This window comes from Triticum urartu, chromosome 1A (genome assembly GCF_056163025.1).
Source record: "Triticum urartu cultivar PI428250 chromosome 1A, HENAU_Tu73, whole genome shotgun sequence".
In the NCBI taxonomy this organism is placed as follows: domain Eukaryota; kingdom Viridiplantae; phylum Streptophyta; class Magnoliopsida; order Poales; family Poaceae; genus Triticum; species Triticum urartu.
The window spans coordinates 535,707,641-535,779,729 of record NC_141873.1 but is presented as its reverse complement, the minus strand read 5'-3'; the positions used below and the strand labels follow the sequence as shown (position 1 = coordinate 535,779,729).

The 72,089-nt window shown below is 44.8% G+C and overlaps 1 protein-coding gene and 4 pseudogenes across 1 annotated transcript; 3 read left to right on the top strand and 2 right to left on the bottom strand.

The window, feature by feature from the left end:
• Positions 1–31,193: 31,193 nt before the first annotated feature.
• Positions 31,194–32,424, bottom strand: LOC147992349 (protein FAR1-RELATED SEQUENCE 5-like; annotated as a pseudogene).
• Positions 32,425–32,457: 33 nt separating this feature from the next.
• LOC147992348 (protein FAR1-RELATED SEQUENCE 5-like) lies at positions 32,458–33,372 on the bottom strand (annotated as a pseudogene).
• A 1,589-nt stretch (positions 33,373–34,961) lies between these two features.
• On the top strand, positions 34,962–36,059 carry LOC147992347 (BTB/POZ and MATH domain-containing protein 2-like). The gene has a single exon (XM_087540232.1). It carries the CDS (start codon positions 34,962–34,964, stop codon positions 36,057–36,059), a length of 1,098 nt encoding a protein of 365 aa, XP_087396358.1.
• Positions 36,060–40,321: 4,262 nt separating this feature from the next.
• Positions 40,322–42,273, top strand: LOC147992346 (uncharacterized; annotated as a pseudogene).
• Positions 42,274–48,909: 6,636 nt separating this feature from the next.
• On the top strand, positions 48,910–50,476 carry LOC147992345 (BTB/POZ and MATH domain-containing protein 2-like; annotated as a pseudogene).
• The last annotated feature ends 21,613 nt before the right edge of the window (positions 50,477–72,089 follow it).

The following is a 72,089-nucleotide window of genomic DNA, read 5'->3' as shown; positions in this document are numbered from 1 at the left end:
CAGAAGAAAATTATATAAAGGAATCAACGGCGCGCCGGCTTAGCGATGTGGTATTAAACTGAAATGTTAAAGTACAATGCATGTTTTTAATAAATGCATCATGGGCCAGCCGACGGTAGTTTTACGGGACGGGCCAAGTGGCCCATTATGGCGTGACCACGTCTATGACGCCGTACGTGCGTGCATGGCATGGAAACGACGTCACCATTACCTCGCCCCAGGACCGCCTAACCCCGCCGCCTCCACGCACGTCCTCACCCCTCCCCGATCCGACGGTCGCACCGTCATGGCCGTCCCAACTCCCTTCCCTGCCGGCCTGACGGCGGCCATACAATCCGGCATCTGCGCGCGACTTGGATCTCAGGCCCGGCCATGCCGTCTCGGCAAAGTCGCCGGCACCCTAAACCCTAGGACGGGCCGTCGACCAGCATGCTGTTGTGGGCAGAGGGGGCGCGGCTGCCATGACTAACCCACACCGGGTGGGGTTAGGCAACGGGGGCTGCCGGTGCACGTCGAGACGCCGGAAGGTATGGTATTAAACCATATGTAATGTGTTTTGAATCTGGTAACTAGTTAGATAACCGTCATCTTATTTAGAATGAAGAATTGGGAGATGTGTACTGCTCGGTTGAGAAGTGGTGCGAATTGGTGGGAAAATTCACACCCAGACAGCGCATGATCCTACGTGGCACAAATTTGGACAGTATGTTGAGAATTCCTTTAGTGAAAATGAGGAAAAATTTATTGGAATTTATGATTACAACGTATGATAGTAGTAGAAAGCGATTTATTATTCGGCCAAATACTGACAGCATCAGTGTGCTTAATGAAGATGTTTATGACATATTCGGGCTACGTAACGAGGGTGATGATGTCAGTATCATGATAGCAACAGTATAACTAGATGCCAAAAAAATTGTTCCGAATCGGTTTCTAGACAAAAGAACAGGCCTAATCCTCATCAATGAGTTGATAAAAAATATTGTTGATACTCAGTTATATGATGATGATTTTGTGAGAAGGACTGTACTGGTTCTTATGGGTACAGTCTTAGCACCACAATCCACCAAGTTTGTTCCTTATCGTTATTACAAAATGGTGGAGGATGTGAACGCTATCAAGTCATACAATTGGAACAATTTCACGTTGGGGGTGTGCATGAATGCTATTAAAAATCGGTCAAAGATCTTAAGAAATTTAAGTGGCCTATCGGGAACTTGGCTCTTCTTCAGGTACAAGTCATTTCGTAATAGTTGTATGTACATATGATTTTTATGTGATCTATGTGTCTGACTACTTGTGTTTACTATCATGCAGTATATATACTGGGAAAAAGTTGAGCCAATTGGTGTGGATACATTTGATCCTTTGTCTCGTGAATACCCACTAATGCTTAACTGGCCAGAAACGGAAGGGAAAAAGTGAGACGACTATGACAACATGCACGGGTGTTGCACCGGCAATGTAAGTCAATAAGTATAATCCTTATTGGTTGCACATAGTAATTAATTATATTTGTTATTTAATTTATTTTTTGTTTGTTGTATGGATTGAAAACTGCGTTAGCAAAGAGTACATACGTGCTAAGGTAGCACGTGAAGGGACTATCCCAGAGGAAGAAACGAAGAAACCTAAACGGAAAGGTGGTGGTAGGAGTAGAAAGCCAAGAACGTCCGCGATTTCATCGAACATGACTTGTAGTATGGACCGTGTGATGACATACATAAAGCTGCTTCACAAGGAGGTTCTCAATATACCTGAAAGATGTGCACAGGTAATTTAGAAGTTGTATTGAACATGGTTTAATTGTTCAACTACTTATCGTGTTTCATTTGTGTTTGTAGATGGTAATGGAAAGGTTGAACATGGAAGGTGTGCTGTACAAACCCAATAAGAGGGACAACAATCACGAATTTGATAATGTAGGTGAAGGAGTTGGGATGGAGACTGGCCAGTACAAGTCATCAAAATATTGGCCAGATATTGATTCACCTACCGACGTAAAGGTACGAACATCTTTCACGGGTATCAATGATACCTCCGTGCCCGTTGATGACACGGGTGCTCCAGCGACGACACCGGGTAAAGGTGAAGCTACTGATCCTTTCATTATAGACGATAATGGAAACTCTCCATCTTCGGCATCAACTGTACGTACAAAAGACTTTCCGTCTATGTCCCGAACCCTGCAGAATGCTGATATTTCTGGTGAGTCTATGGATGCTTTGTCACCAACAAAGTCCGAAGACACGTTTGAGAGTTTCCCGGCAGAGAGCAACATAAGTAATGGTGAAGGCAGTCAGGAAAATGATGGTAAGCGCAAAATAAAAAAGTCGAAATATTGCCAATCCCCCTACGACATTCTCATTACCCGCAAGAAACGTGTTAAAAAATAAGTCAAGTACTACTTTATAATTCATTCACGTGTTATGTAAATTTTTTATTATTTTTAATGACTGTAGCTGCATTGTTTTAGATCTGTTTGCATCGTCACCACATTCAATTCTAGCAAGTTCTCTTAATATGACTCCGGATCACATAAAGGCAGCCAGAGTTTTTGTTGAGACTCTAGCATCGACAAAGAAGCATGCACACCGAACCGTGGTCGAGATGACTGAAAGTGTGTTATATCGACTAGAGGGGGGGTGAATAGGCGATTTTTATGAAAGTCTTCAAAACATGTAAGTTTCGAAGACAAATGATAGAAATGAGCCTATTTCCATGCAGCGGAAGGTAGACTACACTAGACAGACAATAGTCAAGCATTCAATTAAGTGAAACCACAATGACTAATAGTAGCTAGGCAGTAAGGATCAGGTACACAGTGAAGACAAATAGATAAAGCAAATAGGCACTGACTTTACAAGAGCCAACTGTAAATAAAGAGATGAGAAGGATAGAACCAGTGTGCGTGATGAAGACAAAGGTTTGGTAGACCAGTTCCAACTATTGTGACAGTTGTACGTCTGGTTAGGGCGGATAGGTATTTAAACCTGAGGACACTTAGTCCCGGACACTTAGTCCTGAGCATGCAACTCAGAACACTTAGTCCTCACCGTATTCCCCTTGAGCTAAGGTCAACAGACCTCGACCAATCACTCTGGTAAGTCTTCAAGGTAGACTTCCAAACCTTCACAGACTTCATTCACCGGCGATCCACAATGACTCTTGGATGCTCAGAACGCGACGCCTAACCGGCTGGAGGATTCACAATCCTCAAGTGTAATAAGTCTTCAGATCACACAGACAAGAAGACTTAAGTGATGCCTAACACTCTTTGGCTCTGGGTGGTTAGGGCTTTATCCTCTCAAGGAATTCTCTCTCAAAGGCTTCGAGGTGGGTTGCTCTCAAACGACAAAAGCCGTACTTTAACTCTGAGCAGCCAACCGTTTATGGTTGTAGGGGGTGGGCTATTTATAGCCACTAGGCAACCCGACCTGATTTGTCCGAAATGACCCTGGGTCACTAAGGAACTGACACGTGTTCCAATGGTCAGATTTCAAACACACACGACAACTTTACTTGGGCTACAAGCAAAGCTGACTTGTCCAACTCTGAACAAGATTCGCTCTCATAGTCTTCACTCGAAGACATAGGATTTTGTTTAAGCATCACTTCAGTCATTCTGACTGCTTTTCTTGGACCCCACTTAATAGTACGGTGGTTCCTATGACTCAACAAAGAAGAAAAAGAACTACGAAAGATCTAAGTCTTTGCGCTTCATAGTCTTCATGCGATGTCTTCTCTTGTCATAGTCTTCAAGGTGAATGTCTTCACATACCACCTTTGACTTCAATGTCTTCATACATTTTTAGGGGTCATCTCTGGTAGGAAAACCGAATCAATGAGGGACTTCTACCTGTGTTATCCTACAATTCTCACAAACACATTAGTCCCTCAACTAGTTTTGTCGTCAATACTCCAAAACCAACTAGGGGTGGCACTAGATGCACTTACAATCTCCCCCTTTTTGGTGATTGATGACAAACTAGTTGAAGTTTTCAACGGGGAATATAATAATTGTAAAGGATAAGGAATTGTCTTCATAAGTTGCAAGGGCTCCCCCTGAAGATGTGCATATAAGTAATTTGCTTTTGGAATGCAAATGCACATGGCAGGTTGTACTTGTGGAGATCCTCTTCAACTTATGATGACAATTCATCATGCATGAAAGGTATGTGAAGATAATGACATGCATAATGAAAAATTGACGTCTAAAAAATGATCTAAGTGCGGAATTTATCGTCGCACATGCGGAATTTATCATCGCATCACAAAATAGCAAATAAGTAGCAGACGACCATCGAGTTTAAGTGTTACAACTCAAAGAACCAAATGTATCAAAACGAGAGTTGTAAACACTAGGCAAAACATAAAGTAACCGCCCATATGGACCCGCTTGAAGAGTATCAAACTCATATGCTTCTCCCCCTTTTGTCGGTGAGGACCAAAAAGGTTTGAAGACATAGAGCATCTACTCGTTCCCATGAAGAGTAGGTGAAGCAGCAAGGTCGTCGGTGGTGTTTGGCGGTGCAAAAGAACTTGGAGCAGTGTCGATGCGTGCAGAAGTAGGGGGCGGTGAAGTGGCATCATATTCGTCCTCGATCACTCTGGAATTCACAGTTGCCGCAGAGGAAGAGAACTCAGAGTCTTCAAGAGATGGAGTTCGTCGCAGCACAGTCCTTCGGGGAGGTGTGGAGTCAAACTTGAAACGTTCAGAGAAGCCATCCTCTTGAAGATCATCCTCAGAACACATAAGCGTCAGCCCTTTCCATGTACGCCGACAGGTTTCATGGGCAACAAAGGCATTCTTGGTGGCAAGATTGCGAATGCGGTTGACATCCATCAAGAGGCTTTGCATTTGACGCTTCAGCCAGTCATGATGCCTATCCTGTTTCTGATGAAGAGCAACCAGAAGCTCTCGGTCATTGAGAACACGAGATCGCTTCTTGGGTCGTTGGGCAATAGTGCTTTCAGTGGCTTCAGTAAGGGCACGATGAGGTGCACGTGTAGTACCAGCCAGAGGATAAACACGAGTGACTGCTTCAACTCCTTCAATGTTCTGAGTGAAACTTTGATGCTCCGCATTCTGAAGACTAAGAGGTTCCTTGGCAGGCTCTGGATAAATGGCTTCAACAAACATATCCACATCAGGCAGAAAGATCCGATGGTTGCGAGCAGATGGCTGATATGAGATAGCTGAGTGGAGTTCAATCAGCCGCATTATCCATGGAGCGTAGAACTTCAAGCCAAAAAGATCAGATCCTGATGCAGCAAGTTGGCAGATGAAGAAGTCTTGTGCATTGAAGCATTTGCCATGAAGAATATAAAAGACCAAAGTCTTCATTGCACCTTCCAGCTTTGCATGTGGAGAATGTCCTTTGATGGGCCAGAGAGTTCGCCTTATAATGTGATAGATAGTCCGTGGCAGATACTCAAGGTCTTCAACAAAGAACTCCTTAGGATATGTAGCATCTTGAGGCAAAGACTTCATCATACTGAGCATCTGACTCATGTTCAGTTCAGACTTCTAAAAGATGCTCTCCATAGCTTCACTGTGAAGTTGACATCCAGATTCATAGAGATCTCCAGGAGTGGGCAGACCAGTGAGCTCAATAATATCAAAGGCTTTGGCTTCGTGATGAACATTTCCTGTCATCCACTCAAGGACCCAAGTCTTCGGATCTCTGTTGTAACCACGTATGTGAAGTGTGGCATAAAATTGGAGCAGCAACTCTTCGTTCCAGTGCTCTTGGTCGTTGATGAAAGGCAACAATCCAACCTCTTTGAAGCAATCCAGAGCTTCTTCCAAGCAGGGCAGACCAGTTATTGCTTCGGTGTCAAGACGCATATGAGGGAAGATGCGACCTTGATTGTACAGAATGCATGAGTAATAACTTCACTGCGGATAGCTCCAGAACCGATCAGAAGATATTCTTTCCCTTGAGTAGGGGTTCTTGGAGCTGTTGAAGAAGGTGTTGTCTGCTTTGAAGCCGTTGACATTAAAGGATCCAGGTCATGATGCAGGACCTAGAAACCTGGGCAGCCTTGGCATTGGCTTCTGTACCTGAGGCCTATGCTTAATATGATAGTCAAACTGAGGACCAGCAGCAGGCGCAGGAACAGAAGCAGTAGCATCATTGGCTTCGCTGACTTCTGGTTCTTGGGTTGGTGTAGGCTCCACATTTGCTTCAGCCATGACAACGTCAGTGGCATCATTCGTGTTGGTGGTGGCAGCCTCAAGAGTTTCTACCTCCACTTGATGAGCTGGAGGGTCGGGCAGAGACACGTTCTCCTCGAGAACAGCTTCTTCAGTAGTTGGGGGAGTAGGGACATGTTCTTCTTCTTGGGTGTCGTTGGCTAGTGCAGCCGGAATGTCTTCAGCAGCTTTAGCCTCAGACTCGGAGACTTGAGACCTTGGTCCTTTGCGAAGCCTACGTAACGCTGGCGACGCCTTTGGAGATGGAGTTGGCTGGGCCTCAAAGTCATCATCTTCTTCTTGCCGGGGTGGTGTGACTTGTTGTTGTGGGTGATCAGCCCATGATGCATCCTGAGCAATTGGTGTCAGAGGATGACCAATGCTGGTGAGTGTAAGTGCATCTAGTGCCACCCCTAGTTGGTTTTGGAGTATTGACAACAAACCTAGTTGAGGGACTGATGTGTTTGTGAGAATTGCAGGATAACACAGGTAGAAGTCCCTCATTGATTCGGTTTTCCTACCAGAGATGTACCCTAAAAATATATGAAGACATTGATGTCAAAGGTGGTTTATGAAGATATTCTCATTGAAGACTATGACAAGAGAAGACATCGCATGAAGCCTATGGAGCTCGAAGACTTAGATCTTTTGTAGTTTTGTTTCTTCTTTGTTGAGTCATAGGAACCACCGTACTGTTAAGTGGGGTCCAAGAGAACCAGTCAGAATGACAGAAGTGATGCTTAACCAAAACCTATGTCTTCGAGTGAAGACAATGAGAGCGAAACTTTTCCAGAGTCGGACAAGTCAGCTTTGCTTGTAGCCCAAGTAAAGCCGCCGCGTGAGTTTGAAATCTGACTGTTGGAACACGTGTCAATTCCTTAGTGACCCAGGGTCATTTCAAACAAATCAGGTCGGGTTGCTTAGTGGCTATAAATAGCCCACCCCCTACAACCATAAATGGTTGGCTGCTCAGAGTTAGAGTACGGCTTTTGTCGTTTGAGAGCAACCCACCTTGAAGCCTTTGAGAGAGAATTCCTTGCAAGGATAAAGCCCTAACCACCTAGAGCCAAAGAGTGTTAGGCATCACTTAAGTTTTCTTGTCTGTGTGATCTGAAGACTTATTACACTTGAGGACTGTGAATCGTTCAGCCGGTTAGGCGTCGCGTTCTGAGCATCCAAGAGACATTGTGGATTGCCGGTGAACGAAGTCTGTGAAGGTTTGGGAGTCTACCTTGAAGACTTACCAGAGTGATCGGGCGAGGTCTGTGTGACCTTAGTTCAAGGGGAATACGGTGAGGACTGGGTGTCCTGAGCTGCGTGTTCAGGACTGTGTGTCCTCAGGTTTAAATACCTAGCCGCCCTAACCAGACGTACAGTTGTCACAGCAACTGGAACTGGTCCAAAAAATCATTGTCTTCAACGAGTCACTGGTTTCATCCTTCCCTTCCCTTTACTTACTGTTGGTCCTTGTGAAGTCATTGTATGATTGAACTATCTTCTGTCTTCACTGAGTGACTGCGTGTTCTGTTTGGCTTCATAATATCTTTCTACCTGATCCTTACTACCTAGCTGCTATTAGTCAGTGTGCTTTCATTTCATTGAATACTTGACTATGGTTTGCCTAGTGTAGTCTACCTTCTGCTGCGTGGTAATAGGTTTATTTCTATCGTTTGTCTTCGAAACTTCCATGTTTTGAAGACTTTCATAAAAATTGCCTATTCACCCCCCCCTCTAGTCGATATAACGCACTTTCAATTGGTATCAGAGCAAGGTACTCCCTTGTTCTATGTGATTCGGTTTAACCACCTGGAGTTTTAGCTATGTCGACTACAGGGATAATTAAAGTCTCCGCTGCGTGCCCCGTCTTTGATGGAACTGAATATCCCTACTGGAAGAATAAGATGCGCATGCATCTTGAAGCTATTGACGTCGACCTATGGTATGTCGTCAAGAACGGCGTTCCCAAGGCTGGAAAAGGTGTCACTGCTGCTGATGTCAAGAAGTTCATTCAACTGGACTCTACTGCCAAGAATATCATCTGTGGTCATCTGACCAAAGGACAGTATGGCCGTGTGAGTGCTTTGGAAACATCTAAGCTAGTCTGGGACTGGCTCTCCAAGGTCAACGAAGGCGTCTCAACCCAGAGAGATCAGAGAATCAGTGTTCTCCGCAACCTATTCAACCGCTTCAAGCGAAATGACAATGAGAGTGTCCAGCTCACGTTTGATCGACTCACTAACATCACAAATGAGCTTCAAGCCCTCGGTGCTACTGAGATTACCAAGCATGAAGTCGTCAAGACACTACTGAGATCACTTGACAGTTCGTTTGACACCCTAGCCCTGATGATTCAAGAATGTACTGATTTCAAGACACTCGATCCGTCTGACATACTTGAGAGGCTCAACACACATGAGTTTCAGCTTTCTGAGAAAAGAGATATCTACGGTCCAAACTATGGGCGAACTCGTGCCTTGAAGGCAAAAGCTGTCTCCTCATCTGAAGAAGAATCTGACAGCAGTTCTGATGATCCTGAATACATTGGAAGGGAACTTGCTATGCTTGTGAAGAAGTTCCAAAAATTCACCAAGAAGAAAGGTTTCATAAAGTCTTCACGATCAAGCTCAAGGAATTATGAAGCTTCTGCTCATGACTACAAAAAGAAAACATGTGACAAGTGCAAGAAACCTGGCCACTTCATCTCTGAGTGTCCGCAGTGGGACAATGAGAACAAAAAGAAGAAGAAGAGCAAGGAATATGACTCTGACGACAAGAAGAAGAAGAAATACTCAAAGTCTTCTTCCAAGTCTTCCTCAAAGTCTTCATCACACAAGAAGAGCTCATCTGGCAAGGCACGTGCGTTTGTTGGCAAGGAAATGGATTCAGAGGAGGAGTCCGCTTTTGAGGAGGCGGAGGTGGAGTCTGAGGAGGAGTCTGATTCTGGCGTTGCAAGTCTGGCTACAGCATACGTTGCCAAGTCCATCTTCAACACTGAAGACAATGACTTCACCACCGACACCGATGCAAATGACAAGGACTACTCCGCTCCTACCTACTGCTTCATGGCACGCGGTGCCAAGGTAAACACACACACTACTTACTATCAAACATCTAGTGACGATGACTCTTATTGTGGTTCAAGACCCAGCTACAAAACACTTGCTAAAATTGCAACTGAACAACAGAAAGCCATGGAACATATTCAAAAACTGTTAGACAAAAGTGATGATCTGTTAGGCGCTGAAATGACTCGATCTGAGTCCTTAATTGAAGACATAAAAAATCTTCATGTTAAGTATGAGGAACTTGAAAGTCGTCATGAAACGCTCTCAACAACTCATGAAAAGCTTTCCTATGATTATCTTCAAAGGAAACAAGATCTTGAGAAATTGAGAGTGGCTCATGAAGATCTTCAAAAGGAAAATGAGTCACATCGCGCCAAACAGATCAGTTCCGCTCAGGAAGGATTTGAACCACCATGTCTTAAATGCATCAAGCGTGACAACGCTACTTCTGTTGCTGAGTGTTCTGCTGCTGCTACTGTTGCAATATCTTCAACTGTTGATGTGGTAACTAACCCCTCTGCTGAGGATACCACTGCTATTGCTGATGAGAATGCTAGGTTGAAGACATTGCTTGAAACAGGGATGTACAAAAGTCCCAAAGGGCATCAGACACTATGTGATGTCCTCAAAAGGCAGATCCTGAACCGAAACCCTAGGAAAGAGGGTGTTGGGTTCGTAAGGAAAATGAATGCCGATGGCTCTTACTGGAAACCTGAGCAGTACCCCAAAACCACATGGGTTGCTGCAAAGGAACCTTCAGCAGATCCATCCAATCTATCTGGCTTCACTTGTGCTAACCCCATTGTCATTGATGAATCCTTTGATGCAAACTATAAACTGTTTAAGAATCAGAATGGTGAAGTGTTTGCCAGGTACATTGGTACTAACTGCAGGAATGGACCGCCTATGAAGAAGATCTGGGTGCCGAAAAGGTGTTTGGAAAATCTTCCTGTGAATGTTATCATGACACCACAGATGAAGAAGACAAACCCCAGACCACAGGCTTCATACGGCCCAAAGGCTTCATACAGACAGAGGACTCACCTGAGTCGCACTAACGCAAATGTTTTGCAGGGAAACCATACTCAGGCCTATGAATATGAGCGCGGTTCATCGAACCGCCATGTTCATAAGACCAAGAACTATTCTGCTTATTCTTATGAGTAATATTGTCCGCCTGCAAGACTTTTTGCTAGGGCTCCAAAGCCAAAGTTCTCAGACGCTGCACTTAGACTTATTGCTTCTAAGCCACCCTTGAAGATGTCGGTGGCTAAGAAAGCTTAACTCTCTTTTGCAGGGAAAGGTCTCCAGCAGAAAACCAAAATCGTCTGACGCTATTGCTGGGGACCTTAAACATCTTGTAGGGAGCAAGATCAAATGCCCGAATGGTCTTACTATGTACTTCGTTCCTGAATCGCTTGCTACTCTCCCTATTAGTCCTAATCTGGATCTAAGCTTTCATAACCCACTGCTTTGTCAAATGTTTTTGCTTCACAATTCTCTTCGTGAAGCCTATCCCCCTAACTGCACTGTAGGGTACGACACCAGCGTCTTCAGAATGGATTATTGATAGTGGGTGTACCAATCACATGACTGGCAAAAGAAGCCTTCTTATGGACTCAACCTTACGTCCATCCGACAAGAGTCACATCACATTTGCTAACACTGGTAAAAGTAAGGTATTGGGTCTAGGTAGAGTTGCAATCTCAAAGGATCAACACATGGATAAAGTCATGCTTGTTGAATCCCTTGGCTTCAACTTAATGTCTGTCTCAATGCTTTGCGATTTGAACATGATCATAATGTTTGGAAAATATCGCCGCCTTGTTCTAATGGAATCTGACAAGTCTCTAGTGTTTGAAGGGTATCGGAAAGATGATTTGTACGTGGTAGATTTCTCAGCAGGACCACAGCTTGCCATATGTCTTGTAGAAAAAGCTTCAGAATGCTGGCTCTGGCATCGGAGGCTAGGACATGCTGGCATGAGGAACCTCCACACCCTTGCAAAGAAGAAGCATGTCATAGGTATCGAGGGCGTCAAGTTCAACAAAGATCACTTATGCGGTGCCTGTGAAGCAGGAAAGATGACGAAGGCCAAACATCCCTCGAAGACAATCATGACAACTACTCGACCCTTCGAACTGCTCCACATGGATCTTTTCGGTCCTACTCATTACTCAACTCTTACTACTACTGCTTGTCTCTATGGCTTTGTCATTGTTGATGATTATTCTAGATATACTTGGGTGCACATAATCCTCTACAAGACTGAAGTGCAGGATGTCTTCAGACGCTTCGCCAATCGAGCAATGAACAACTATGGCGCCAAGATAAAGCACATCAGAAGTGACAATGGCACCGAATTCAAGAACACTGGCCTTGATACATATCTTGATACTTTGGGCATCACACATGAATTCTCAGCCCCGTACACACCACAGCAGAATGGCGTCGTCGAACGCAAGAACAGAACACTCATTGAGATGGCCCGAACGATGCTTGATGAATACAAGACTCCAAGAAAATTCTGGCCTGAAGCCATTGATACTGCATGCCATACAAACAATCTTGTTTATCTTCATAAGCTTCTGAACAAGACATCTTATGAGCTCCTAACTGGCAAGAAGTCAAATGTCAGTTACTTTAGAGTATTTGGCGCCAGGTGCTGGATCAAGGATCCACATCACACTTCAAAATTTGCACCAAAAGCACATGAGGGTTTTATGCTTGGATATGGAAAGGATTCGCACTCCTACAGAGTCTTCAATCTCTTTCATTATAAAGTGGTTGAAACAATGGATGTGCGGTTTGATGAGACTAACGGTTCACAAAGAGAGCACCTGCCAAATGTGCTAGATGAAGTTCCATCCAGCGAATCAATCAAGCTAATGGGAACTGGAGAAATCATACCCTCTGAAGCTCAACCTGAAGAGGAACTTACCATCTGGCTTTGAAGAGCACGTTTCTCAATGGCAAGATTGAAGAAGAAGTGTATGTTGCACAACCGCCTGGCTTTGAAGATCCAAAACATCCTGACATGGTATACAAGCTCAACAAGGCACTGTATGGCCTCAAACAAGCCCCTCGGGCTTGGTATGACACACTCAAAGATTTCCTGAAGAGTAAAGGCTTCAAATCTAGTTCCCTCGACCCCACTCTCTTCACGAAGACATATGATGGTGAACTGTTTGTGTGCCAAATATATGTGGATGACATTATCTTCGGCTGCACCAATCAGAAATACAGTGAAGAGTTTGGATATATGATGCAAGAGCAATATCAGATGTCCATGTTGGGAGAGTTGAAGTTCTTCCTCGGTCTTCAAATACGACAACAACGCAACGGCATCTTCATATCTCAAGAGAAGTATCTCAAAGATTGCCTGAAGAAGTTCGGTATGCAAGACTGCAAAGGCTTCATGACGCCAATGCCAGCCAAACATCATCTGGGTCCTGACGACAATGGTAAAGAGTTCGATCAAAAGGTATACCGCTCCATGATTGGTTCTTTGCTTTATCTATGTGCATCTAGGCCAGATATTATGCTTAGTGTTTGCATGTGTGCTCGATTTCAAGCCGCACCAAAGGAGTCGCATCACCTAGCTGTGAAGCGAATTTTTCGATATTTGGCTCACACCCCAACTCTAGGTTGGATTCTCGGATGCTGATTATGCTGGAGACAAAGTGGATCGCAAGTCTACATCAGGCACATGTCATTTTCTGGGACGATCACTTGTATGTTGGTCTTCAAAGAAGCAGAACTGTGTATCTCTCTCCACTGCTGAATCTGAATACATTGCTGCCGGATCTTGCTGCGCTCAACTTCTGTGGATGAAGCAAACACTGAAGGACTATGGCATTCATCTGAGGCAAGTGCCACTCTACTGCGACAACGAAAGCGCCATCAAGATTGCCAACAACCCAGTTCAGCACTCGAAGACAAAGCACATTGAAATTTGTCATCACTTTCTCAGAGATCATGTTGTGAAGGAAGATATTGATATCATACACGTCAACACTGAAGAGCAATTGACAGATATCTTCACCAAGCCCTTGGATGAGAAGAGATTTTGCAAGTTACGGTGTGAGCTAAATATCTTGGAATCCTCAAATGTCCTGTGATCAGGCACACAACCTAACACTTATGCATATTGATGACTTAGATGTGCAACACACGAAGTAAAGTATATCTTCAATCAATGAAGACATACATTCTAAGTGTGAATACATTAATGTGGAATTTGACTTCGGAGCGCCACGATAATTGTGCGCTGTGTCTGGGTCTAATACTTCCTATACGGTGGGTAACGCCACCACCAAAGGTTCTGCTCGAAGTGTTTCACTCGTGGCGTTACATTTGCTATGTCTTTACATTTGGTTTGGCTTGAATTTCAACATGTCTTCATGATTATCTTCACTATGTTGAATATATATAAATACTAGTGTTCTGTCCTCTACAGCATTCACTTATAGCTATGTCTTCTTGTTGAATCTTTTGCACTACGTGAATGTGATCGGACCCTAACCTCTCTATGCTTTCTATCTCAAACTCTATCTCTCCAAGTCATATGCATTCTATTGAAACTGTTAAATGTCTTCTCCGCGTCCTTGTCAGCAGAAGATACAGAGACAAACATTAAGTCCGTTTTCAATGCTCATTCCTTCACCTGAAACCCGGAGAAGTGGGAACGACCACCCGACAATCCAGGCGTGCGTGGGACGTGGAACAACCTCCGAGATGCTGCATGATGGCCACGTGTTCCTCAGATGTGAATCGCCAGGGGCACCTGTGTAATAACACTGAGCCGCCCCTGTCCCTATAAATACACGCCTCACCGCAGTCATTATCTCTTCTTCCACTCTCGCACGAACCCTAGCACCACCGCTAGCCCTCGACGACGCCGGTGACGAAGCGCTTCATTGTGGCAACCTCTCAGACGCCGTCCTCACGCCGACCGCGGACATCGTCCTCTCCGCCGTCACCGTAGGTGTCCTCCGTCGCCAAGTTAGGGCACGGACGATCAAACTGCTCGGCCTCCTCTTCCACTCCGTCTAGCAGTTCTACGTGTGGTAAATAAAACTTCCTTTTTACGGCCCCTTTGATCCTATAGCTTTGTCACTTTCTACCACAAGCAGTTTCTATTCACACAACTTGGATCTCTTTCATACTGCATCTCATAACATGCCTAGTATATTCACTTATGCTTCACAAAGTAGTTAGATTCCTCACTTGTACTGATCTCTAGATTCGTACAAATCTGGAACCAACTCCTTATCTATGAGTGAATGTCTTCGTACGATGAGGTCAATGTCTTCTAAACTGATTTATCTTCAAAATCTTCTAAGAATGCATATGACCTCTTCCCCTTCCCTCGCACCTTAATGCTGTCACAGGTACATGTCCGTGGGAGAATCCCTTGGTTCTCATAGTCTGCATTCATTTGCAGAATTCTTACAGCACCATATAAATTCTCCCGAAGCCAGTTCCTGTTTGTCCAGCAAGCGAAAACCTTTGAAGCCTTTGAACGTATTGAAGCCTTTCAGTTTAAAATTCATGGCTTCAGAGAAATCTGCAAGGAAGGGAGGCAGACAGCGTCGTGGCGGAACATCAAGAGATCTGCCTGATGACCTCTCAGAACTTTACAAGACAGATCCTGAAGAGGATTATAATCAGCGCAAGACCCGAATCCAGTGGATTCGAAGATATTGGGTAGAACAATGGTTCAAATACCGGTTTGTGACCCAAGAATATGCTGAGAAAAACGCCATCAAGCGACCGTGGGGAGACATCCTATACAATAATCTTCAACCTAGGACCAGAGAAGAAGTCATTGAACAAGGCTTCTATCCCTGCATGGTCCGTGGGCCACAGCCTGCAGATGCACACCCATCGTCACTACTATGGTGCCGTGATGACAATCTGTTCAAGCGCAACTTCCAGTTTGCCAAGAACTTAGCGAAGCAGAACAAGAAGTCTTTGGGATTAGACTTCAACCCTGGTCCCTCTGCTTCCCGTACCGATGGAACTCGCGATGCTGAACCCAATCTTCTTGGGCCCTTCTACAACCTTGAAGGTCTCATCACCCATATCGTGGTTCAAGGGACTGTCGTAAATGAGCCTGCAGATGACGCTGACTCAGATGAAGCGCCTGCAGCGCCGAAGCCAAAGAAACTGAAGCAGCCAAAAGCTTTCAAGCCTGCCTCTGCACCAAAAATCTCATGGGCGAAGCCATTGGCCACTGGACCTCCTGAAGACAGTGTGCAGTCTGAAGATTTGTCACGCATCTCCAAGCCCCAGAAGGTCAAGATGCCTCTGCCACACACCAGCCAAGAACTGACAGCTGCTGCCATTCTGCGAAACGATGCCATTGATCTGTCCAGTGATGAAGATCTTTCAGATGACGCTCTTGAGCAACTCATCAAGAGCAAAGAAGAAGCAGAAATCTTCAATGATCTGCCTCTCTTTGACGTGACAATCATCCACAACTTCATTGATGAGTGGTTTGACACGCCCAACATCAGCTTCGAAGATCTGCAACTACCCATTGGCCTCAGTGTCGCCTTTCATGGCGCCATTGCTTCAGAGCTAGCTCTCGCTCAGCGCATCGTCGAACTGAAGCAAAAGATTGACTATGAAAAGGCTCAGTTCAAGAAGCATATGGCCAAGCTCAGTGTACAAGAGATGAAAAACTTCAAGATTATGTTGCACGAGCTCAAAGAAGCCTTTCTCAAGAAACACGCAGAAGCTCAGGGTTCTTGGGAGCGCATGAAGAGCCTGGCTGACAAGTGTGTGCAAGGCTACAACGAGGCTGAGAAGCGCAAGGCCCTTGGGCGTCCGGGCATTGATCCCAGGATGGCTGCTAAGGAGAAGAAGAAGCCCACTGTGGCCGAACCCAACGCACCAAGGCAGGAAGCAGATCCCATTGTCTTCCCAACTAGCATGACTGGCTCGAAGCCAAAGGCCCGGTCAACCGCTTCAGAGCTGAAGAAGACGAGGACTGCTGAGGCTGAAGTGAGGAAGAGGAAACATCCTGAAGCCTCTGCCACTGCTCCCTCCAAGAAGAAGCGGAAGACCAAGAAAGAACGGGCTGCTCCCACAGAGCCCTTGATTGTTGAACCCATCTCCATGGTTCGCCCTGACGCTGAACCTCAAGAACGTTAACTAACTGTCCATGAGCCTGCTTTCACAGAGGCTCATGAAGCTGAAGACTTTCCAGCAGCTGATCCCATCGCTGCTGAAGACATTGGTCACCATGACCATGTTGAAGATGATGCAGTTCTTCCTCAGCTCGAGCACCAACAGGTATCATCGCCTGTGCTAACGCACAGCGAACTCATCAGCATTGGTCGTCCTCTGACGCCAATTGCTCAGGATGCATCATGGGCTGATTGCCCACAAGCACAAGAGGAAGAAGACTTTGAGGCCCAGCCAACTCCAACTCCACAGGCGTCGCCAGCGTTAGGCAGGCTTCGCCAGCGTTACGTAGGCTTCGCAAAGGACCAAGGCCTCCAGTCTCTGAGTCTGAAGCTACAGCTGCTGAAGACATTCCGGCTGCATCAGCCGATGAAGAAGAAACCCCAAAAGCTGCCACTTCCCCATCCCACCAAGAAGCTGTTCTCGAGGAGAACGTGACTATGACCGACCCTCCAGCTCGTCAAGTGGAGGTCGAGAATCTTGAGGCTGCCACCACCAACACCAATGAAGCCACTGACGCTGTCATGGCTGAAGCTAATGTGGAGCCTTCACCAACCGAAGCACCAGAAGTCAGCGAAGCCACTGATCCCACTGCTTCTGTTCCTGCGCCTGCTGCTGGTCCTCAGTTCGACTATCATGTTGAGCACAGGCCTTAGGTACAGAAGCCAATCCCAAGATTGCCCAGGTTTCTAGGTCCTGCATCAGCACCTGGATCCTTCAATGTCAATGGCTTCAGAGCAGACAACACTTTCTTCAATAGCTCTAGGAACCCCTACTCAAGGGAAAGAATATCATCTGATCGGTTCTGGAGCTATCCGCAGCGAAGCTATTACTCCTGCATTCTATACAATCAAGGTCGCATCTTCCCACATAAGCATCTTGACATTGAAGCAATAGCTAGTCTGCCCTGTATGGAAGAAGCTCTGGATTGCTTCAAGAAGGTTGGATTGCTGCCGTTCGTCACCGACCAAGAGCATTGGAATGAAGAGTTGCTGCTCCAATTCTATGCCACGCTTCACATCCGTGGGTACAACAGAGATCCGAAGACTTGGGTCCTGGAGTGGATGACAGGAAACGTTCATCACGAAGCCAAAGCCTTTGACATCATTGAGCTCACTGGTCTACCCACTCTTGGCGATCTCTACGAATCTGGCTGTCAACTTCATAGTGAAGCTGTGGAAAGCATCTTTCAGAAGCCTGAACCCAACATGAGTCAGATGCTCAGTATGATGAAGCCATTGCCCCAAGATGCCACATATCCCAAAGAGTTCTTTCTTGAAGACCTTCAGTATCTGCCAAGGACCATTTATCACATCATAAGGCAAACTCTCTGGCCCATCAAAGGACACTCTCCACATGCCAAGCTGGAAGGTGCAATGAAGACTTTGGTCTTCTATATTCTTCATGGCAAATGCTTCAATGCACAGGACTTCTTCATCCGCCAAGTTGCTGCATCAGGCTTTGATCTTTTTGGCTTGAAGTTCTACGCCCCATGGATAATGCGGCTGATCAAATTTCACTCCGCTATCTCATATCAGCCATCTGCTCGCAATCATCGGATCTTTCTGCCTGATGTGGATATGTCTATTGAAGCCATTTATCCTGAGCCTGCCAAGGAACCTCTAAGTCTTCAGAATGCAGAGCATCAAAGTTTTTCTCAGAACATTGAAGGAGTTGAAGCAGTCACTCGTGTGTATCCTTTGGCTGGCACTACACGTGCACCGCATCCTGCTCTCACTGAAACCACCGACAGCACAACTGCCCAACGACCCAAGAAGCGCACTCGTGTTCTTAATGACCGAGATCTTCTGGTGGCTCTTCATCAGAAACAGGATAGGCATCATGACTGGCTGAAGCGCCAAATGCAAAGCCTCTTGGTGGATGTCAACCGCATTCGCAATCTTGCCACCAAGAATGCTTTTGTTGCCCATGAAACCTCTCGACGCACATGGAAAGGGCTGACGCTGATGTGCTCTGAAGATGATCTTCAAGAGGGTGGATTCTCTGAACGCTTCAAGTTTGACTCCACACCTCCTCGAATGGTAGTGCTGCGACGAACTCCATCTCTTGAAGACTCTGAGTTCTCTTCCTCTGCTGCAACTGTGAATGCTAGAGTGATCGCGGATGAAGACGATGCCACTTCACCGCCACCTCCTTCAGCACGCTTCGACACTGCTCCAAGTTCTTCTGCACCGCCGAACACCACCGATGACCCTACCGCTTCACCTACTCTTCATGGGAACGAGTAGATGCTCTATGTCTTCAAACCTTTTTGGTCCTTACTGACAAAAGGGGGAGAAGCATATGAGTTTGATAGTCTTCAAGCGGGTCATATGGGCGGGTGCTTTATATTTTGCTTCATGTTTTCAACTCTAGTTTTGATACATTTGGTTCTTTGAGTTGTAACACTTAAACTCGATGGTCGTCTGATACTTATTTGCTACTTTGTGATGCGATGATAAATTCCGCATGTGCGACGATAAATTCCGCACTTAGATCATTTTGCAGACGTCCATTTTCCATTATGCATGTCATTATCTTCACATACCTTCACATGCATAGTGGATTGTCATCATAAGTTGAAGAGGATCTCCACAAGCACAACCTGCCATGTGCATTTGCATTTCAAAAGAAAATTACTTATATGCACATCTTCAGGGGGAGCCCTTGCTACTTATGAAGACAATTCCGTATCCTTTACAATTTCACATATTATATTCCCTGTTGAAAACTTCAACTAGTTTGTCATCAATCACCAAAAAGGGGGAGATTGTAAGTGCATCTAGTGCCACCCCTAGTTGGTTTTGGAGTATTGATGACAAACCTAGTTGAGGGACTGATGTGTTTGTGAGAATTGCAGGATAACACAGGTAGAAGTCCCTCATTGATTTGATTTTCCTACCAGAGATGACCCCTAAAAATATATGAAGACATTGGTGTCAAAGGTGGTATATGAAGATATTCTCTTTGAAGACTATGACAAGAGAAGACATCGCATGAAGCCTATGGAGCTCGAAGACTTAGATCTTTTGTAGTTCTGTTTCTTCTTTGTTCAGTCATAGGAACCACCGTACTGTTAAGTGGGGTCCAAGAGAACCAGTCAGAATGACTGAAGTGATGCTTAACCAAAACCTATGTCTTCGAGTGAAGACTATGAGAGCGAAACTTGTCCAGAGTCGGACAAGTCAGCTTTGCTTGTAGCCCAAGTAAAGCTGCCGCGTGAGTTTGAAATCTGACCGTTGGAACACATGTCAGTTCCTTAGTGACCCAGGGTCATTTCGGACAAATCAGGTCGGGTTGCCTAGTGGCTATAAATAGCCCACCCCCTACAACCATAAACGGTTGGCTGCTCAGAGTTAGAGTACGGCTTTTGTCGTTTGAGAGCAACCCACCTCGAAGCCTTTGAGAGAGAATTCCTTGCGAGGATAAAGCCCTAACCACCCAGAGCCAAAGAGTGTTAGGCATCACTTAAGTTTTCTTGTCTGTGTGATCTGAAGACTTATTACACTTGAGGACTGTGAATCCTCCAGCCGGTTAGGCGTCGCGTTCTGAGCATCCAAGAGACATTGTGGATTGCCGGTGAACAAAGTCTGTGAAGGTTTGGGAGTCTACCTTGAAGACTTACAAGATTGATTGGGCGAGGTTTGTGTGACCTTAGCTCAAGGGGAATACGGTGAGGACTGGGTGTCCTGAGCTGCGTGTTCAGGACTGGGTGTCCGGGACTGTGTGTCCTCAGGTTTAAATACCTAGCCGCCCTAACCAGACGTACAGTTGTCACAGCAACTGGAACTAGTCCAACAAATCATTGTCTTCAACGAGTCACTGGTTTCATCCTTCCCTTCCCTTTACTTACTGTTGGTCCTTGTGAAGTCATTGTATGATTGAACTATCTTCTGTCTTCACTGAGTGACTGCGTGTTCTGTTTGGCTTCATAATATCTTCCTACCTGATCCTTACTACCTAGCTGCTATTAGTCACTGTGCTTTCATTTCATTGAATACTTGACTATGGTTTGCCTAGTGTAGTCTACCTTTCGCTGCATGGTAATAGGTTTATTTCTATCGTTTGTCTTCGAAACTTCCACGTTTTGAAGACTTTCATAAAATTTGCCTATTCACCCCCCCTCTAGTCGATATAACGCACTTTCAATGAGTTCGCTGTGCATAAGCACAGGCGATGATACCTGTTGGTGCTCGATCAGAGGAAGAACTACATCATCGTCAACATTGTCATGGTGACCAATGTCTTCAACAGCAGTGGGATCAGCCGCTGGAATGTCTTCAGCTTCATGAGCCTTTGTGGAAGCAGGCTCATGGACAGTCAGTTGGCACTCTTGATGTTCAGCGGCAGGGCGAACCATGGAGATAGGTTCAACAACTAAGGGCTCTGTGGGAGCAGCCCGATCCTTCTTGGTCTTGCGCTTCTTCTTGGAGGGAGCAGCAGCAGAGGCTTCAGGATGTTTCCTCTTTCTGGCTTCAGCCTCAGCAGTCCTCGTCTTCTTCAGGTCTGAAGCGGTAGACCTGGCTTTTGGCTTCAAGCCAGTCATGCTGGTTGGGAAGACAATGGGATGTGCTTCCTGCCTTGGTGCGTCGGGTTCGGCCATAGCGGGCTTCTTCTTCTTCAGGTCTGATTGACGATGGGTCAGCATCCGCAGGCTGTGGTTCACGGACCATGCAGGGATAGAAGCCTTGTTCAATGGCTTCATCTCTGGACCTGGGTTGAAGATTTCTGTATAGGATGTCTCCCCATGGTCGCTTGATGGCATTCTTCTCAGCATATTCCTTTGTCACAAACCTGTACTTGAACCACTGTTCTGCCCAATATCATCGAATCCATTGGATTCGTGTCTTGCGCTGATTGTAATCCTCTTCTGGATCTGTCTTGTACAGTTCTGAGAGGTCATTGGGCAGATCTCTTGATGTTTCACCTCGACGCTTTCTGCCACCCTTCCTTGCTGATTTCTCTGCAGCCATGAACTTTAAACTGAATGGCTTCAATACGTTCAAAGGCTTCAAGGGCTTTCGCTTGCTGGACAAACAGGAACTGGCTTCGGGAGAATTTATATGATGCTGTAAGAATTCTGCAAATGAATGCAGACTATGAGAACCAAGGGATTCTCCCACGGACATGTACCTGTGACAGCATTAAGGTGCGAGGGAAGGGGAAGAGGTCATATGCATTCTTAGAAGATTTTGAAGATAAATCAGTTTAGAAGACATTGACCTCATCGTGCGAAGACACTCACTCATAGATAAGGAGTTGGTTCCAGATTTGTACGAATCCACGGATCAGTACAAGTGAGGAATCTAACTACTTTGTGAAGCACAAGTGAACATACTAGGCATATTATGAGATGCAGTATGAGATAGATCCAACTTGTATGAACAGAAACTGCTTGTGGTAGAAAGTGACGAATCTATAGGATCAAAGGGGCCGTAAAAAGGAAGTTTTATTTACCACACAAGGAACTGCTGGACTGAGTGGAAGAGGAGGCCGAGAAGTTCGATTGTCCGTGCCCTAAATTGGCGACGGAGGACACCTACGGCGACGGCGGAGAAGACGATGTCCGCGACCGGCGTGTAGACGGCGTCGGAGAGGTCGCGACAGCTAAGCGCTTCGTCGCCAGCGTCGTCGAGGGCTAGCGGTGGCGCTAGGGTTCATGCGAGAGTGGAAGAAAGGATAATGACTGTGGTGAGGCGTGTATTTATATGGACAGGGACGGCACAACATTATTACACAGGTGCCCCTGGCGATTCACATCTGAAGAACACGTGGCCATCATGCAACATATCGGAGGTTGTTCCACGTTCCCACGCACGCCTGGATTATCGGGTGGTCGTTCCCACTTCTCCGGGTTTCAGGTGAAGGAATTAGCATTGAAAACGGACTTAATGTTTGTCTCTGTATCTTCTGCTGACAAGGACGCAGAGAAGACATTCGACAGTTTCAATAGAATGCATATGATTTGGAGAGATAGGGTTTGAGATAGAAAGCATAAAGAGGTTAGGGTCCGATCACATTCACTTAGTTCAAAAGATTCAACAAGAAGACATAGCTATAAGTGAATGCTGTAGAGGACAGAACACTAGTGTATATATATATATATGATCAACATAATGAAGATAATCATGAAGACATGTTGAGATTGAAGCCAAACAAAATGTGAAGACACGGCAAATGTAACACCATGGGTAAAACACTTCAAACAGACAAATTTTGTGGTGGCGTTACCCACCGTATAGGAAGTATTAGACCCAGACACGGCGCACAATTATCGTGGCGCTCCAAAGTCAAATTCCACATTAATGTATTCACACTTAGAATGTATGTCTTCATTGATTGAAGATATACTTTACTTCGTGTGTTGCACATCTAAGTCATCAATATGCATACGTGTTAGGATGTGTGCCTGATCACAGGACATTTGAGGATTCCAAGATATTTAGCTCACACCGTAACTTGCAAAATCTCTTCTCATCCAAGGGCTTGGTGAAGATATCTGCCAATTGCTCTTCAGTGTTGACGTGTATGATATCAATATCTTCCTTCGCAACATGATCTCTGAGAAAGTGATGACGAATTTCAATGTGCTTTGTCTTCGAGTGCTGAACTGGGTTGTTGGCAATCTTGATGGCACTTTCGTTGTTGCAGTAGAGTGGCACTTGCTTCAGATGAATGCCATAATCTTTGAGTGTTTGCTTCATCCATAGAAGCTGAGCGCAGCAAGATCCAGCAGCAATATATTCAGATTCAGCAGTGGAGAGAGATACACAGTTCTGCTTCTTTGAAGACAAACATACAAATGATCGTCCCAGAAAATGACATGTGCCTGATGTAGACTTGTGATCCACCTTGTCACCAGCATAATCAGCATCCGAGAATCCAACCAGATCAAACTCTGAGCCCTTTGGATACCATAATCCTAGAGTTGGGGTGTAAGCCAAATATCGAAGAATTCGCTTCACAGCTAAGTGATGTGATTCCTTTGGTGCCGCTTGGAATCGAGCACACATGCAAACACTAAGAATAATATCTGGCCTAGATGCACATAGATAAAGTAAAGAACCAATCATGGAGCGGTATACCTTTTGATCGAACTCTTTACCATTGTCGTCGGGACCCAGATGATGTTTGGCTGGCATTGGCGTCGTGAAGCCTTTGCAATCTTGCATACCAAACTTCTTCAGGCAATCTTTGAGATACTTCTCTTGAGATATAAAGATCTCGTTGCGTTGCTGACGTATTTGAAGACCAAGGAAGAACTTCAGCTCACCCATCATGGACATCTGATATTGCTCTTGCATCATATATCCAAACTCTTCACTGTATTTCTGATTGGTGCAGCCGAAGATAATGTCATCCACATATATTTGGCACACAAACAGTTCACCATCATATGTCTTCGTGAAGAGAGTGGGGTCGAGGGAACTAGATTTGAAGCCTTTACTCTTCAGGAAATCTTTGAGTGTGTCATACCAAGCCCGAGGGGCTTGTTTGAGGCCATACAGTGCCTTGTTGAGCTTGTATACCATGTCAGGATGTTTTGGATCTTCAAAGCCAGGCGGTTGTGCAACATACACTTCTTCTTCAATCTTGCCATTGAGAAACGTGCTCTTCACATCCATTTGATATAGAAGTATGTTATGATGATTTGCATAGGCCAGCAGTATGCGTATGGCTTCAAGTCTAGCCATAGGAGCAAATGTTTCATCGAAGTCAATCCCTTCAACTTGAGTGTATCCTTGAGCAACGAGACGAGCTTTGTTTCTGACAACTTGACCATGCTCATCTTGCTTGTTGCGATATATCCATTTGGTGCCTATTATATTGTGCTTCCGAGGATCAGGACGCTTAACCAGTTCCCATACATTATTCAGCTCAAATTGTTGAAGCTCTTCTTGCATAGCTTGAATCCATTCAGGTTCCATGAAGGCTTCTTCAACTTTCTTGGGTTCTGTTATTGAGACGAATGCGAAGTGCCCACAGAAATTTGCTAGCTGTGTTGCCCTTGAACGAGTGAGTGGACCTGGTGCATTGATGCTATCGATTATTCTCTCAATCTGCACTTCATTTGCAACACGAGGATGTACAAGACAAAGATTTTGCTCTTGCTGATCATTGTCATTGTTAGAGGGATTGTCTTCAGGCTGAGCATTGTCTTCAGGTTGATCAGGTGCGGAGATGATAAGTTCTTCTTTAGGTTGAGCTTCAGAAGGTATGATTTCTCCGGTTCCCATAAGTTTGATTGATTCACTGGATGGAACTTCATCTAGCACATTTGGCAAGTGCTCTCTTTGTGAGCCGTTAGTTTCATCGAACCGCACATCCATTGTTTCAACCACTTTGTAATGAAAGAGATTGAAGACTCTGTAGGAGTGTGAATCCTTTCCATATCCAAGCATAAAACCCTCATGTGCTTTTGGTGCAAATTTTGAAGTGTGATGTGGATCCTTGATCCAGCACTTGGCGCCAAATACTCTGAAGTAACTGACATTTGGCTTCTTGCCAGTAAGGAGCTCATAGGATGTCTTGTTCAGAAGCTTGTGAAGATAAACACGGTTGATGATATGGCATGCAGTGTCAATGGCTTCAGGCCAGAATTTTCTTGGAGTCTTTTATTCATCAAGCATCGTCCGAGCCATCTCAATAAGTGTTCTGTTCTTGCGTTCGACGACGCCATTCTGCTATGGCGTGTACGGAGCTGAGAATTCGTGTCTGATGCCCAAAGTATCAAGATATGTATCTAGGCCAGTGTTCTTGAATTCAGTGCCATTGTCACTTCTGATGTGCTTTATCTTGGCGCCATAGTTGTTCATTGCTCGATTGGCGAAGCATCTGAAGACATCCTGCACTTCAGTCTTGTAAAGGATTATATGCACCCAAGTATTTCTTGAATAATCATCAACAATGACAAAGCCATAGAGACAAGCAGTAGTAGTAAGAGTTGAGTAATGAGTGGGACCAAAAAGATCCATGTGTAGTAGTTCGAAGGGTTGAGTCGTTGTCATGATTGTCTTCGAGGGATGCTTGGCCCTCGTCATCTTTCCTGCTTTACAGGCACCGCATAAGTGATCCTTCTTGAACTTGACGACCTCGATGCCTATGACATGCTTCTTCCTTGCAAGGGTGTGGAGGTTCCTCATGCCAGCTTGCCCTAGCCTTCGGTGCCAGAGCCAGCATTCAGAAGCTTTTGCTAGAAGACATACTGCAAGTTGTGGTCCTGCTGAGAAATCTACAACATAAAAATCATCTTTTCGATACCCTTCAAACACTAGAGACTTGTCAGATTCCATTAGTACAAGGCAATGATATTTTCCAAACATCACAATCATGTTTAAATCACAAAGCATTGAGACAGACATTAAGTTGAAACCAAGGGATTCAACAAGCATGACTTTATCCATGTGTTGATCCTTTGAGATTGCAACTCTACCTAGACCCAATACCTTGATTTTACCAGTGTCAACAAATGTGATGTGACTTTTATCTGATTGACGTAAAGTTGAGTCCATGAGAAGGCTTCGCTTGCCAGTCATGTGATTTGTACACCCACTATCAATAATCCATTCTGAAGCAGCTGGTGTCGTACCCTACAGTGCAGTTAGGGGGATAGGCTTCACGAAGAGAATTGTGAAGCAAAAACATTTGACAAACCAGTGGATTATAAAAGCTTAGATCGAGATTAGGACTGATAGGGCAAGTTGCAAGCGATTCAGAAACAAAGTACATAGTAAGACCATTCGGGCATTTGATCTTGCGCCCTACAAGATGTTTAAGGTCCCCAGCAATAGTGTCAGACGATTTTGGTTTTCGGATGGATACCTTTCCCTACAAAAGAGAGTTAAGCTTTCTTAGCCACCCACATCTTCAGGGGTGGCTTCGAAGCAATAAGTCTAAGTGCAGCAGCTGAGAACTTTGGCTTTGGAGCCCTAGAAAAAAGTCTTGAAGGTTGACAATAGTATTCATAAGAATAAGCAGAATAGTTCTTGGTCTTATGAACATGGCGGTTTGATGAACCGCGCTCATATTCATAGGCCTGAGTATGGCTTCCCTGCAAAACATTTGCGTTAGTGTGACTCAGGTGAGTCCTCTGTCTGTATGAAGCCTTTGGACCGTATGAAGCCTATGGTCTGGGGTTTGTCTTCTTCACCTGTGGTGTCATGATGACATTCACAGGAAGATTTTCCAAACACCTTTTCGGCACCCAGATCTTCTTCATAGGCGGTCCATTCCTGCAGTTAGTACCAATGTACCTGGCAAACACATTCACAGGAAGATTTTCCAAACACCTTTTCGCGAAGTGACTCGTTTTCCTTTTGAAGATTTTCATGAGCCGCTCTCAATTTCTCGAGTTCTTCATGAGTTGTTGAGAGTGTTTCATGACGACTTTCAAGTTCCTCATACTTAATATGAAGATTTTTTATGTCTTCAATTAAGGACTGAGATCGAGTCATTTCAGCGTCCAATAGGTCATCGCTTTTGTCTAACAGTTTTTGAATATGTTCCATAGCTTTATGTTGTTTAGTGACAAGGGAAGCAAGTTTTGCATAGCTGGGTCCAAATTCATCATCAGATTCATCATCACTGGATTCAGATAGATAGCATTCAATTACCTTAGTCTCATTTGCCACAAGGCATGATGCAGAAGATGATGATTCTGGTTCGAATGTCATCGCTTTGAGTGACTCCTTAAAGTCCTCGAACCGAGGATCATGACGAGTTCGATGACCCTCATAGACCTCAGAGAGACGGTCCCAGATGAGCTTTGCATGATCGAGATGCATGAAATTCCTAAACTGATTTTGAGATAGACAGGAGCAGATGACGTCCTTCGCCGTGAGGTTCACAAGAGTGTACTTGCGAATGTCATCAGCTTCCGCCATCTTGCACAGATCGGTCAGACCAATCTCAGTGACGGTCCACAGCTCGCGGTTTGTTTCCATGAGGCGCTTCTTCATCATGGCCTTCCACTTGGGATACTCATGACCGTCAAAGATGGGGCATGACACAGTCTTCATACCTATGGTCGACATAACTAAACTCCAGGCGGTTAAACCAAAATCACACAGAACAAGGGAGTACCTTGCTCTGATACCAATTGAAAGTGTGTTATATCGACTAGAGGGGGGGTGAATAGGCGATTTTTATGAAAGTCTTCAAAACATATAAGTTTCGAAGACAAATGATAGAAATGAGCCTATTTCCATGCAGCGGAAGGTAGACTACACTAGACAGACAATAGTCAAGCATTCAATGAAGTGAAACCACAATGACTAATAGTAGCTAGGCAGTAAAGATCAGGTACACAGTGAAGACAAATAGATAAAGCAAATAGGCACTGACTTTACAAGAGCCAACTGTAAATAAAGAGATGAGAAGGATAGAACCAGTGTGCGTGACGAAGACAAAGGTTTGGTAGACCGGTTCCAACTGTTGTGACAGTTGTACGTCTGGTTAGGGCAGATATGTATTTAAACTTGAGGACACTTAGTCCCGACACTTAGTCCTGAGCACGCAGCTCGGAACACTTAGTCCTCACCATATTCCCCTTGAGCTAAGGTCACACCGACCTCGCCCAATCACTCTGGTAAGTCTTCAAGGTAGACTTCCAAACCTTCACAGACTTCGTTCACCGGCGATCCACAATGACTCTTGGATGCTCAGAACGCGACGCCTAACCGGCTGGAGGATTCACAGTCCTCAAGTGTAATAAGTCTTCAGATTACACAGACAAGAAGACTTAAGTGATGCCTAACACTCTTTGGCTCTGGGTGGTTAGGGCTTTATCCTCTCAAGGAATTCTCTCTCAAAGGCTTCGAGGTGGGTTGCTCTCAAACGACAAAAGCCGTACTTTAACTCTGAGCAGCCAACTATTTATGGTTGTAGGGGGTGGGCTATTTATAGCCACTAGGCAACCCGACCTGATTTGTCCGAAATGACCCTGGGTCACTAAGGAACTGACACGTGTTCCAACGGTCAGATTTCAAACACACACGGCAACTTTACTTGGGCTACAAGCAAAGTTGACTTGTCCAACTTTGAACAAGATTCGCTCTCATAGTCTTCACTCGAAGACATAGGATTTTGGTTAAGCATCACTTCAGTCATTCTGACTGGTTTTCTTGGACCCCACTTAACAGTATGGTGGTTCCTATGACTCAACAAAGAAGAAAAAGAACTACGAAAGATCTAAGTCTTCGTGTTTCATAGTCTTCATGCGAGGTCTTCTCTTGTCATAGTCTTCAAGGTGAATGTCTTCACATACCACCTTTGACTTCAATGTCTTCATACATTTTTAGGGGTCATCTCTGGTAGGAAAATCGAATCAATGAGGGACTTCTACCTATGTTATCCTGCAATTCTCACAAACACAGTAGTCCCTCAACTAGTTTTGTCGTCAATACTTCAAAACCAACTAGGGGTGGCACTAGATGCACTTACAATGCCGCCACCAGATGGGGACATATGCACGCCATCTATGCTTCACGATGTCCTGACGTTTAAATGGTTGCATGGCGCTGTAAGTATGAGTTTGGTTTTAACAAATCTCTCATTTGTACTTCACAAGTTGATAGAATTTTTTTGTTTATGTATGCAGATCATCAATGCATATTGTAAACACCTACAACACCGTGATTTTTCTGATCGTTACATATCAACAACGTGGTTCCCCAAATTTATGTTGAGTAGGGCAAGGGGAGAGACCAAGTCAGTAAATGATTTAGACTCAGAACATGTTACAAAGAAAACAAAAGTCATCGCAAGAGTAATGGATGAGTATTTCAGACGGGACAAGGTATTGCTTTCATATTTATTTGTTTTTATTAGACATTATTATTTAATTGCACTAACATCATTTGGTTACTATGTAGGCGCATTTTCCTATGCACGTTAATGATAATCATTGGATAACCATAGTGATGCACACCGTCAAGGAGGAGTTTCAAGTTCTTGACTCAAATTCTAAAGGCGCAATTAGCCAAAGAATTCGCAATATGATTGCCACCCTGGTACGCTATAATTTTCACACTCGCATTCAGAAAAATATTGAGTCATACATTAAATTCTGGTTTGTTAATTTGTTTCAGAGAGCTGAAATTTCTAAGGATATTATGGAGGCCAACTCAACTCTTGAATCAAAAAAAATTTCAGATGTCTCATCGTGGCCAATTAATGAGTATAAAATGCCAAGACAAAACGATGGGTAAGTTAAATGAGTACAAGGAAGTGCATGCTATATCCTAAGCTGATCACACATGTTTATTGCAGAGTGTCTTGTGGACTTTTTGTGATGTGGTGCATAAAATACTGGGACGGAGATCGCTGGACATATGAATTTGACCAGGAAGAGATTAATGAGTCAAGGCCACGTATTGTCGCGGAAATTATTTTTTCAGAGGTGAACAAATTAGAGAAGGTCAAGATGAAAATTGTTAAAATCATGGAGAAGGAATAGGTATTAGCATTAGTAGGGTTTTAGTCCGGTAGAAGGTTTCCCTACCGTTGTTCGATACTTTGAATGATTGTAATGCGACATGGCATTGGGATAGATTTCGACAATTTTTCACGTTTTATTTATCGCTTTCGTGTGAGACTAAACATTTAAATGCGTGTGGGCAAGTAATATTTTTGCTGTCCTAAAATGTATCGGTTTGCGGCTGCGATGTTATATGTACCGTTGTTGTTTCTACTCGCGGCGGTCATTTATTTATTAGAAAATATCCCCGCCGTCCTGAGTTGGTGTGATGTGGACAAAACCTGTACAATTTCCCACGTCGATTGTGCTGGCAGCAGCGGCGCTGGATCTGACGAATATTCCAGCCCAGCCCGTGCGGTGGCCGACAGACGAGGCAGTGGCGGGCCCGTGCAGTCCAGCTAGTGCGGGCTGGCGCGATTCGCCGTGCGCCACGCGCGGGTCTGCTGGCCCAGCAGCCGACCGACCGACAGCCGTGCGCCCGGTGGCAGAGGTATCGTCCCGTCCCACCCAGCGGGCACATGCAACGATCCCGAGGGGGAATATGGCGATCTGTCGGCCCATAAACGACGCGCGTCGGGCGCGTGGGCCGATCCTCTTCTTGTGCGGATGGGGACGCTGGCGCGTTGTGCCGACTAAGTTTAGTCCCACCTCGCTCGCGGAGAGACGCGCCGACCGGTTTATATACTCGCGTCTTCACCTTCTCACAAGCTCGCTACAGAACACTAATGAATGCCCTGTTGTACGCTGTGGCCTCCCCGCTCGCCGGCCGAAAGGCCTCCCAGAAGGCGTTGTAGTATACTGTCCGTGCGCGCGCCCGGCCACGGCTGGGCTTTTTTTCAAATATTTTTTTCACATACATTAAATTTAAAAAATGTTAATCAGTTGACAAAGTCATAACAACAGTAACACACTCATACAAATATATCATATTTCACACATAATAATAGAAATCGCGTGTCTCATAACATCGAACAAGGTGGCATAAAGATTAACTCAAAGTGCCATGTCTCCAATCCTTAAACAAATAAACTGAAAGTGCCAGTGTCTTCCATCGAACAAGGTGGCTTAAAGAATAAACTCAAAGTGTCATGTTTCTTATCCTTAAACAAATAAACTGAAATTGCGAGTGCCTTCAATTGATTATGAATATTTCATCTTTATGCCCGGTTCCTACATAACAAATTGTAAACAACTCATCAGACAATTGTAAAGAGAGAACCAAAAAATAATTAAAATAATGTAAAACTTACTTTTTATTCTAAGCGCACGTTTGCCGTCTATGGCCCTCTTTCTTACAAATGCCACAAAGAGGACCGGGTTTTTTCTCAGAAAATGATTTTGGTCTTCCATTTTTTGTAACATTTGGATCTTTCTTTGCCCGCCCTGACGTGCTCTGTTTAGGGGCGCCCTTCGTGGAAACTTTCACGGGATCACCTATGACATCAACATGTTGTTCCGGCTGACGTGGCTCCTCATGCACATTTCTTCTACTACCAACAACATCATTATCAGGGACTTTTTTCTTCGCTATTATATTCTGCAGACACTGCATCAACTCATCAAAGATGAATGTATCATTTGAAGCAACATGAAAAGCTTCAGCTCCTGTTATACTGAGTTGACTATAGCGAGCACGCTGCTCTGCCCCTGTCCAACCCCAGCCAAACATGTCACTCTTTCGCTGTGCAGGCAGCCCACCTCTCGCAACTTTCGACATCCTCTTAAGGATGAAACACTTAGGTATTTTAGATATTTTCAGATGAACCAACACATACAAAATGTGTTTGCAAGGCAATCCTTTCCGAAGCATTCGTCCACAACTGCAGTCTATCGTATTCTCAGAGTTTTCAGCTCGATAATTCACGCCGAACTGAAATTTGCGGTTATTTCTCCATGTCACGATGAAGGTGTGGCAGTCAACTCCCACCAGCGTCTCAAAAATCTCAAGCTCTCCCATCTTCTTCAGATCTTGTTGAAGAATATAAAAATTGGAATGAGTGAATACTTTGGCAGCATGCTTCTTAATATCCTTATATTCTGTGACTGATGGTGGCAATGACTGATTTGAAACACAGTCATCATGCGCCTCGTTCTCACGTAGTCGAACTATGCAATTCTCATAATGCACAACTAGGTCAACAATAGTCATACCGACGTCCAGGTGAAGGTGAAGACAAGAGTTAAGTCTTTCACTCCTCTGATTACTGCGCATACCCAGAAAAAAACCATCTGACAGATATGATGCTGCCCACAGACTCCTTTTCCTGTACATCCTACTCAGTCACTCTTCTATTTTATCAGTCTTCCATTTACGGACAAAAGCGTGCCATCTCGCCTCAAAGTTGGCTGGAGAGGTGGAGTAGTACAAGAGTGCCCTGAACTCATTTAGCGATTTGTAATTAAGGTGCTTCTGCATGTTTTTTTTTCACGTGCCATGAGCAGAGACGGTGCAACACATCAACCAAAACCAACCGAATAGCTCGTATCATTGCAGCGTCTCCATCTGTGATGATTGACCTTGGCTTTTTCTGACAATTGGCTTTCAGGAATGTCTGGAGCAGCCACACGTACGTTGCTTCGGTCTCGTCGGACACAATGGCACAACCAAAAACTGTGGTGCAACGGTGATTATTTACACCAACAAAGGGGATGAACGGCATACCATATCTGTTCATCTTATACGTGTTGTCGAACACAGTCACATCTCCATACAACTGATAGTCCCACCGCGATTGTGCATCGCACCAGAACATGCTCTTCAAACGGCCCTCCTTATCGAGCACGTACTCAAAGAAAAAGTCTGGATCCTTCTCCTTTCTTCTCCTCATAATCCCGATTGCCATGTTAGCATCACCCTTCGCAATCAACTTCATTTTTTCTCGGCGACATAGGTTGTACACGTCTCGTCTCAGAAACCCACACTTATCATACGAGCCATACCTGCTAATGAAGTTGTCGATGATGATATGCTTTCTAATCCCAGCTCCTTCCATCGCCAAGATCTCAGCTATCTGGTGATCTCCCATCACTCGATATGACCGCAGAAATGCCACCTCATCTGGTCTAGCTAACAAATGGTTGTGATCATCCATAAAAGCTGCCATGAACCAAACTCCACGTCCTTTGTCCAACTTCACGACTAAATGTGCGCCACACTCGCAACGAGTCTCAGGTCTTAGCCTGCGGGTACGGCCCTCCGGGTTTAAAAATTTACTGAGACGTTTTCCTGCCCTCGAGCAAACGTATCACCTATATCGAACAGTGGTTGAAAGTCCTTTTCCTCATTTCACCTTATCTTTTCTGATACTGAATCCACGGTCTTTGGCGTAGATATTATAGAACATGTAGGCCTCCCATTGTGATGCAAATGTCATACCCATAACCTTCAATTGTGTCTCCAGCGCACGTTGCTGGATTTCAGCTTCCTCAATGTCCATATTAGCTCCATCATCATGCTCATATTCATCATCACCACTCCAACCATCAAAGTTAGCCTACAATATTCCACATAAGCAAGTGTAAGTTGCCATTAACAAGTTTTTATTATTCAATGACATCTTAAATTTTGGACTGAACCTGGCTTATGTTATCCGCGAAAGATTCAACACCATAATTTTCCTTGTTCTGGACGTCAATATCCTCCTGCACATAAAAAAATCATATGCACATGTAAGTACCATATGGTTCTTCATCCGACGAAAAGATTGTACACGACACTTACGTTTTCACTACAAGCACCCTCCTCCTTCTTTTGAAAATCCTCCTCAGGTAAATTATTGTACGACGACCAGGATTCATTGTCGCTGCCATCATCATCATCTTTACTATCATTACCATTCGTACGATCAACACTATCGCTACCATCCCACTCATTCGTATCCAAAAACAGATCCGTAAATGCAGTTTCTTTATTCATTGAATGATCTCACAACCAACACTGCAATATTATAATAAAAATTGATCTATCAATTTTAAATCAAATTAAATGTACTACGATCATACAGATGACAACTTCTTATCTAACAAGTGATTGCACATAATTATTTACAGATACAATTTTTTTTGACAAACTAGACGGCTTACATGGCATGCACGTGCACTTCGGCCGGCCTGGTGTGGCTGCGGACGGCGAGGACGTTCCCGGAGAGGTTGATCACGGAGTTGCGGGCGGCGACGGCGTCCATGTAGGCCACGTCACCGCGACGACCTACACGGAGGCGACATCACGTACGGCGGGCGACTCCAACAACGTCCGCGCCGGCCAGATCCCGGGTGAAGACAGGGAAAATGGTCGGCGATCGGCGGGGAAAGGCGGCGATCGGCCGGACGGGAAGACGTTGGAATTGGCAGCGTGATCACGGCTAGATCGACGGGGAAAGGCGGCGATCGGCGGGTAAGGGCGGCGATAGGCGGGGCGGGGCGACGTTGGAACGGGCCGCGTGATCAACGCAGATCGTGGTTTTTTTTCGCACGAAGGGGAGAGGGTAGATGCGAGCCGGCCGTATCGGCTCGAGCCGTGCGCTCGGTTGTACCTGTATGGGCACGCCGCATACGGCGCGGGATACGTTAAGCACCGTATGCCTTTATACGTTAAGCGAGGGGAGGTGTACCGAAGCAGACCTCATATTTAAATCCTTACAACCCGTTTACGTCACCTTATTATACTTGCTCTAGTTAGTTCAGAGTTTAAGACTACTCATGGTTGCTCGCCTAGACACGTCTGAAAGGCAAATCCTAGTCGAGAAGTTGCACCGAAACGACACTTTGGGGATCAATCCATTGGCCCTCGGGACTGGACGCAATTATACCTTCACCTCTCGAGCAGACGAACGGACGGCGGCCAACCTCAGACCGTTCATGTTCCAAGAACGCGTGCAGTCAGGCTTGCATACGAAGACAAGGAGACGCGCGGGCGCGGCCGCGGCAGCCTCATTTCTCGAGTCTATTTATACAGATAACATGTGTGTACTCTCGTGATCCATATTTCCAACCTTCTCCTTGCACTTGCTAGTTCGTTTCACTCGCCATGTCGTTCGCTGGCGTATCCTTGATCCGCGACGGCAGACTACGGCCTTCCGGCTCGGCCATCAACGACGCCGGCGCCGCTAGCCGGTACCATCTGCTTGTGGTTGAAGGCTACTCATGCATCAAGCATATTCTTAAAGGCAGTCCCATCGAATCTCGCTCTTTCAGGGTTGGAGGGTATCTGTGGTCTCTCAAGTACTACCCTAACGGTTCGCCGTGGGCCTCTCCCGGCGATGTATCTGCTGCCCTTGTCCTTGCTCAGGATGTTGCAAAGCCTGTGAAGGCGCAGTTCAGGTTCAGTTTCATTGATCAGTCCGATAAGCAGGAGCCAATACGCACTCGTTCTGGAGGAGGTGCCTTTCGTGACAAATCTCGTGAATATTCGAACACCTTAACGAGCAAGGATGCCTTGGAGAACTCGAAACATCTCAAGGATGATGGTTTCACCCTCCGGTGCGACGTGGTTGTTGTCGTGGAGGACGTCGTCAATGCCAGGGGCACAGGCGCCGCTCCACCGTTCGTTACGGTTCCGCCGCCCGACATGCAGCGGCACTTCACCGATCTCCTGGCCACCCAGGAAGGCACCGACGTGAAGTTCAAGGTTGGCGGCCAGACAATCGCCGCACATCGGTGCGTCCTTGCGGCCAGATCTAGAGTATTCAAGGCTGAGCTCTTCGGCCCTATGAAGGAGAGCACGGCGACCGCCAGGGCCATACACATAGAGGACACGGAACCTCGAGTTTTCAAGGCAATGCTTGCGTTCATTTACAGTGACTCGGAGCCGGAGCTGGAGAAGGAAGATGGTGAAGATGCGATGTGGCAGTGGCCGCAGCTGCTTGTCGCAGCGGATAGGTACGATCTGCAGCGGCTGAAGCTCATGTGTGAAGCTAAGATATGCGGGTTCATTGGTGTCAACACCACGACGACCATCCTGGAACTGGCTGAGAACCACCACTGTGACGGCCTGAGGAAGGCGTGCTATAATTTTCTCGGCGCGCCGGGGAACCTGAGGGCTGTCGCGGCCACTGATGGGTTCGACGATCTGATTACGAGCCACCCCTCCGTCATGAAGGAGCTGATCGCCATGCTTGCGCCCTAGTTCATGTCTTCTATATTTAGTATCATCTATCTATTCGAATTCAAAGGAACGGAAAAAGCAATCGTCTAGATTTCATTATCATTTGGTCTCTGCCGGTTGAAAATGGGTTACTGGACTTGCAACTTCTCTGGTCGTGATTTTTTTTTGTTTTCTCGGTCCTGGGGCAGGGCGAACGGGGCGGCCGCCCCGGGCCCCCAAAAGTCAAGGGGCCCCTCCCAAGTTTTTTTTTTGATAAAAGAGAGCTCTCCTCTCCGATTTCCATTAATAGAAATCACCAAGTCTTACAACTAGCAGAAAATAAAAGCGAGGAAACTAAGCTGTCTCCCCCCTGGTCCCTGTTAGCACTGCATTGAGGTAGGAGGAAAGCCATCCCTTGCCCTACCCACAGGTCCTCAAAACAGTGCAGAGCTTCCCAAGAGGGAGACCTAAGGCCTGGGCTCAAATCCGGTCCCAGCACCAGCATTAGAGTTTAAAAAGTCTTTAGAACAGTAGCTAAATAGCGATAACGGAAACAATCTCAACACACTAGTCTTCTCTGAAGGACAAAGACAAAAAGCAGGAAAAACAGTGGGAAGGCTTGAGGCAGTAAAGTTCTTCGCAGCGTCACCGAATCCAGAAGACCCTTGAAGCTTTTCACCCCATGATCCTTCTAGTCGCCAGTCGCCACCCATGAGCTGCTCGAAACACTTCTTCAGCCACCACACCGATCTGCTTTAGTCCAGCCTCCATCATTTTATTTCTTACGGGGTTTTTCTGCAAGAGATTCCAATCATGTAAGTTTTTAAGTAACAAGTTGACAGGCACACAGGGATCATTTACCCTGTTATTATTAAAAATCACACTGTTTCTCAATTTCCAGATAGTCCAACAAATAGCAGAAATACCTATCCAAACTAAACCCCTTTCCTCTTTTCCAAAAGTTTTAGCCCAGCCCCTCATCACCAGATCCAAATCGTCTGGTATATCTTTGAGATTGAAAGCACATTTCAAAATAATCCACAGAAGCCTAGCTACCGAACAGGTCAAAACAGATGATTGATGTTTTCTTTTCTTCCACGGAATGGATATTTATCATCTCCTTTCCACCCCCTGCATAACAAGTTATCTTTAGTGAGGATGCTTTTTCTAAGAGCTAACCACATGAACACCTTAACTCTAGGTGGTATTTTAATCTTCCACATATATAAGTGTGGGTATTTGATCCCATTTTCTATCAAATGTCTATAGAAGGATTTCACTGTGTAAATCCCTTTTTTGTCAGAGTCCACTTCACCTTATCTTTTTCATCTGTTAACACCACCGAATTGGCAGCCTCTTTTATATGTTCCCACAACTCTCTCGAATCCCCCATTAGAGTTCTCCTAAACTGTATATTGTCAATCCCCCCCTAATAACCTCTTTAACTATTTTCTTTTTATCAAAGCAGATATCATATAATCTAGGGAATTGTTTGCATAAAGGTGCTGAACCAATCCACCAATCTTCCCAGAATCTGGTGTTTTCCCCATTTCTTATGTTAAATTTACATAGAGAGGCAAAATGATCTCTATGTTTTAATAACTCTTTCCAAAATTGAGAGTCTCCCTGTCTAGCAATTATATTCCCAATAGCTTTATTTTCTCGGTTTTTTTCAGCATAATATCTTGCCATAGTCCGTCCATGTTATAAATTTTCCACCACCACTTGCTCAATAAAGCTTTATTCATCAGTGCTAGATTATGAATCCCCAAAAACCCCATGTCTTTAGGTCTGCAAACCTCAGACCATTTAACCAAATGATATTTTTTTTCTTCTTATCTTCTTCCTGCCACAGCAATCTAGCTCTGAAAAAATCCATGCGTTTTTCAACCCCTACAGGTATTCCATAAAAGGACATCATGAAATAAGGGATGCCTGTCAGAGAAGATTGAATTAGTGCGACCCTCCCAGCACTAGCAAGAAGCCTCCCTTGCCAGGTTTCACACTTTTTTTCCATCTTGTTCTCAGTGGGTTTCCAGTGTTTATTTCTGATTCTCCTTTTATCAACTGGTAGCCGTAAATATTTCATAGGTAAAGCCCCCACAGGGCAAGTGAATATCTTACACTAGTAGAAAAGGGGGCAAAGGTTCAGGCCGGGTAAGCCCATTAGTCCCGGTTCAGTCTAGAACCGGGACCAATGGGTGCATTGGACCCGGTTCGTGAGCCCAGGGGGCCGGCCGGGCCACGTGGGCCACTGGTCCCGGTTCGTCTGGACCTTTTGGTCCCGGTTTGTGGGACGAACCGGGACCAATGATCCTGACTCCTGGCCCACCAACATTGGCCCCGGTTGGAGGCATGAAACGGGACCAAAGGTCCCCCTTTAGTCCCGGTTCATGGCACCAACCGGGACCAATGGGGGTGCCTATATATACCTCCTCGCGCAAGAGCAGAGCACACTGCTCTGTTTTTTCTGGCCGAGGGAGAGAGGGCTTGGTGGTGCTCTAGCTCACCTCCTATGCACACAAGGTGTTCGGTGGAATGCCCGAGCCACACTACTTAAGCTTTCTCCTCTCCAAGCTCGACCTCCAAACTCCATTTTCCTCAATATTTGTCTAGGTTTAGCGGTCCGTCACGCCCCGCCCCCGTCTTCACCGTCGTCGATCACCCGCGCCGATCTCATCATCGGCACCACCGTGATGAGCCTCTTGTTCTTATCTTATTTCTGAAAGGAAAAATATTCTTACTTGTATGTTTAGATAGATACTTGTATCATTTTCTTACTTTTATTATTGCATCTTATATAGTGTGATGGTTTTGGTATCCGCCCCCGTCGGCCCTCGTCCTGTCTATGATTCGGATGTGGTATATATTATCTTTATAACTATTGGTTCATTTATTGTTTATGAAAATTATGCCGACCAATGTGACATAGATTTTATTTATCTAGGAGGTATGTGAACCGGAAATTCCAACCGACCCTATTGTTGAGAGGTTAAATTTAGTTGAAGAAGAAAACAATTTCTTGAAAGAAAAAATAAAAAAAATGAGGAGGAGAAGATGATATTGGAGTTGCATGTTGCGGATGTCGTCGATAATCACAAGATCAAGATGGATGCAATGCGCTTGAAGATTAGAAAGATTAGAAAATATGTCGTTCATACCGAGGCTTGGTATCATTATGCCGTTGGATCAATTGTTACCTTGGTTGCGATTATGATCGCGTTTGTTTTCGTATTGAAATGTTTTACCTAGTTTCAATCTATGGTTTAATTAATTAGATGCTCTGGAGAGCTATATGTTGTTAGATGAGAACTATGTATGTACTTTGGTTTTAATGTGATGATGAACTTATATTAATTTGGTCACTTAATTATCTATTCATGATGTTCTGTAATGGTTTTTGACACACTTAGTTATATATAACGCACGCAGATGAACCGGCAATGGATGTACGGTGACAGACACACCTCCGAGTACATTAAGGGCGTGCATGAATTTCTCGAAGCGGCTGAGGCAAACAAGCAGAATGGTTTTATGTGTTGTCCATGCCCTAATTGCGGGAATACGAAGTCTTACTCTGACCGGAAAATCCTTCACACCCACCTGCTTTAAAAGGTTTCATGCCACACTATAATGTTTGGACAAGGCACGGAGAAATAGGGGTTATGATGGAAGACGACGAAGAAGAAGAGTACGATGACAACTATGTGCCCCCTGAATACGGTGATGCTGCAACGGGGGGAGCTGGTGAAGATCAAGAGGAACCAGACGATGTGCCCAATGATGCTGCAACGGGTGAAGCTGCTGAAGATCAAGAGGAACCAGACGATGTGCCCGATGATGATGATCTCCGCCGGGTCATTGTCGATGCAAGGACGCAATGCGAAAGTCAAAAGGAAAAGCTGAAGTTCGATCGCATGTTAGAGGATCACAAAAAAGGCTTGTACCCCAATTGCGAAGATGGCAACACAAAGCTCGGTACCGTACTGGAATTGCTGCAGTGGAAGGCAGATAATGCTGTGCCTGACAAAGGATTTGAGAAACTACTAAAAATATTGAAGAAGAAGCTTCCAAAGGATAACGAATTGCCCGACAGTACATACGCAGCAAAGAAGGTCGTATGCCCTCTAGGATTGGAGGTGCAGAAGATACATGCATGCCCTAGTGACTGCATCCTCTACCGCGGTGCATACAAGGATCTGAACGCATGCCTGGTATGCGGTGCATTGGGGTATAAGATCAGACAAGATGACCCTGATGATGTTGACGGCGAGCCCCCCAGGAAGAGGGTTCCTGCGAAGGTGATGTGGTATGCTCCTATAATACCACGGTTGAAACGTCTGTTCAAAAACAGAGAGCATGCCAAGTTGATGTGATGGCACAGTGAGGACCGTAAGAAAGATGGGAAGTTGAGAGCACCCACTGATGGGTCGCAGTGGAGAAAAATCGAGAGAATGTACTGGGATGAGTTTGCAAAGGATCCAAGGAACGTATGATTTGCTTTAAGCGCAGATTGCATTAATCCTTTCGGAGAGCAGAGCAGCAATCATAGCACCTGGCCCATGACTCTATGTATGTATAACCTTCCTCCTTGGATGTGCATGAAGCGGAAGTTCATTATGATGCCAGTTCTTATCCAAGGCCCTAAGCAATCCAGCAACGACATTGATGTGTACCTAAGGCCATTAGTTGAACAACTTTTACAACTGTGGAATGGAAACGGTGTGCGTACGTGGGATGAGCACAAACAAGAGGAATTTAACCTAAAGGCGTTGCTGTTCGTGACCATAAACGATTGTCCCGCTCTCAGTAACCTTTCAGGACAGACAAACAAGGGATACCACGCATGCACGCACTGTTTGGATGACACCGAAAGTATATACCTGGACAGATGCAGGAAGAATGTGTACGTGGTCCATTGTCGATTTCTCCCGACCAACCATCAATGTCGAAAGAAAGGCAAGCATTTCAAAGGCGAGGCAGATCACCAGAAGAAGCCCGCCATGCGTACCGGAGATCACGTACTTGCTATGGTCAATGATTTACATGTAATCTTTGGAAAGGGTCCCGGCGGACTAGCTGTTCCAAATGACGCTGAGGGACACACACGCATGTGGAAGAAGAAATCTATATTCTTCGACCTACCCTACTGGAAAGAGCTAGAGGTCCGCTCTTCAATCGACGTGATGCACGTGACGAAGAATCTTTGCGTGAACCTGTTAGGCTTCTTGGGCATGTATGGGAAGACAAAAGATACACCTGAGGCACGGGAGGACCTGCAATGTTTGCACGAAAAAGACGGCATGCCTCCAAAGCAGTATGAAGGTCCTGCCAGCTACGCTCTTACGAAAGAAGAGAAAGAAATTTTCTTTGAATGCCTGCTCAGTATGAAGGTCCCGACTGGCTTCTCGTCGAATATAAAGGGAATAATAAATATGCCAGAGAAAAAGTTCCAGAACCTAAAGTCTCATGACTGCCACGTGATTATGACGCAACTGCTTCCGGTTGCATTGAGGGGGCTTCTACCAAAAAACGTCCGATTAGCCATTGTGAAGCTATGTGCATTCCTCAATGCAATCTCTCAAAAGGTGATCGATCCAGAAATCATACCAAGGCTAAGGAGTGATGTGGCGAAATGTCTTGTCAGTTTCGAGCTGGTGTTTCCACCATCCTTCTTCAATATCATGACGCACGTCCTAGTTCATCTAGTCGACGAGATTGTCATTCTGGGGCCCGTATTTCTACACAATATGTTCCCCTTTGAGAGGTTCATGGGAGTCCTAAAGAAATATGTCCGTAACCGCGCTAGGCCAGAAGGAAGCATCTCCATGGGCCATCAAACAGAGGATGTCATCGGGTTTTGTGTTGACTTCATTCCTGGCCTTAAGAAGATAGGTCTCCCTAAATCGTGGTATGAGGGGAGACTGACTGGAAAAGGCACGCTAGGAGCGGACTTAATAATATGTAGGGACGGGCATTCTTGGTCTAAAGCACACTACACAGTTTTACAGAACTCTACCTTGGTGACCCCGTATGTCGATGAACACAAGAATAGTCTGCGCTCCAAACACCCGGAGCAGTGCGACAACTGGATTACATGTGAACACATCAGGACTTTTAGCAATTGGTTGGAAACACATCTCAGAGGTGACAACACTGTTTGTGATGAGCTGTACTTGTTGTCCAGGGGACCATCTTTGACTATATTGATTTACAAAGGATACGAGATAAATGGGAATACATTTTACACGATTGAACAAGATCAAAAGAGCACCAACCAAAACAGCGGTGTCCGCTTTGATGCAACAACCGAGAAGGGAAAGGACACATATTATGGTTACATAGTGGACATATGGGAACTTGACTACGGACATGATTTTAAGGTCCCTTTATTTAAGTACAAATGGGTCAATCTGTCAGGAGGCGGCGTACAGGTAGACCCACAATACGGAATGACAACAGTGGATCTGAAAAAATTTGGGTACACTGACGAACCGTTCGTCCTAGCCAATAGTGTGGCACAGGTTATCTATGTGAAGGACATGTCTACCAGACCGAGAAAAAGAAAAGATAAGGAAGCGAATACATCATACGATGAGCCAAAGCGCCACGAACCGGTACCAATGACCCCCTTTAGTCCCGGTTGGTGCCACCAACCGGGACCAAAGGCCACTTTTCAGCAGCCCAAAGGGCGGGAAGCGGCGGCCTTTGGTCCCGGTTGGTGGCACCAACCGGGACTAATGCCCACCTTTAGTCCCGGTTGCCGCCACGAACCGGGACTAAAGGCTCTGCTATATAAGTCCACACTTAGGAAATTTTCACTCTCATCTTGCAGTTGCCGCCCCCGACGACGCCGACGCCGCCAGGCTGCCCCGACGCCGCCCACCCCGGCCCGCCCCCGTCGTTGCCGTCGCCCGCGCCCCTGCCTCGACGCGCGCCGCCCCGGCCCGCCCCCGTCGACCGCGTCCCTGCCCCGATGCACGCCGCCCCGGCCCGCCCTCGCCGCCGCCCTCGCCGGCCCCTACCCCGACGCGCGCCGCCCCGGCCCGCCGTCGCCGTCGCCCGCGCCCCCTACCCCGAGCGCGCGCCCACTGCCCCGTCGCCATCCTCGCCGCCGACCCCGCGGTCCTCCTGGTCCGGCCAGCGCCCTCCCTAGCTAGCATTTTTTTTCATATATATGCTTTTTTCATATATATGCTTGTTTTTTATATATATGTATATATGTTCTCTGTGTATATATATGTTCATGTATATATGTAAAAGATAGCTTTTAAGAAAAATTTGGATTTTTTTCTGTTCATAGATTTTTTTTGGTGATATTAATTATTGTAAATATGCAAATGTTTGTATATTCATATGAACAATGAATTAGGCAATACTACTTCATGTATTTTTAAGAAGGAAGAAGAAGAAAAAGAATGAGAGGAAAAAGGAAATAAGAAGAGGAAGAAAGGAGAAGAAGAGGGGAGAGGAAGAAGAGGAGAAATAAATAAGAAGAAGAAAAAAGAAGAAAAAGAAGAGGAGAAGAAGAAAGGAATAGAGGAGAAGAAGAGAAAATTTTTCTCTTCTTCTCCTCTATTCCTTTCTTCTTCTCCTTTTTTTCTCCTTTTTTTTCTTTGAACTTCTCCTCTAGTTATTCCTTTCTTCTTCCTCTCTTTTTATTTCTTCTTCGTTTTCTTATGTTTTATCGGGTCTGTCGTCGTTGATATACCCATCCCGATAACTTCAACACGTGGGGGGGGTCGATATACCCCCTCCCTGATAACATTATTTTCCCGTGTATGTATCTGGCTGCCCTGGCAAAAGCACCCAAGTCTCCGCCGAAAGGCAACTATGAGCGCATTATTGGAAATACATGGGCCGAAGCGGAGCGGTCGGGAAGTACAGTCAGTGATCAAAGGATGAAAGAACGACGAGCAGCTGGGAAACAAATTGCCCAGCTCGGCGAACAAGGGAATCAATCGTGCCCCCCGCTCAAGGTGCCTAGCGACATCGTCGATCCGAGGATGGTGCCCGGTTATAGCAATCTTGGAGATTACCTGCCCGACGATGTACATTATGATTTCATGGACGTGCAGATACACAGATACGAGTACGGGAAGCCTCTCGTCAAAGATGAAAGATCTCTATCAACGATGATGCGAAGATTGCATGATTGGTACTTGAAAATCTGCAGAGAGTCTGGGGGGAGGAGTACTTTGTATGTGAGAGTTAAACCGGAGCATGACCTCGTTGGAATTGATCTGTTGCCTATTCCATTTGAGGAGTTCTATCAGTTTTTCAATCAATTGGCTCTCGATAAAGCAACGGCCACCTGCTACTGTCTGTAAGTACTACCACCTTCAATCAATATAGTGGTACCTGTCAGTAAGTCTCTCTATATAGCTCAGCTCTTTCATTGCATGTGTTTATAATTATCCTCACTATATTATGCAGATTGAAGATCGCCGAATTGAAGAAAAGACAACTCGGTGATATTGGATTCATTAACACATATCTCATAGATGCAACTGAGGTTAAATTTCATGCCGCAGATACCGAGGCCAACTTGCTACGATCATTCAAAATAAATGAAAACAAAGATATAATACTCTTTCCTTACAACTTCAAGTGAGTGTTACTGTCTTGTGCATATTCGGTTTCCCTTATATATTAGTCCAGGTTATAGTAATGTAATTGATGAGTTATGCATGCGTGCGCAGGTACCACTATATTCTCCTAGAGATTAGGCTTGAGCAGGGAGTAGTAACTGTCTTGGACTCTAAACGAAAAGATCCCCAGGAGTATGCGGACATGACTGAAATCCTTGAGAAGTTAAAATCGATCATTATCCACCATATCAGCAACTTTGTTCATTTCCTGATATCAAGTAATTGTTTTCTTTTGCCTGGCAGGGTTTGGAGAAAATTCACCAAAAAATCTCCGGGACTGCCGAAGATGCTGCAATTTAGATACCCGAAAGTAAGTACTATAGTAGCATGTTCCGCGCGTCTCCTAGCTATTGATTTAAGCACTAGTTTCATCAATACCATTTGGCATTCTTGCTTATTTGTTTGATTGACCTCTATTTCTTGTAAAGTGGTTGTGACAGGAACAAGGGAATGATTTCTGTGGATACTACGTTTGCGAGTCCATCCGCCACACGACCTGTGAGCGGGGCGGGTACTCTGACGAACAATATGAAATGCGTAAGAAATAATATTCACAATTTTAGTCTATCACCATCATTTGTGTTGAGTTTCATTTATTCATATATATATATGTATTAACCCCCTTCTTCAAATTAGATGTTCCGGATGCGGGATGAACTCCTACCACCAGATCGCATGCGAGCAATTCAAGAGGAATTGGCGGCATTCTTTCTTGACCACGTGATCACTGAAGACGGTGAATACTATGTGGACCATGCGTCCGTAGTTTAGGAGATTATATTTGTAAGAGATAATTATTGTATATATGTAGCCGGTGGTGTCGGATAGATATACGAGAACTTGTTGTTCGACCAATCTCTCGGAGAAGGAGAGGTGGTCGATATCACTTCTCTGTGTATGCATATATGTTCATGACGATCTTCTATTTTCTTCGTTTGCTTACTAGCTAGCTAGCGTGTCTAGTCCTCTCTATATGTATGTAGTACATAGCGTCGACCAAGCACGGACATAAGAGAGCACACTTCTCTCTATTAATTAGCTATCTAACACAATATATACCTAAATTAACCCCCCAAAACCCCCAACCCCCCTCCCTTTCAAAAAAAAACAAAAACCCCAGCCACAGAAATGCTGACGCGTGGATGACTATTGGTCCCGGTTGGTGCCACCAACCGGGACCAAAGGCCCTCCTGCCTGAGCTCAGCGCGCAGGCCACGTGGAGGCCCATCTGTCCCGGTTCTGGTTAGAACCGGGACTAAAGGGTCAGGGCATTAGTAACGACCCTTTAGTCCCGGTTCTGGAACCAGGACAAAAGGCCCTTATGAACCGGGACAATAGGCCCGTTTTCTACTAGTGTTAGTGTATTCATCTTTTTTATTTTCAGCCTCCCCAAAGAGGAAAAGTTCACTTTTCTGAAAATTAATTTTCAAGCCAGACATTTGCTCAAAGAGGCATAGTATATATTTAAGATTTTGAGCACTATCTATGTCATCTTGTAGAAGGAAAATGGCCCCTCCCAGGTATATGTATGTTAGTACGTAGTACAGGCATACAAGTCTTCGAGTGAAAATAATTGAAGCCAGTCTCAGCGCCTCGCTCAGCCTCTGGCGTGCTAGCCTAGGAAATAAAAAACTATATGGTGGGCCTGGCCCATGTTTGCATGTACGTACGTGGAGACCGGAGAGGAAAAGGAATCACGATTTCCTTTAGGCTTCCTTTGGTTCATCGGGTAGGAAAATCGTAGGAATATGAAAGTCATAGGATATGAGATGACATGTATCTCAAATCCTATAAGTAGGAATAGGAAATGAGATGCCCTTTGATTCACATCATATGATTTTTTCCATTGAGTCTAGGCTAATGTTTATTTTCCTATGAAATGTGGAGGATAGGAAAAATTCCTCCATAAGAATAGGGTTTCATTCCTACAAACCAAAGGGCTCTAAATGAAATTTTCCTATAGAATTCCTACAAGAATCCTTTAAACCAAAGGAGGCCTTAACTTCGGATCGGTCGTTCCCTGCCCTCTTTACTGTTCCGCTGTTCGTGCTCATCTAATCCTCTTCGACTCTGCTTCCTCATGAACCACGCGACGACTGCAGCAGGTACGTCTCGGCGCGCCCTCTTCTCTCACATGTTCTTCTTTCTGTTTCTTTTCTTTCTAATCCTGATTCCCAACCTGTCGATCGGTCGAACAGGTTAACAGGGAATTATTGTTAGTGCGCTCGAATCAATGCGCACACGTAGCCAAATTAGATTATAGAGAGAAGGTACTACTTCCTCCGTTTCAGTTTACAAGTCCTGCGCGTATATTTAGGTTGTCAATTTTGTCACCCTAATATAAACTATTTAACACAAAAATTATACGGTTCGAAAATAGAACATCTAAATTTTATATTGGTATATTTTTTCTAATATATGACTTGTATTAGGTTGGTCAAATTAACGACCTTGGGATACGCGCACGCCCTGTAAACTGAGAGAGAGGGAGTATACTATTTCCTAGCAGACTGTCATTACATTAGATGATCTTCCATACTTAATCTAATATCTTATATAAGGTAATTTGTTCCTTTCAATTTCAGCAGGGGTCATGTCGAGTTCGGGTAGAAAGTATGTATCGAAGTGATAAAAGAAAAAGGAAGGAGGCAGATGACGAGATAGAAGAATTAAGAGGATCTCTTTTTAAATATTATAAGAGCGATACAAGCACTCCAAGAAATCCAGATGAGTTGGCGATAGCTTTTTTTTGCGGGTGAGGCGATAGTTCTTGCGGATGACCAAACTAATGGCAGTCAGGAAGATGATGGTCATACTCCTATAGAAGGCAATGTTGACGTCAACATGGATGATAGCAGTGTGAGTGATCATGAGCCCATATTTATTTCTATTGCATATGAGATTTTCTTTACTATGCTCGCATTAGCTGAAAGAAAGTTTTTCAAAATTCAAATTGTTGAAGAATTACCTGAGATCTACAATGTCGCAAGAGAGGTTGAATGGCTTGGCAACTTTATGCATTGAGAAAAATTTGCTTGATGAAATTGATATTGATACTATCATTAGCGACTATGCATCTCAGAATGTTAGGAGAAATTTTTGAAGGTAACATGTAATACATTATATGATGTGCACAATCATTTTGGATGCACTTAATTATTTTCTTTCATACAAATTATATCTACATATGGTGATTATCAATTAGACATTTATATTAAGGGTCCTGAAGGGCCCCGGATTATAGTTTCGCCCCGGGCCCCCGAAATCTCAGGACCGGCAATGCGAAACGCTGATTGTCGCAGATCATCTTGCTTAGTTTCTTTTCCCCTATGATGTGATAAGATAAGCTTTTGGCACTATTTAGTGATAATGTAAATGCGTGCTCTGCCAAACGTGCAGAATGTTCTTCATCAATTCGTAAATGAAGCAACCTTGCAGCACACATTTGAAGCAGTGCATAGATATAAGTTAAACTCTTCATGCCTAGCTAGGATTATACATAAACACATACAGGGTCTCAGGCTGATTTCACAATGCAAGCTTGGTGATGGCCGGGCTATTTTCTTCTGGTTGGACCGATGGATCCTCCTTGAACGCAGCATTGCCAGCTTCTTTTCCCACCACCTCCACCAATACTTTCTTTGTCCTATGGACAGGCGCATTTGGCGCGCAATTGGTATACGACCACGCCGCTCTACCTTCGCTGATGTCTGGTCCTCCACTCTCCGGGCCGCCTAGCCCACGACACATCCTTCGTCTTCCTCAGGATACTTTGGAAATTTTGAGATGCAAGAAACAAAAGGCCATTGATGCTTGACACGCCAATGGTCATCAAGACATCATCGACGACCTAACTCTCCAGTCACATTAATAGACGCGAAATGGACCGCTCATATTCACGTGGGAGCATTCCAGACTTTCTCATGTAATAACTTGGCTAAATCTGATTCAAAGTTAAACTCAACTAGAAGGTAAAAAAATGGCAAACTCAACTAGGACGACGTAGCTAGACCTTAGTTTTCCAGTTTTACGAGAACTAGGTGTTGCTTATCCTAAGATCTGCTATTTTAGTTAACTGTAAACGAGTTTACAAGGAACTGGTTTAGCAAAACTCCCGGATCCAAACAACCGCCGCCAAAACATACGCAGCGGTGGAATCGATCACGTGTCATTCATCAAGATAGGTCTCACCTGCTAATCGTGAGACCTGATCTCATATAATTTTTTTTTCATCAGTGGCCATGTCATTCGCCGGCGTATCCTTGATCCGCGACAGCAGACTATGCCCTGCCGCGGCGGCCATCATCGACGCGGGCGCCGCCGGCGGGTACCACATGCTCGTGGTCGAAGGCTACGCACGCACAAAAGCCGACGCCCCCCACGGCCATCACATCGAGTCTGGCCCCTTCAGGGTCGGAGGGTATCTCTGGTTCCTCAAGTACTACCCCAACGGCTCGTCGTCGGCCAGGCCCGACAGTGCATCTGCTTTCCTCATCCTCGCCTAGGATGTCGCCAAGCCTGTGAAGGTGCAGTTCGTGATGAACTTCATCGGCCAGTCCGACAAGCAGGAGTCAACATACATTGCTTCCACTGAAGTATGCGAGTTTCCATGCAAATCTGCTGCTATGTCCTACCTGAACTTCATAAGCAGGGACGAGTTCGAATGCTCAGAGCATCTCAAGGACGATACTTTCACCCTCCGATGTGACATCATCGTCGAGGATGCTGCCGACGCCAAGGGTACTGGCGCCGCTTCACCATTTGTTACGGTGCCACCGCCCGACATGCAGAGGCACTTCACCGACCTCCTCAAGGACAAGGAAGGCGCCGACGTGACGTTCGAGGTTGGTGGCGAGACAATTGCCGCGCATTGATGCGTCCTCGCTGCTGCAATTTAGTCTATTTTAGGCAGCCCAATAATTATTTCAGAAATTCCTAATAAATTCTAGAGGCCCATTTAGCCCATTTATGCAAGGCAAGGGATACTATTAAAGTTTAGTCCCACATTGCTAGTTTAGTGGGAGTTGGACCTCCTTATAAGGGAGGTTCTTTCCTCACTCCTCCTCTCACTTGTACGGGAGAAGGGTGATAAGGTTTGGCTGCTTCATCACGGACGGTCCGGTCGCCGACGACTTCTTCCCCGATGTCCACGACCTCCTCGACGACATGGCAGGCGAGGACACCGACCCCAAGTCCAGCGCTTCTTCTGCTGCTGTCCTGTACGTGTTTATCTTCTCTCTGTCAGAACGCATGACTTGTTTTATCTCTACTATATTAGTCATGCTTTATCTAGTATTTCTGTTAATAAAATTATTTGGTAAATTGCTCATATTTCCAACACTAGCGGCCCGGTCTAGGGTCTTCAAGGCCGAGCTCTTTGGCCCGATGAAGGAGAGCACGGCAGCTGACCACACCATACGTGTAGAGGAGATGGAGCCTCAGGTTTTCAGGGCGATGCTTGAGTTCATTTACAATGACTCTGAGCCGGAGGACAAGGACAAGGACAACGATGACGACGCGATGTGGCGGTGGCAGCACCTGCTCGCCGCAGCGGATAGGTATGATATGCAGCGGCTGAAGCAAATCTGTGAAGATAAGCTGTGTGGGTTCATTGAGGTGAATAGCACCACTGCCATCCTGTCACTAGCTGAGCAACACAGCTGTGACGGGCTGAAGAAGGGGTGCTACGTTTTCCTGGGCACGCTGGGAAACCTGAGGGCTGTCGCGGCCACGGATGGCTTCGATGATCTCATCAGGAACCACCCCTCCGTTATGAAGGAGCTGATTACCATGCTTGCGCCTTTTTGAGTAACGTCTGGATTGCGCAATCAATTGGTCAGTTAATAATGGGTTTCTGGACTTGCAAGTTCTTTGGTCCTGGTTTTTGCCTCATGATACAGTTATTCATTAGGTGTAACAAGTGGGTGCTGCAAGTCATCTGACTTTGTTTCTTTTCCTCTATGAGATGCAAGATAAGTTTTGTCTCTGTTTTGTTATTAACCGGTCGTGCACCTGGCTGAAGAAGTTCTTCAAAATTCAGAAAGAATGTGAGAACATGCAAAAAGAGGCCGTGAGTGTTCAAAGACTAAAACAGACTTGGCGTCGCAAAAACCATCATGTATTCATGTTCCATAACCTTTTTTGTCCTTTTTTTCTCTTTTAAGATGCATCATAGTCTTTGCTAGAAGTTTTTCAGATGCAAGTATTTCCTAGAATTGCATGGATTTTTTCCCCTTGGTTCGTCCTGCAGAATGGTTGAAGTGCAGAAGAAAAAGAGAGCCTATTCTCCAGGGTTGCAAGTTCATCACAGCCATGTCAGGTCCCTGCTTTGTTGGTCCCGGAGTTTATTGATAATGCCAATGACTTGTGCTGCCGAATGTGCAGAATGTTCTTCACCAATTCGCAAATGCAGCAACCCTACAGTACACATATTAGATGGATTTTCACTGCAAGCCTGTGACAAGATGGCTTTTCAGTGATACTTTCACCTCAGCGATCGATTTCACATTGCTAGTAATTTTGCAAAAGCTTGCTTATGATTTTTCCTCGGACGAAAGACTTCATATAGTAGAAGATGGGCTCCGGAGGGCCACCAAGGGGCCCACGAGGCAGGGGGGGCACGCCTCCCACCCTCGTGGCCAGAGTGTGGCCCCCCTCTGATATTTTCTTCGTCCAGTATTTTTTATTAATTTTAAAAATGACTTCCGTGAAGTTTCAGGACTTTTGGAGTTATGCAGAATAGGTCTCTAATATTTGCTCCTTTTCCAGCCCAGAATTCCAGCTGCCGGCATTCTCCCTCTTCATGTAAACCTTGTAAAATAAGAGAGAATAGGCATAAATATTGTGACATAACGTGTAATAACAGCCCATAATGCAATAAATCTATACCTATTAATAAAGCAAGGTGCGTTTCTCTGATTTTTTCATCCGTTCACCGCCGAAAAGTTTTTCCCTATCCGAGGTAGTACTAAATTTATGTGCGTCCGTGTGCTAGAAAAGAAAAGGCAATTTTCGTACATGGGCCATGCACGTTGTGGCGCATCCAAGCCAGCACACATATTTTCCTGCGCACATAGCTAGGGAAACCCTATTTACCGCACGTGGCAACAAATAGTCCGACCTTCGCACAGGGCACAAAGCTGGGACACCCTGTTTTATTTTCTTCTGTATGTTATTTCTATGTATTTTTTGTACCTTTCTCTATTTCTTTTTTATTATTCCCTGCAAACTTTGGACTTTTTACTTTTCTCCTTCAATACAATATTTTTAAAACAAATCTGAATTAAGATTTGTTTTTTCAATTTTTAGATAATAATTCCGATTTCCAAACTTTTATTCTTGTTTTAAAAAATGTTCGAAACTTGGATTTGTTTTGTTCTCATTCCAAATTTGTTCAAAATTACAAAAAATACATTTTTTCTTAAATGTTTGTGTTTTCCAAAAAAAACGAGATATTCAAAATAAAATTGTATTTTAGAAAATATTCCATTTTTTCAAATAAAAAGTGTGTTCTCCCATTTTTTTTGGATTTTCCAAATAAAATTGGATTTTAATATATGTTCCATATTCGCTAAATATTCTTGTTTAGTGAAATGTTCACAAATTCAAAATAATGATCGTGATTAAAATAAACACATTAAAAAAATTATTATAATTTTTCAAAACATGTTCCTATATTAAAAACAATCCCAAATTCAAAAAAAGTTAGTGCTTTTTCAAAGCTTCATGTTTTCAAGAAATGTTTGTGAATTCTAAAAAAGATGTCCCTATTTCAAATGGTGTTCATCTTTTTCCAAAATGAATGAAATTTTCGAAAACTTTTTGGGATTTAAAAAATTGTTCATGTTTTCAAAATATTTTGCAATCCAAAAATATTAATTTGTTTTAGAAAAATTCGAAAAAAAATCAAAAGAAAAGTTTTGAATATGGTGATGCAATATGTTATTTTCATGAAACTATATAATTTTTCAATTATTCACCGCGGAAAATAATTTTTTTCTACCCAAGGTGGTACAAAATTCTTATGCGTTTGTCTACTAGTAAAAAAAGTTCGTACGTGGGCCGCGCGCTGTGGCACGGCGAAGCCAACCTACTTATTTTTCTACCCACGCACCTGGAAAAATTTTATTTTCGGCACCAGGCAACAAGTAGTCAGAGTTTCGCACAGGACAACCAATAATGGGCTGCCCCTTTTTTTTTCTGTATTTCACTTCTATTTTTATTCTCCTTTCCCTGTCTGTTTTCCACTTCCAAGTTTAATTTTCTTTTAGAATTTAATTCATAAATTAAAACTTCACAATTGGAAAAATGTTCAGAATTTCACTATTTTGTTGCTATTTTGAAAAATATTCAGAACTTGCAAAAAAGTTGCCCATTTAAAAAAAATCCAAATTGTTCGAGATTTCTAAAAAGAATATAGCATTTCAAAAAATACTCCAAATTTTAAAAATATTCATGTTTAGTGAAATTTAAAAAATAAAAAATATTGTTCGTGAATAAAAGGTACACATTTTCTAAAGATCTTATTTATTTTCAACACATGTTCTCGTTTTTAAAAAATGTTCACAAATTCAAATAATGTTCATATTTTCACAAAAACGTTGGTGTTCTTATAAAATGTTTGTGAATTTTAAAAGATGTTTCCTTTCATATTTTGTTCGCATGTGTTTCGAAAGTGTACATAATTTTCGAAAAACTGGTCAGGATTTAAAAAATTCTTCATGTTTCTGAGAATATTCAGAAACTTCATACCTTAAAATCACCTTGGTTGAAAGGATTGAAAGGAAGAGTAGATTGAATAACTCATGTGCCTTCTCTGGCGTACGATGACGTAACAAAACTCTTAAATGCCTTTGATCAATGAATGAAAAAAACAGTGGATTGATTACTTCACACCCAGCCAAACCGAGAAGCTAAATATTCATTTTTCGTATGCACACAGGGTTTTGCTTGCACATATAATTCTCACCAACTTTAAATGTATACTATTTTATCTCCCGTTGCAACGCACGGGCATATGTGCTAGTAAATATTAATATAAAAGCATGATTCAAAATGGGCGTATCACGGTGCTTAGTGGAGACTGTGAAGTTGAACCTCCACTTAGAGATTTATGCTACACTAGATCACAACTTGAATAGTGGACTATGCCTTGAACTACAAGTTTTCTGTGACTAGTTTCACACAAATTCTTGACCGATACTGGGCTGTAGCAAGGCTTCCCCGCGGGTGGAGCGTATACGTCGTACTCCAGGGCCTTTTCATGAATTTATTAGAGAACACCCAATTCTCACAGACTGCGATGTTAACAGTCAAATTCATATAGGTGTGTTCCTCAGAAGATGTTCTGCAGGACAACATCTCTGCTTACCCGAATAAGCCACTTGGAACACATTAAGATAAGTATCAACCTGCCATGCAGATCAGAAGAGTATTGCATCTTCACGGAGTGGGATAGTTAATATAGGGATACTCTCCTCCCAGCTGACCAACAGCTTGTCTCCCACTTCTACTTCACGGGATCTCCGATCACATAGAGTGGGTCACCACTATGGACAACTCATGCGGTGTGTCTCAGACCCCTCTCCATTGATGCATTATCTATCATATTACGTGATAGACCCTTTGTGAAGGGATCTGCCAAGTTTTTCGACGTTTGGATATAATCCAACGTAATAACTCCGGAGTTCCTCAATTTTCTAACAGATTTTAGTCTCCTCTTCACATGCCTTGAGGACTTCATATTGTCCTTAGAACTATTTATCTTTACGATCACAGTTTGATTATCACAGTTCATCAGGATAGGGGGTATTGGTTTTTCAACCATAGTTAAGTCCATCAAGAGCTCATGAAGCCACTCTGCTTCAACAGTGGCAGTGTCTAATGCTGTGAGTTCTGCTTCCATAGTTGACCTCGTTAAGATGGTCTGCTTGCAAGACTTCCAAGAAACAGCGCCACCACCAAGTGTAAAAACATAGAACCACTTGTGGCCTTAATCTCATCAGCATCAGATATCCAGTTTGAGTTACTATAACCCTCCAGTACCCTTGGATACCCGGTGTAGTGAATCCCATAGCTCGCGGTGCCTTTCAAATAGCGCATAACCCTCTCAAGCGCATGCCAATGATCATCTCCCGGTTTTGACACAAACCAACTCAGCTTGCTCACAACAAACGAGATGTCAGGCCTCATGGCACTCGCCAAATACACAAGCGAGCCAATAATCTGAGAATACCTCAGTTGATCTCTAGCAATCCGTCGATTCTTTCGAAGCAACACACTAGCATCATATGGAGTTGGAGAAGGCGTGCAGTCACTATACCCAAAACGACTCAAGACCTTTTCCACATAGTGAGAATGAAGCAGTGTGATCCCACCATTCCCATCTCTCAACAGCTTGATGTTTAAGATAACATCAGCTACTCCTAGATCCTTCATCTCAAAACAGCGAGATAAGAAATCCTTAACCTCCTTGATTAAATCAAATTTGGTTCCAAAGATCAATATGTCATCGACATACACACAAAGAATAACTCCTTCGCCCCCACCATAGCGATAGTACACGCACTTTTCACCATCGTTTACTACAAAGTAGGCAGCAGTTAATGTTCTTTCGAACTTCTCATGCCACTCCTTAGGAGCTTGTTTAAGGCCATATAAAGACTTTATAACTTGCAGACCTTTCCTTCCTGACCAGGTACTACAAAACCATTTGGCTGATCCATCACTAGTAGAAAACAGGGCTTTGGTCCAGGCCGGGTCAGCCCATTAGTCCCGGTTCAGTCCAGAACCGGGACCAATGTGGGCATTAGTCCCGGTTCGTGAGCCCAGGGGGCCGGCCGGGCCACGTGGGCCATTGGTCCCGGTTCATCTGGACCTTTTGGTCCCGGTTGGTGGGATGAACCGGGACCAATGGGCCTCGCTCCTGGCCCACCACCATTGGTCCCGGTTGGTGGCTTGAACCGGGACCAAAGGCTCCCCTTTAGTCCCGGCTCATGTCACCAACCGGGACCAATGAGGTGCCTATATATACCCCTCGCTCGCGAGCAGAGCACCCCAGTGCTCTGTTTTTCTCTGGCCGAGGGGGAGAGGGCTTGGTGGTGCTCTAGCTCACCTCCTATGCACACAAGGTATTCGATGGAATGCCCGAGCCACACTACTTAAGCTTTCTCCTCTCCAAACTCGACCTCCAAGCTCGACCTCCAAGCTCCATTTTCCATAATATTTGTCTAGGTTTAGCGGTCCGTCACGCCCCGTCCCCGTCTTCACCGCCGTCGATCACCCGCGCCGAGCTCATCGCCGGCACCACCGTGGTGAGCCTCTTGTTCTTATCTTCTTTCTGAAAGGAAAAATATTCTTACTTGTATGTTTACATAGATACTTGTATTATTTTCTTACTTTTATTATTGCATCTTATATAGTGCGATGGTTTTGGTATCCGCCCCCGTCGGCCCTCGTCCTGTCTATGATTCGGATGTGGTATATATATTATCTTTATAACTATTGGTTCATTTATTGTTTATGAAAATTATGCCGACCAACGTGACATAAATTTTATTTATGTAGGATGTATGTGAATCGGAAATGCCAACCGACCCTATTGTCGAGAGGTTAAATTTAGTTGAAGAAGAAAACAATTTGTTGAAGGAAAAAAATTTGAGGAGGAGAAGATGATATTGGAGTTGCATGTTGCGGATGTCGTCGATGATCATAAGATCAAGATGGATGCAATGCGCTTGAAGATTAGAAAGATTAGAAAATATGCCATTCATACCGAGGCTTGGTATCATTATGCCGTTGGATCAATTGTTACCTTGGTTGCGATTATGATCGCATTTGTTTTCGCATTGAAATGTTTTACATAGTTTCAATGTATGGTTTAATTAATTAGATGCTCTGGAGAGCTATATGTTGTTAGATGAGAACTATGTATGCACTTTGGTTTTAATGTGATGATGAACTTCTATTAATTTGGACACTTAATTATATATAATGCACACAGATGAACCGGCAATGGATGTACGGTGACAGACACACCTGCGAGTACATTAAGGGCGTGCATGAGTTTCTCGATGCGGCTGAGGCAAACAAGCAGAATGGTTTTATGTGTTGTCCATGCACTGAATGTGGGAATACGAGGTCTTACTCTAACCGGAAAATCCTTCACTCCCACCTGCTTTACAAGGGTTTCATGCCACACTATAATGTTTGGACGAGGCACGGAAAAATAGGGGTTATGATGGAAGACGGCGAAGAAGAAGAGTACGATGACAACTATGTGCCCCCTGAATACGGTGATGCTGCAACGGGGGGAGCTGGTGAAGATCAAGAGGAACCAGACGATGTGCCCAATGATGCTGCAACAGGTGAAGCTGCCGAAGATCAAGAGGAACCAGACGATGTGCCCGATGATGATGATCTCCGCCGGGTCATTGTCGATGCAAGGACGCAATGCGAAAGTCAAAAGGAGAAGCTGAAGTTCGATCGCATGTTAGAGGATCACAAAAAAGGGTTATACCCCAATTGCGAAGATGGAAACACAACGCTCGATACCGTACTGGAATTGTTGCAGTGGAAGGCAGAGAATGCTGTGGCTGGCAAAGGATTTGAGAAGCTACTAAAAATATTGAAGAAGAAGCTTCCAAAGGATAACGAATTGCCCGATAGTACATACGCAGCAAAGAAGGTCGTATGCCCTCTAGGATTGGAGGTGGAGAAGATACATGCATGCCCTAATGACTGCATCCTCTACCGCGGTGCATACAAGGATCTGAACGCATGCCCGGTATGCGGTGCATTGCGGTATAAGATCAGACGAGATGACCCTGGTGATGTTGACGACGAGCCCCCCAGGAAGAGGGTTCCTGCGAAGGTGATGTGGTATGCTCCTATAATACCACGGTTGAAATGTCTGTTCAGAAACGAAGAGCATGCCAAGTTGATGCGATGGCATAGTGAGAACCGAAAGAAAGATGGGAAGTTGAGAGCACCCGTTGACGGGTCGCAGTGGAGAAAAATCGAGAGAAAGTACTGGGATGAGTTTGCAAAGGACCCAAGGAATGTATGGTTTGCTTTAAGCGCGGATGGCATTAATCCTTTCGAGGAGCAGAGCAGCAATCACAGCACCTGGCCCGTGACTCTATGTATGTATAACCTTCCTCCTTGGATGTGCATGAAGCGGAAGTTCATTATGATGCTAGTTCTCATCCAAGGCCCTAAGCAACCCGGCAACGAAATTGATGTGTACCTAAGGCTATTAGTTGAAGAACTTTTACAGCTGTGGAATGGAAACGGTGTACGTAGGTGGGATGAGCATAGACAGGAGGAATTTAACCTTAAGGCATTGCTGTTCGTGACCATCAACGATTGGCCCGCTCTCAGTAACCTTTCAGGACAGACAAACAAAGGATACCACGCATGCACGCACTGTTTGGATGACACTGAAAGTATATACCTGGACAAATGCAGGAAGAATGTGTACCTGGGCCATCGTCGATTTCTTCCGACCAACCATCAATGTCGAAAGAAAGGCAAGCATTTCAAAGGCGAGGCAGATCACCGGAAGAAGCCCGCCATGCGTATCGGTGATCACGTACTTGCTATGGCCAATGATTTACACTACGTAATCTTTGGAAAGGGTCCCGGTGGACTAGCTGTTCCGAATGACGCTGAGGGACACGCACCCATGTGGAAGAAGAAATCTATATTTTGGGACCTACCCTACTAGAAAGACCTAGAGGTCCGCTCTTCAATCGACGTGATGCACGTGACGAAGAACCTTTGTGTGAACCTGCTAGGCTTCTTGGGCGTGTATGGGAAGACCAAAGATACACCTGAGGCACGGGAGGACCTGCAACGTTTGCACGAAAAAGACGGCATGCCTCCGAAGCAGTATAAAGGTCCTGCCAGCTACGCTCTTACGAAAGAAGAGAAAGAAATCTTCTTTGAATGCCTGCTCAGTATGAAGGTCACGACTGGCTTCTCGTCGAATATAAAGGGAATAATAAATATGCCAGAGAAAAAGTTCCAGAACCTAAAGTCTCATGACTGCCACGTGATTATGACGCAACTTCTTCCGGTTGCATTGAGGGGGCTTCTACCGGAAAACGTCCGATTAGCCATTGTGAAGCTATGTGCATTCCTCAATGCAATCTCTCAGAAGGTGATCGATCCAGAAATCGTACCAAGGCTAAGGAGTGATGCGGCACAATGTCTTGTCAGTTTCGAGCTGGTGTTCCCACCATCCTTCTTCAATATCATGACGCACGTCCTAGTTCATCTAGTCGACGAGATTGTCATCCTGGGGCCCGTATTTCTACACAATATGTTCCCCTTTGAGAGGTTCGTGGGAGTCCTAAAGAAATATGTCCGTAACCGCGCTAGGCCAGAAGGAAGCATCTCCATGGGCCATCAAACAAATGATGTTATCGGATTTTGTGTTGATTTCATTCCTGGCCTTAAGAAGATAGGTCTCCCTAAATCGCGGTATGAGGGGAGACTGACTGGAAAAGGCTCTCTTGGAAGAGACTCAATAATATGCAGGGACGGATATTCTTGGTCTCAAGCACACTACACAGTTCTACAGAACTCTACCTTGGTGACCCCGTATGTCGATGAACACAAGAACAGTCTGCGCTCCAAACACCCGGAGCAATGTGACGACTGGATTACATGTGAACACATCAGGACTTTCAGCAGTTGGTTGGAAACACGTCTCAGAGGTGACAACACTGTTTGTGATGAGTTGTACTTGTTGTCCAGGGGACCATCTTTGACTGTATTGACTTACAAAGCATACGAGATAAATGGGAATACATTTTACACGATCGCCCAAGATCAAAAGAGCACCAACCAAAACAGCGGTGTCTGCTTTGATGCAGCAACCGAGAGCGGAAATGACACATATTATGCTTACATAGTGGACATATGGGAACTTGACTACAGACCTGATTTTAAGGTCCCTTTGTTTAAGTGCAAATGGGTCAATCTGTTTGGCGGCGGGGAACAGGTAGACCCACAGTACGGAATGACAACAGTGGATCTAAAAAATCTTGGGTACACGGACAAACCGTTCGTCCTAGCCAATGATGTGGCACAGGTTATCTATGTGAAGGACATGTCTACCAAACCGAGAAAAAGAAAAGATAAGGAAGCGAATACATCATACGATGAGCCAAAGCACCACATAGTTCTTTCAGGAAAAAGGGACATCCTGGGAGTGGACGGCAAGACAGACATGTCTGAAGATTATGAAAAGTTTCATGAAATTCCTCCCTTCAATGTCAAGGCTGACCCAAGCATCCTGATAAACAATGAAGATTATCCATGGTTACGGCGCAATAAGCAAATGACACAAGCGAAGAAAAAGTGAAGACTTTCTCCCGCAACTATTATGATGATACCATGCCAACTTTGTAACACACGAACATGCTACCATTGTCCGTTTTGTACATGCACATGCTATGTGGGTGAAATTATGATACCATGCCAACTTTCAACTTTTTCAGAGTTCATTTGAAATGCTTTCATGTCTTATGGTTCGGCCCTCGTAATACCATGACCATTATTCCCTGGCCCATGCCAACTTTCAACTTTCTAAAACTAATGGCACTAACAGAAAGTTTATAATTTTGCTCATCGCCCCTGGCCCATGACCATTAGTCCCGGTTTGTGCCACAAACCGGGACTAAAGGGTTGGTCCTCGTTGCGGGCAAAGTTTAGTCCCACCTCGCCAACCGAAGGGGGCTCACACCGGTTTATAAGCCCTTCCCTCTCTGCCTTGTTGAGCTCCTCTCAAAGTGAAAATAGATGCCCTAATAGAGAAAAGTTTAACCTAAATTCATAGTGAATTTCTCTGAAATTCATAGAAATTTACTAGGAATTTAGGTTGAATTTTCTCTATAAGCGCATCTATTCTCATTTTTTTAGTAAGTTAATCACAAACTTGTGATTCAAACAATTTTCAAAGAATTCAAATTTTAACTATTCAAATTTGAAAACTAATGGCACTAATAGAAAGTTTATAATTTTTCTAAAACTAATGGCACTAACAGAAAGTTTATAATTTTGCTAACCTAAAAGCAAACAGAATTAAAAATTAAAACAAAAAACAAAAGAAAATAAATAATGCAAAAAACAAATAAAAAACAAGAAAAAAACTATTTTTATAGTAAAGTTAATCACAAAATAAAATAAATAAAGCAACAAATAAAAAAAACTAAAAAAGTGTTTTCAAATTTGAAAACTAATGGCACTAACAGAAAGTTTATAATTTTTCTAAAACTAAAAGCAAAAAGAATAAAAAAATAAAGCAAAAAACAAAAGAAAATAACTAATGCAGAAAACAAAACAAAAAAACTGGAAAAAACTAGCAACAATAAGTATTTTGTTGTTAGTAGAAACAAAATAAAATAAATAAAGCAACAAAGAAAACAAAAAAACAAAAAAAGTGTTTTCAAATTTGAAAACTAATGGCATTAACAAAAAGTTTATAATTTTTCTAAAACTAAAAGCATAAGAATTAAAAAATAAAGCAAAAAACAAAAGAAAATAAATAAAGCAACAAAAAAACAAAAAAATGCCACCTACTGGGCCCCCATGGCCTGAATACGACTAGAAACCCATCCAAGGGCCAGGATTCAGGCCCGCAGGAGGCCCAGTAGGCCCACAGGCATAGCAGTGACAATTAGGCCCGTAAGCCTGCAATGGAGAGGAGCTCGAGAGGGGTGCGGTAGTGGGGCTTATAAACCACTGCGCACCCCTCTCAACTAGCGAGGTGGGACTAAACTTTCGACGCAGCAGCCACACAAGGCCTTTGGTCCCGGTTGGTGGCACCAACCGGGACTAAAGGGGGGCATTGGTCACGGTTCGTGGCACAAACCGTGACCACGGCCCCCCTTTAGTCCCGGTTGGTGCCACCAACCGAGACCAAAGGCCGCCGCTTCCCGCCCTTTAGGCTGCTGAAAAGAGGCCTTTGGTCTCGGTTGGTGGCACCAACCGGGACTAATGCCCACCTTTAGTCCCGGTTGCTGCCACGAACCGGGACTAAATGCTCTGCTATATAAGTCCACACTTAGCAAATTTTCGCCAACTGCTCCATTCCCCATCGCCGACGCCGCCAGGTTGCTCGTCCTCCTCGTTGCCGTCGCCGCGCCCTGCCCCATCCCCGCGTGCTTGTCGTCGCTGCGCCCTGCCCCGTCGCCGTTGCCGCGCCCTGTTGCTGTCATCATCGTCGCGCCCTCCTGCCCATCGCCGGCCGCCCTGCCCCGAGCTCACTGCCGTCCGCCCTGCCCCGAGCCCCGCCTCCTCGTCCCCGTCGCCGTGTGCCGCCCCGAGCCCGCGGCCGTCCCCGTCGCCGTGTGCCACCCGAGCCCGTCGTCCCCGTCACCGCGTGCCGCCCCGCGCACGCCGTCCCCGTCGCCGGCATCCCCGAGCCCGCCGCCCTCCTTCCCGTCGCTGGCCTCCTCTTCCCGTCGCCCCCGCCCCCAGTGAGCTCCCCCCTTTCCCATCCCCGTCGCCGACGACGCCACCCATTGCCGCAGCTGCTCTCTATTTATGGATATGGCTATATATGCATGTATTTTCTCTGTGTATATATGTTCATATATGCAAAAGTTACATTTTTAGAAAATCATCTATATATGTTCATATATGGAAAAGTTCTATATGAATGTGGCTATATGTATGTTCATGGAAAATAATTTTGCTCGATGATCTTTTTGTTCACGATGTTCATATAATTTTTTCATGTATGTATAAATGTCGATATGAATTGTACCTATGATGTTTTTTTATTCATAGATGAATATGTATGTGGCTATGTATGTGTATGTGGCTATGTGAATATGCAAAGAAGAGGAGATGAAGAAGATGATATATTTTCTTATTCGTGGGTGTGTCGATAGGGTCATTGATAACTTTAGTGAATTTTAGGTTATCTTCATTTTAAGTCATTTTAGGTCGTGGGTGTGTCGAGAGGGCGGCCAAGGGGTCGAGGGTCGTCGAACATGAGAGGGGGGGGATGATAGATGATGATGAGGGGGAGGGGGGACGTCGGACATTCATGAGAGAGGCGGGGAAGAAGGGGAAGAAGAGGGAGAAGAAGAGGGGGTCGAGAGGGGGTCTAGGGTCACCGAGGGGTCGAGGGTCGTTGAACATGAGAGGAATAAGAGGATAAAAAAAGAAGAGGAATAAGAAAAAAAGAGGAGAAGATCTCCTCTATTCTTTCTTCTCCTCTTTTTTTTTCTTCTTATTCCTCTTTTTTTATCGGGAACGAGGGTCGTCGAGGGTCGCCAAGCGGTAGAGGAGAAACCCTAAATAGAAAGTATCGTCGGTGTGAGATACACGTACCGTCGGTGTCGGACACTACATCCACGTCCCACAAGTGGTGCGGGCTTCGACGCCCACGTCACTTGTGGGACGTGGATGTAGTGTCCGACACCGACGGCCACATGTATCTCACACCCATGATACTTGCTATTTAGGGTTTCCTCTACCGTTCGGCGACCCCGACCCTCGACGACCCTCGTTTCCGATAAAATAAAGAGGAAGAAGAAGAAAAAAAAGAGAAGAAGAGAAGAAGAAGAAAAAAAAAGAGGAGAAGAACTTCTCCTCTTTTTTTTTCTTCTTCTTCTTCTCTTCTTCTCTTTTTTTTCTTCTTCTTCCTCTTTATTTTGTCGGGAACGAGGGTCGCTGAGCGGTAGAGGAGAAACCCTAAATAGAAAGTATCATCGGTGTGAAATACATGTACCGTCGGTGTCGGACACTACATCCACGTCCCACAAGTGGCGCGGGCTTCGACGCCCACGTCACTTGTGGGACGTGGATGTAGTGTCCGACACCGACGGCCACATGTATCTCACACCCACGATACTTGCTATTTAGGGTTTCCTCTACCGTTCGGCGACCCTGACCCTCGACGATCCTCGTTTCCGATTCTTCTTCTCTCTTTTTTTCTTCTTCTTCTCTTCTTCTCTTTTTTCTTCTTCTTCTTCCTCTTTATTTTATTGGGAACGAGGGTCGTCGAGGGTCAAGGTCGCCGAGCGGTAGAGGAAACCCTAAATAGTAAGTATCGTTGGTGTGAGATACATGTGGCCGTCGGTGTCGGACACTACATCCACGTCCCACAAGTGGCGCGGGCTTCGATGCCCACGTCACTTGTGGGACGTGGATGTAGTGTCCGACACCGACGGCCACATGTATCTCACACCCACGATACTTGCTATTTAGGGTTTCCTCTACCGCTCGGTGACCCTCGACGACCCTCGTTCCCGATAAAAAAAAGGAAGATTCTTCTCCTCTTTTTTTTCTTCTTCCTCTTGTTTTTTATCCTTGAAGCGTTGTTGAGGCCACCCCAAACCCTAGAGAAGCAGCGTCGAGGCCACTAATTAATATTAGTTCTACGTTTGCCACTAATATATCCATCTGTCATGTTTGAATAATAATTGCCATGTTGTAAATATTTGTAGAAACTATGGACACCGCCCGAGACGAAGTACAAGAAGAGTTGTTGGGGGACATAATCGCACGAGGAAGTGATGCCGTCTGCTCGTTGTTTCTCAACGACACCGATGGTCTGGAAGCAGCTGGCTATGATTATGATGGCTCCGGTGACCTAATGCCGGTGCAAGAAGGAGACCGTGAGGACGGCTCTGGTGACCCAATGCCGGTGCAAGAAGGAGACCGTGATGACGTCTCCGGTGACCGAACCGAGTCCGGCCAGGTATATATATTAGTTAAGCTTCTGTTGACTAGCTAATTGATGCATTCATTGTTTTGGTATGTACACATATTAATTAAGTCTTTGTTCTTTTTTCTAGCCCTCCGGATCGAGCACAACTTCGGTAAAGAGACGAGGCCCGAAGAAAAAGTTGAGCTCGGATGAAAAGTTTGAGATCATAGCAATCGCGCCCGACGGCCAACCGATTGAACCCCTCCGGACAAAGAGCGCATTTGTTGCTCAGTGCGGGGTTTTGGTTAGGGACAAGATCCCAATCAGCATCCAACAATGGTTAAAGCCGGCTACAGAAGACCCTGAGGTGTCTTATGTCAATGATATGCAGAAAAATGATCTTTGGACTGAGCTGAAGTCAAATTTCACCCTACCGCCAAAGGATGATCCAGAGAAGCCAGTTAAAGAGCAATTAATCAAGTCTTTTGCTCTTAAGAGGATGGCAGAACTATTCAGGAGGTGGAAGAAAGAGCTGAATAAGTTTGTCGAAAATAAAGAGACACCAGAATTCAAGGGCAGATATGAGAAGATCAGAGATCACTGGCCCGCATTTGTGTCCCATAAGACATCGGAAAAGAGCAAGAAGATGTCGGCGACAAACAAGCAAAATGCTGCGAAGAAGAAGCATCACCATCGCACGGGGTCAGGTGGCTACCTCGTAGCCCGGCCTAAGTGGGCCAAGACTGAGAATGATCTGGTTGATAAAGGGACCGAACCAGAGACAATTAACTGGCCAGACCATTGCCGGACTTGGTTCTTCGGGGCTGGCGGAACCTTGGACCCTGTAACAGGGAAGTGCATTTGGACGAACGATCAAATGGGCATACCAGTCAGGAAGCTTCAGCAGTATATCGAAGCTGCGCAGCAAGGGACGTTCTTTCCAGATAGAGAGAACGACGAGCTCACAATGGCCCTCGGGAATCCTGAGCACCCTGGACGGACACGAGGCACGCCAGGCTCCATTCCGTGGAAGGTTGGGTTTCCGGACGCAGGCGGTTACAAATCCCAGGAGAGGAGGAAAAAATTGCAGCAGACCCAAATGCAGGCGCTGCAAGCAAGGGTACAAGCGATAGAGGAACGAGAAGCAAATCGCAGCAAACGTACTGCCGAAGCTTCCCCCGAAGCTACCCCGCCATCTCAGCGGAGAAGCAGAGTGGCTTCAACCGAGCTGCTTCAGCCGGAGCATGCCTTGACGGCTCCTGCCAGCTATCCCGTGGATGCTATCACGGAGTCTCAAAATTGCCACCTTATGACGCAATGGATGAATTTGAAGGTCAAGGCGGCTGTTGGATCTGTTTATCCTACTGAACCCGGCGCAACTTTTCACTGCCGGCCGATTCCAGAAGGATATGCTAGGGTGATGGTGGATGAAATAACGGAGGGATTTGAGGACCTCCAGCTTGACCACCCTACCGGTGAAGGGGAGACTAGGCTAGGGTCTGCTCTTAAGACTCCATGCCTATGGCGGAAGGAGCTCATCAACCTTCTGAACTGGACGCCTCCGCCTCCTCCTCCTCCGGCAAGTCAGGGCACTCCGCCTCCTCCACCGCCTCCTCCTCCGGTGAGTCGGGGCACTCCGCCTCCTCCACCGCCTCCTCCTCCGGCGAGTGACGATCAGGGCACTCGACCGGCTCCTTCTCCGGCGCGTGGCGGCACTCCGCCTCCTTCTCCGCCTGCGCCGACGCGCCCGAGCAGCCAGCCTCCTCCTTCTCCGCCTCGTCAGCAAGGGCGGAAGAGACCTGCCGCCGCTCCGGCTGCTTCGGCGCGTCGTAGTCCTTCTCCTCCGCCTCGTAAGCAAGTAAAGAAGACAGCCGCTCCATCTGCTCGGCCGGCGTCTAGCAGTACAGCCAGAGGCGGGATGACATACAGATTCGGTCCTTCTCTGAAGACTCCAGAGAAGTTACCATACGAGAGGACCCCGGAGGAGAACGCAAAGATCACGCGAACCGAAGTGGATGACTAGTTTCAAGGGTTGAAAGCAAAGAGACATCCACCTCCGGAGGAGAAGGTAGATCCGGTGAAAGCGAAGCGCACTCTGGCGGCCCTGACAAAACCACCCAAGTCTCCGCCGAAAGGAAACTATGAGCGCATTATTGGAAAGGAATTTGCCGAAGCGGAGCGGTCGGGAAGTACTGTCAGTGATCAAAGGCTGAAAGAGCGACGAGCTGGGAAACAAATTGCCCAGCTCGGCGAATAAGCGAAGCAATCGTGCCCCCCGCTCAAGGTGCCTAGCGACAACGTCACTAATGATCCGAGGATGGTGCCCGGTTATAGCAATCTTGCCGATTACCTGCCCGACGATGTACATTATGAACCCATGGAGGTGCAGATACAAATATACGAGTACGGGAAGCCTCTCATCAAAGATGAAATATCTCTATCAACGATGATGCGAAGATTGCATGATTGGTACTTGAAAATCTGCAGAGACTCTGGGGGGAGGAGTACTTTGTATGTGAAAGTTAAAAAGGAGCATGACCTCGTTGGAATTGAACTGTTGCCTGTTCCATTTGAGGAGTTCTTTCAGTTTTTCAATCAATTGGCCCTCGATAGAACAACGGTCACCTGCTACTGTCTGTAAGTAGTACTACTTCTGTCATTAAGTCTCTCTATATAGCTCAGCTCTTTCATTGCATGTATTTATAATCATCCTCACTATATTATGCAGATTGAAGATCGCCGAATTGAAGAAAAGACAAGTCGGTGATATTGGGTTCATTAACACATATCTCATAGATGCAACTCAGGTTAAATTTCATGCCGCAGATACCGAGGCCAACTTGCTACGATCGTTGGTAATAAATGAAAACAAAGATATAATACTCTTTCCTTACAACTTCAAGTGAGTGTTACTGCCTTGTGCGTATTCGGTTTCCCTTATATATATATATTAGTCAAGGTTATAGTAATGTAATTGATGAGTTATGCATGTGTTTGCAGTTACCACTATATTCTCCTAGAGATTAAGCTTGAGCAGGGACTAGTAACTGTCTTAGACTCAAAACGAAAAGATCCCCAGGACTATGCGGACATGACTCAAATTCTCGAGAAGTAAGTTAAATCGATCATTATCCACCATATCAGCAACTTTGTTCATTTCCTGATATATCAAGTCATTGTTTTCTTTGTCTGGCACGGTTTGGAAAAAATTCTCCAAAAAAGCTCCAGGACTCCCGAAGAAGCTGCAATTTAGACACCCGAAAGTAAGTACTATAGTAGCATGTTCCGCGCATCTCCTATTGATTTGGCATTCTTGCTTATCAGTTTGATTGACCTCTATTTCTTGTAAAGTGGTTGTGGCAGGAAAAAGGGAATGATTTCTGTGGATACTACGTTTGCGAGTCCATCCGCCACACGACCTGTGAGCGGGGCTACACTGACGAACAATATGAAGTACGTAAATAACAACATTCACAATTTTATTTTATTACCATCATTTGTGTTGAGTTTCACTCATTCATATATATATGTATTGACCCCCTTCTTCAAATTAGATGTTTCGGAAGTGGGATGAACTCCTAGCACCAGCTCGCATGCGAGCAATTCAAGAGGAATTGGCGGCATTCTTTCTTGACCACGTGATCGCTGAAGACGGAGAATACTATGTGGACCATGAGTCCGTATGATTATATTTGTAAGAGATAATTATTGTATATATGTAGCCGGTAGTGTCGGATAGATATACGAGAACTTGTTGTTCGACCAATCTCTTGGAGAAGGAGAGGTGGTCGATATCACTTCTCTCTGTATGCATATATGTTCATGACGATCTTCTGTTTCCTTCGTTTGCTTACTAGCTAGCTAGCGTGTCTAGTCCTCTCTATACGTATGTATAGTATGTAGCATCGACCAAGCACGGACATAAGAGAGGACACTTCTCTCTATTAATTATAGCTAGCTAACATAATATATGAAACACCTAAATTAACCCCCCAAAACCCCCAAACCCCCCCCCCTTTGAAAAAAACAAAAACCCCAGCCATAGAAATGCTGACGCGTGGATGCCTATTGGTCCCGGTTGGTGCCACCAACTGGGACCAAAGGGTCTCCTGCCTGGGCTCCGCGCACAGGCCATGTGGAGGCCCATCAGTCCCGGTTCTGGATTGAACCGGGACTAAAGGGGTAGGGCATTAGTACCGACCCTTTAGTCCCGGTTCAGGAACCGAGACAAAAGGCCCTTATGAACCGGGACAACATGCCCTTTTTCTACCAGTGCATGTAAATTTCCTCCTTCAACTCTCCATTGAGGAAAGCCGTCTTAACGTCCATTTGATGAATGAGAAGACCTGCTACAGGAGCAACACCATATGTTATGAACGTCTGGTAGAGCAAAGCTGATGACTACTCGATAGTTCAGTGTGCCAGGCTTTACGGCTTAGAACCGGGACTTCAACGACGTTTTGAACATCATGGGGCATATGAGATGTTCCAGGAGTTGAAGTTAATATTTCAAGCAAATGCCTGGATTGAGAGATATGAAGTCTCCAATAAGTTCTACAGCTGCAAGATGGAGGAGAACAGTTCTGTTAGTGAGCATATACTCAGAATGTTTGGGTATAACAATCACTTGATTCAACTGGGAGTTAATCTTCCGGATGATAGCGTCATTGACAGAATTCTTCAATCACTGCCACCAAGCTACAAGAGCTTCGTGATGAACTATAACATGCAAGGGATGGATAAGACGATTCCCGAGCTCTTCGCAATGCTAAAGGCTGCGGAGGTAGAAATCAACAAGGAGCATCAAGTGTTGATGGTCAATAAGACCACCAGTTTCAAGAAAAAGGGCAAAGGGAAGAAGAAGGGGAACTTCAAGAAGAAGAGGAAACAAGTTGCTGCTCAAGAGAAGAAAACGAAGTCTGGACCTAAGCCTGAGACTAAGTGCTTCTACTGCAAGCAGACTGGTCACTGGAAGCGGAACTGCCCCAAGTATTTGGCGGATAAGAAGGATGGCAAGCTGAACAAAGGTATATGTGATATACATGTTATTGATGTGTACCTTACCAAAGCTCGTAGTAGAACCTGGGTATTTGATACTGGTTCTGTTGCTAATATTTGCAACTCGAAACAGGGACTACGGATTAAGCGAACACTGGCTAAGGACGAGGTGACGATGCGCGTAGGAAATGGTTCCAAAGTCGATGTGATCGACGTCGGCACGCTACCTCTACATCTACCTTCGGGATTAGTTTTAGACCTAAATAATTGTTATTTGGTGCCAGCATTGAGCATGAACATTATATCTGGATCTTGTTTGATGTGAGACGGTTATTCATTTAAATCTGAGAATAATGGTTGTTCTATTTATATGAGTAATATCTTTTATGGTCATGCACCCTTGAAGAGTGGTCTATTTTAGATAAATCTCGATAGTAGTGATACACATATTCATAATCTTGAAGCCAAAAGATGCAGAGTTAATAATAATAGCGCAACTTATTTGTGGCACTGCCGTTTGGGTCATATTGGTGTAAAGCGCATGAAGAAACTCCATATTGATGGACTTTTGGAATCACTTGATTATGAATCACTTGGAACTTGCGAACCATGCCTCATGGGCAAGATGACTAAAACGCCATTCTCCGGAACTATGGAGCGAACAACTAATTTGTTGGATATCATACATACTGATGTATGTGGTCCAATGAATGTTGAGGCTCGCGGCGGGTATCGATATTTTCTCACCTTCACAGATGATTTAAGCAAATATGGTTATCTACTTAATGAAACATAAATCTGAAACATTTGAAAAGTTCAAAGAATTTCAGAGGAAGTTGAAAATCATCGTAACAAGAAAATAAAGTTTCTACGATCTGATCGTGGAGGAGAATATTTGAGTTACGAGTTTGGTCTACATTTGAAACAATGCGGAATAGTTTCGCAACTCACGCCACCTGGAACACCACAGCGTAATGGTGTGTCCGAACGTCATAATCGTACTTTACTAGATATGGTGCGATCTATGATGTCTCTTACTGATTTTTACCGCTATCATTTTGGGGTTATGCTTTAGAGACGCCCGCATTCACATTAAATAGGGCACCATCGAAATCCGTTGAGACGACGCCTTATGAATTAAGGTTTGGCAAGAAACCAAAGTTGTCGTTTCTTAAAGTTTGGGGCTGCGATGCTTATGTGAAAAAGCTTCAACCTGATAAGATCGAACCCAAATCGGAGAAATGTGTCTTCATAGGATACCCAAAGGAAACTATTGGGTACACCTTCTATCACAAATCCGAAGGCAAGACATTCATTGCCAAGAATGGATCCTTTCTAGGGAAGGAGTTTCTCTCGAAAGAAGTGAGTGGGAGGAAAGCAGAACTTGATGAGGTAACAGTACCTGCTCCCTTATTGGAAAGTAGTTCATCACATAAACCGGTTCCTATGACGTCTACACCAATTAGTGAGGAAGTTAATGATGATGATCATGAAACTTCAGATCAAGTTGTTACTGAACCTCGTAGGTCAACCAGAGTAAGATCCGCACTAGAGTGGTACGGTAATCCTGTTTTGGAGGTTATGTTACTAGACCATGACGAAACTACGAACTATGAAGAAGCGATGGTGAGCCCAGATTCCACAAAATGGCTTGAGGCCATGAAATCTGAGATGGGATCCATGTATGAGAACAAAGTATGGACTTTGGTTGACTTGCCCGATGATCGGCAAGCCATCAAGAATAAATGGATCTTCAAGAAGAAGACTGAGGCCGACGGTAATGTTAATGTCTATAAAGCTCGAATTGTTGCAAAAGGTTTTCTACAAGTTCAAGGGATTGACTACGATGAGACCTTCTCACTCGTAGCGATGCTTAAGTCTGTCCGAATCATGTTAGCAATTGCCGCATTTTATGGTTATAAAATTTGGCAAATGAATGTCAAAACTGCATTCCTGAATGGATTTCTGGAAGAAGAGTTGTATATGATGCAACTGGAAGGTTTTGTCGATCCAAAGGGAACTAACAAAGTATGCAAGCTCCAGTGATCCATTTATGGACTGGTGCAAGCCTCTCGGAGTTGGAATAAACGTTTTGATAGTGTGATCAAAGCATATGGTTTTATACAGACTTTTGGAGAAGCCTGTATTTACAAGAAAGTGAGTGGGAACTCTGTAGCATTTCTGATATTATATGTGGATGACACATTGTTGATTGGAAATGATATAGAATTTCTGGATAGCATAAAGGGATATTTGAATAAGAGTTTTTCAATGAAGGACCTCGGTGAAGCTGCTTATATATTAGGCATCAAGATCTATGGAGATAGATCGAGACGCTTGATAAGTTTTTTCAATGAGTACAAACCTTGACAAGATTTTGAAGTAGTTCAAAATGGAACCGTCAAAGGAAGAGTTCTTGCCTGTGTTACAAGGTGTGAAATTGAGTAAGACTCAAAGCCCGACCACGGCAGAAGATAGAAAGAGAATGAAAGTCATTCCCTATGCCTCAGCCATAGGTTCTATAAAGTATGCCATGTTGTGTACCAGATCTAGGAGTAGAATAGTGATCATCTCATACCATAGAGTTCGTTACCATTGGACTTTCACAAAGCACATGTTGGAAATATGCCCTAGAGGCAATAATAAAAAGATTATTATTATATTTCCTTGTTCATGATAATTGTCTTTTATTCATGCTATAATTGTGTTATCCGGAAATCGTAATACATGTGTGAATACTTAGACACCAACATG

Excerpts from the sequence above, each read along its gene's own strand:
- LOC147992347 (XM_087540232.1), top strand. The coding sequence starts at position 34,962 with ATGTCGTTCGCTGGCGTATCCTTGATCCGCGACGGCAGACTACGGCCT.